The 72,089-nt window shown below is 39.4% G+C and overlaps 1 protein-coding gene across 1 annotated transcript; it reads right to left on the minus strand.

The window, feature by feature from the left end:
* Positions 1 to 23,692: 23,692 nt before the first annotated feature.
* Positions 23,693 to 28,295, minus strand: Il2 (interleukin 2). The gene is made up of 4 exons (XM_004667021.1): positions 28,149 to 28,295; positions 27,999 to 28,058; positions 25,492 to 25,638; positions 23,693 to 23,800 (listed from the first exon to the last, which is right to left on the minus strand). The coding sequence occupies exons 1-4, from the start codon at positions 28,293 to 28,295 to the stop codon at positions 23,693 to 23,695; spliced, it is 462 nt and encodes a 153-aa protein (XP_004667078.1).
* Positions 28,296 to 72,089: the final 43,794 nt, after the last annotated feature.

Genomic DNA, 72,089 nt, shown 5'->3' on the forward strand with positions numbered 1-72,089 from the left:
CTATTTTTCAGATGGGAGTGGGATCTGAGGAGATAAATGACCCAGGGGCACTTCTCCCGCACCCCAGCTGAAACCACAGAGGAATTGGGGAATGAGCAAGTGTGCTGCTTTCTCTGTGAACCTGATATCAGCACAAAGATGAAGGAGATAGACACTGAGGACACTCAACTACCAAACCAGAGATCCAGAGGCTTCTAAGAGCCCATCACTGAAGTAGACTTAAAACACACCCAACATGGCTCATGGAATTTTGTGAAAGAGGAGGTAGAAAGATTATTAGAGCCACAAGTTGGTACATTTTGCAGAGATATTGCCTCTCCCCCATACGTGACTGCTGCCCCCATGATACATGACACACAATCCCCATTGCATTGACCTGCATCCCCTATGAGGAAGGCCTTTGCAGAAAAGGAGCAGGGCAGAGGGAAAGGATGGTACTAACATGTGTCATTTACATACTAAATATGTTCATACCTAATTAAAAATAAATTTAAAAACAACAACAAAGCGAGGGTGGTGGCAGGGGATTATGATCATGGTATACTGTTTATGGTACTTGCTGATAAAGGTTAAAAAATAAGCTGGGCATTGGTGGTGCACACCTCTAATCCAAGCACTTGGGAGGCAGAGTTATGAGGATTGCTATGCGTTTGAGGCCACCTGACTACATAGTGAATTCCCGGTCAGCCTAAGCTAGAGTGAGACTCTATCTCAAAAACAAAACAAACAAATAAAATAAAGTTTAAAAAATGTGTAAAACATGGAGAATTCCAAAAATAGTCAATCACAGTGGGGTGACTGATAACCTAACAATGTATTTCTGAACAAAACAGTTATAGGCAAGGAAAAGATGATATGTTCAAAGTTCTGAAAGAAAAGCTGTCATCCAAGAATATATATGCCTGAAGTCACAGCACTTACAAAGTACAGGCAGGAGAATCTTGAGTTCAAGGTCATCCTCAGCTGCATTGCAAGTGTATTAGTTAGTTTCTTGTTGATGGAAAAACACACACTGGGGTGGTTTGCTCAGATGTCCCCCATAAACTTAGGTGTTCTGAATGCCAGGTTCCCAGTTGATGGATATTTGGGAATTAATGCCTCCTGGAAAGAGTGTATTGTTGAGGGCTTCCCCTCAAGCCTGAAGCCAAAATAAATCTTTTCCCAGAAGCAGCTCTTGGTTGGGCGATTTCTACCAGCAATGTGAACCTGACTGCAACAGTAAAGTGGTACTGAGGAGTGGGATTGCTGCTAGACACCTGACTGTGTGGCTTTGGCCTTTTGGAGCTGATTTTCAAGAATGTGGGAATATTTGAAACATTGGCCTAAGAGATGCCTTGCAGTGCTGTAAGTACAGCGTGATGGACTATTCTGGTCTGAGCTGCAAGACCTGAATGCAGTAAAAACTATGGCCTGTGAGGTTTGGCTTATGAGGGTGAGAAAGACCTTTGTTGGACTGGGCTAGCAGTTTGTTTGAGAAGCTTGCTTTTATGCCCGTGTCCTGAAAAGTTGTGCAGAGTTGCTTTGTATAGAAATGAACTAGTGTGAGCAGAGGGATATGGCACAGAAAGAAAAATCATTGAGTGAATTGTTGCCTGTTCAGCTGCAGCTGAGAGATTACAAACTTTGAAACTGGGATTGCTGACCTGAGCTGGGGCAACAGGAAGAATGTTGATTCTTTTGAAGGGGCCTGAGTGCTCAAGGAGTGTCCTGTTCTTCAAAGTCTGCTTTATTCCCCCTGGATGAACAAATTGGCACCCTACCTGGTATTGTGGAGTATAAGAAATGCAGGAAAGAGAGGGTCATTGAGTTTGCAACATGGTCTTGTGTTTTGGAAATGGCTATGGGTAGTATGAAGCAGGTTTTGTTGGTTGCCTGCATGGAGACCCCATGGGGTCATGAGGATGAACCATGGCTTGCAGCGGAGACCCATGGAGAGCTGCCGGCCCCAATGAAGTTTTCTAGGACTGTGAGTAGCCTAGCTAGAGGGGCAGAATTGGAATGCCAGAGACTTGTTACTGGCTAGAATTATCAGACTTGGAGATTTGTCACTGGCTAGAGTTGTTGGACTTGAAGCTACAGAGTTTGATGTTTGCCCTGGTTGTTTTAAATCTTGTATTGGTTGAATGTTTCTTTGCTCTATGCCCAATGCCATCTTTTGCAGTGTGAATATTTATCCTGTGCCATTACGGGTTTTTTTGAGATTATTTTTTGGTATTATGGCTCAGTTAAAAGATCTTGGACTAAGGGGATATATGAACATCATTGGAATTGCTAAAAACTATGGGACTTAAAAACATTTTTTTTTGTTTATTTTTACTCATTTATTTGAGAGCGACAGAGGGAGAAAGGAAGAGAGAGACAGAGAGAATGGGTGTGCCAGGGCCTCCAGCCATTGCAAACAAACTCCAGACACATGCGCCCCCTTGTGTGGGTCCTGGGGAATCAGGCCTTGAACCGGGGTCCTTAGACTTCACAGGCAAGCACTTAACTAAGCCATCTCTCCAGCCCCAAACTATGGGACTTTTAAAGTTAGATGAATGCATTACATTTTACATCATGTATGGTTATCAGTTTATGGGGGCCAGGGGCTGAATGTGATGGTTTGATTCAGGTGTCCCTCATAAACTTAAGTGTTCTGAATACTAGGTTCCCAGTTGATGGATATTTGGGAATTAATGCCTCCTGGAGGGAGTGCATTGTTGGGGGCAAGCTTATGGTTATTATAGCCAGTTTCCCCATGCCAGTGTCTGGCACACTCTCCTGTTGCTATTATCCACCTTATGTTGGCCATGGGGTGATGTCCACCCTCTGCTCATGACATCATTTTCCCCTTCCATTGTGGAGCTTCCCCTCAAGCCTTTGTAAGCCAAAATAAATCTCTTTTTCCCAGAATCTACTCTTGGTTGGGTGATTTCTACCAGCAATGTAAACTGGACAGCAACACACACACACACACACACACACACACACACACACACACACACACACACTTGACCAGGAGCAGCTTATGGGTGAAAGGATTTAGTTTGGGCTATTAGGAAAAGTTTCATTGTGCTGGAGAAAGCATGGTAACCAGCTCAGAAGCAGGAGGCTGCAGTCTGCATAAGCCAGCTTTGACTGGACTAATAATCCTTAAGGCCCAGCCCCCAGTGGCACACTTTCTTTAGCAAGTGTCCACCTCCCAAAGGTGCCTCTAGGTAGGGACCAAGTAGGAAGCTTAATCAGAAAGATTTGAGACTATCGGGGCATTTTACAGTCAAACCATCACAGTAAGATAGTGAGTTTGAGGCCATTCTGGGTTATGGGATAACTTGTTCCAAAAAACAACAAAACCAAACATTATCAATATAAAACAAATAAAAACCATTATCAATATTGAAAACTTCCAGAACACCAAAGTAAAAACAAGGGAAGAAGACAAAAGTGGAGGATATTCAACAACCAGAACAAAATAAGCAAGATGATAAGAGTCTTTAAATATGAATGATAACCTTGACATTTAGTGGATTAAATTCCCCACTTAAAAGATACATAGTGGATAGATTTTGAAAATGTTTACCTAGTGATATGCTACCTAAAGACACTTCACCAGACTGAAAGTGAAGAGATGGAGAAAGATATTCAATGTAAATGGAAACCCAAGGATAGCAAGAGCAACTATATTTACATGAGATGAATTTGACTAAGGAACTTGCCTACTGTGGTGTCATGTGCCTGTAAGTCAAGCATTTGGGAGCTTGAAGCAGGGACATCCTGAGTTCAAGTCCAGGTTGGATGACAAAACCCTGTCTCAAAAACAAAACAAGGTCTTGAGAGATGGCTTGGCAGTTAATGTGCTTTCCTGTGAAGCCTAAAGACCCAGGTTCTAATCCCCAGAACCCACGTAAGACAGATGCATATTTTGGTGCATGCATCTGGAGTTCATTTGCTGTAGCCAGAGGCCCTGGCAACCCATTCCCTCCTCTCTCTAATAAATATATAAAATTAAAAAAATAAACTGGACATAGTGATGCATGCCTGTGAACCCAAGGTATAGGAAGCAGAAGCAGGAGGATCATTGAAAGTTCAAGGCTAAGCTAGTTTACATGGTAAATTCCAACCCAGCCTGTACAACCTAATGAAACCCTGTCTGAAAAAAAAAAATTAAGAAAGCACCAAGATGGTCACTATATAGTAATAAAAGGATATAATAAGAGGATATAACTGTAAGTGTATAAACAATTTTGGAGCACCCAATTATGTAAAAGGAGATCTAAGCAAAGATAAATTCCAGTACATTAGTAGTGGGGGACTTCAACACCACAGTGTTATCAATGGACACACATTATCCAAACCAAAATTCAACCAACAAAAAACCATTAACTATTCCATAGATCAAGTGCTCAATAGATATTAACAGGAAATTTCATCCATATCCATCATCTTCAGAACACTCTTATCCCCACAGGGCATAATTGTATAAGAGAGACTATAAAACAAAACAAATCAACCGATTTTTAAAATCTCAAAATATAGACTTGGGGATTTAGCTCAGTGGAAGAGCACTTGCCTAATAAGCCCAAGACCCTGAGTTCAGTTCTCAACATCAGAAAAAAATAAAATCTAAAATCTTTTCATACTATCTTCTCTGACCAGAATGAAGTAAAACTTCTCCTGGACCTGGATCTCAGGCTCAATAAAAATGAAAACAAAGCCAGGCATGGTGGTGTACACCTTTAATCCCAGCACTTGGGAGGTGGATCACCATGAGTTTGAGGCCATCCTGTGACTACATAGTGAATTCCAGGTCAGCCTGGCTAGAGTGAGACCCTATCTCAAAAAAACACACACACAAAAAAAAGAGAAAGAAAGAAAAACAGAAGAAAGCAAAACACAAAAGAAAGAAGAAAGCAATCTAATAACTTGATCACCCACATTCATCTCTTTTTGCTTCCTGAGTGCAGATCTTAGAATCATTTGCAAAGTGGTAGTTATTGAAGTTTTGAAAAAAAGTGTTTTTTTTTCCTGAAAGTATATAAAATCATTAACATTAGCTGATGGCACTTAGGATACAACAAATACAACACAAAACATGAAATGAAGAGGGCGGATACTTGAAAGAAAACTTCCAAGACTCAAGTGATGAAGAGGGTCAAGGGGAATGAATTCTTCAAAAATCACACTGGATTTACCAACCTAGACTGAAAGGGTGACTCTGGCAGAACACCTTCTGAGATCTGCTGGTAGGTATTGTAACACAGTCACAGGTGATTTGACTGAGGAGATATTTTGACACTGTTAGCCAGCTTCCCACTGCTGTAATAAAACATATAAGATAATCTACATCAAAACAGGAAAAGGGTTCTTTTGGGTCACAGTACCGGAATTTCAGCCCATAGTTTATTGACTCCAATGGGTCTATGGCAAGGTACTACCTCAGGATGGGAGAAGATAGTAGAAGTGGTAGAGGAAGCTGCCCACTCAGGGTGGCGGGGTGGCAAGATAGGTATTACTGGGGTTGCAATATCCCCTCAAGGGCATTCCCCTAGTGACCTAACTTCATTCCTGTAGGCCCCACCTCTTAAGGATTCTACCACATCCCAGTAACTCTACAGACTAGGGACCAAGGCTTCAACATGGGCCTCTGAGGTGCAAACTGAAGAAAAAATGCTTCACTGGTGTTGAAGATTCTAAAAGGCTGATGACCAACTAGAGTTTCTGTGATTGGAAGTTGGAATGGTGCAGTTCCAGGGTCATTAACCCCCTTAATAGATTTTCATTTCTCACCTCTGTGTTTTACTAGGTAAATTCTTTTGGAATATTGTAACAGCTTTCACTCATCCAATGGCTAGGCATGACACCAGATAGCATCTAAGGCCTGTAACAGAAATTTCCCTGATTTTTATGTATCCCACCTATCTCAGTTTTTAAAAATATTTTATTTTATATTATTTGTAAGCATGAGCACACCAGGGTCTCTTGCCTTTGTAAACAAGCTCCAGAAACCTGCATCACTTTGTGTTCCTGCCTTTACCTGGGTATTGGGGAATTGAACCCAGGATGATTGGCTTTGCAAACAAGCAAGAGCCTTTAATGATTGAGCCATTGCCCCAGCCCTATCTGTAAACCTTTAAAGTGCCTTTATTTGTGACTTTATTTTGTTATGTTATTTTAATAATTTCATAGAACTCTTACCATGTTGGAAATGGCATTTGGGCATCACCTGAACCCATGTTCCCAGGCCATAGTCACTCAGAACTAGCTCCAGAATCAACTCTCTTTTACTCCCTCTAAGGTGAGAATTATGTTTCTTCACTGAAAGTGGATATTTTCTTTTTTAAAATACCATCTTACAGAGTGAAAAGTTTCTAGTGGTGGCATGGAAATGGGCCTCAAGAGTAGGTTGGAATGAGAACTTCAAAACAATGGCATTCTACTGTTTCTAGCAGCTTGGTGATAAGATAATAGAGTTATATTTTATAGTATTGAGATATCATAAGTATGAAAACTTAGGCTAGGTCATCTACCATAATTCTATACTTTGTTTTATAGGAGATGGGCCTGGCTGGATCAGCAATAGTTAAGGCATCTGGGGTTATAGGAATGAATTAGTGAAATGGTGGAAGCCAAATGGGCAAAATAAAATTAAGGAGAACTTAAAAATTCTCACTGAGTAAGAGATTTTATCATGCTCTCCTCTCCTTCCTCCCAGTTTAGCCCAGGTTTAATGGGTTTCCTTTTTGTTTAAATTTGTTTACTTGTTTGCAAGAAGACTTCAGGTAACCCAGGCTGACCATGAAAATTGTTATGTAGCAGAAGCTTCTGGGATCACAGACATGGGTTGGGTTCTTAACTCAGTTTGTGGCAAAAATAGTGTAACAGTGAAAATTATCTAATATGTTAGATTATGATGGAGATGGATAGTTTCTGTCCCTTCTCCTTTGAGAGTATGTGAGGGCCCTGGGTTAGTTGGAGCCAGAGACAACTAGTTTTGGCCCTGGGCAATGAAATAATGCTGTTTTCTTCTCTATGTCATTTTCTATCTATGGCATAACAAAAGTTAGACTGTACTATCTAGGGTTGGAAAGGTAGCTCAGTTGATAGAGTGCTTGCTTAGCATACATGAAACCATGGCTCCAATCCATAGCACTGAAGAAACCAGGAGTGTGGCACATGCTTTATATAGTCTTAGTACTTGAGAGGTGGAGGCATGAGGATCAGAAGTTCAAGGTCATCTAGATGAGAACTTGACTCAAAAAAAAGAATAAATATGGACTATTTTGGGAATGAGAAGTAGAGTAGCTAGTTAACCTTGCAAGCACAAGGACCTGTGTTTGATCACCAGAACCTACATAGAGAAAATGGGAATGGTGGTACCCTTATAATCACAGTGCTGGAGAGAGGAAGACAGGAGGATCCCTGAGGCTCTCTGGCCAGTGTAGCTTAATTACTGAGTGCCACACCATTGAGAAGCCCCGTCTCATAAAAAGGTACACAGTTCCTAAGAATGACAACTGCATTTGTTCTCTGGCCTCTGTATATTTATATGATGCACACATATACAGAATAAAAAAGAAAGTATTACTCTAAACTTTGTAGCCAAAATCATGTTCATGTATATAGGTAGCACTTATAAGGGTTAAAATAGTTGCACCTTTTTAGCAGCATAGATCCTTGACTTAGGAGGTATTTGTATATTTTTTCATTTTTCACGTGACGTGAAATGGATTGACTAAACATTATTTTAAGGAACACTCAGATAAAACTTGTGAAGATTAGCACACTAAGATTGTAACGTGTATATGAAATGTGTACAGAGACTTTGAAAATGCTTATGGGGACTAAATGTGAATGTTGTTGTGCTTTGTGGCAATATTGAAGGAACACTGAAACTCAAGTGCAAGTTCATTTCTTTGAGATTGAGGTGGAATTGATGGTTCCTAGATAAAGAGAATTGTTCTCTGATATGTGAAAGTTGCAAGAGTGTTGTGGAGTAAACAGGAAGCATGTGAGTTTCCTCTTCAGAAATCTTTAGGTTCTGTACCATCCTATAAACTCAGTTGATTTAAAATACAGTTCACTACTTCATTCTATAGTGTTTTAAATGTCAAAAATAATGGTTATTTAAAAAAGAATAAACAAGCTGGGTATGGTGGCACATGCCTTTTATGCCAGCACTCGGGAGGCAGAGGTAGGAGGATTGCTGTGAGTTTGGGGCCACCCTGAGACTACATAGTGAATTCCAGGTCAACCTGAGCTAGAGTGAAATCCTATCTCAAAACAAAAAAAACAAACAAAAAACAAAAAAAGAATAAACAGATAATTTTTATAAGTGGGTTTACCTAGTTAAATAATTGTAGAAGTCTCAAAGGAACTCACTACTTCATTCTATACTATACTAAATGTCAAAAATAGTGGTTTAAAAAAGAATAAACAGAAGTCTCAAAGGAGCACCTTGACTACCACCATCATTTGTTCCTGAAAGAGCAAACATGCTTCAATCTCAAGAACTGTCAAACCTGGCTTCTTTTCTGTATTTGTACTAATGCAAGATTATTTGCTGTCTCATGAAACTCTTTTTCTTTCATCATGATCACACTGCCAGACACATAAGACAGGCATTTGTGTCTTTCTATAATGTCAGAATTTCCTGAATTACAAGGTTTGGTGGTTATGTTCTGTGATAGCCAGGCTAGGACAACACAGGTTCTTTCATTCCAATCCTACTTACTAATATTAACTTTCAGGTCACACATTATGTGTCACACTATATATGTGTTAATATATAAATACATACATATGTATGTATAATGTTACAGAAGAACTGTAAAAGGTTCAAGAGGCATTGGCATTTTCACTGAATAACCTATGGCTTTTGGGAGCAGCATTACCCATTCATATGAGGTAATTGTTCAAATTCTTTTCTAAGTTATATTTTTTTAATTTTTTTGTTCATTTTTATTTATTTACTTGAGAGTGACAGAGATAGAAAGAGGCAGATATATATATATAGAGAGAATGGACATGCCAGGTCTTCCAGCCACTGCAAACAAACTCCAGACACGTGCGCCCACTTGTGCATCTGGCTAACATGGGTCCTGGAGAATCGGGCCTTGAACTGGGGTCCTTAGACTTCATAGGCAAGCGCTTAACTGCTAAACCATCTCTCCAGCCCCTAAGTTATATTTTTAATTTACCCTACAAAGTAGTAAGTTTTCTTATGATAGTTTCATAATTTTTATTTTTGGTTAACTCTCCTCTTATACTTTTCACTATTCCAGTGATGGCACTGCTTAAACCTCTCAGAAAAGGCCAGGATGTCTATATGTATGTGTATCTCTTCTTTGCATCCACTGGTTCTGCTCTTCACACAAGGGTATGACTACCACCCTTTCTTCACACAGAGGCATGACTACCAGCCTTTTCCCTGAAGGATGAGTAGAGGGGTAGTTACTGTTAGGTAGCTAGTTAACTGTTAGTAAGCTTGAAGTACATTGAAGCTTGACTCCTCTCTCATAATAGTCAGCTTATAAAACCAATGATTGGAGCTGTAGGACTCTGGTCAGAAGAATGGGATCTGAGTCACATCTTTGGCCCTAAGAGCAGACATGACACTCCCATACTGCCTGGAAGGCCATAAACTACTTAAGCCTGGTTCCAGGGACCAAGACTTGATGAGATTATTGTCTGGGAGAAGGCTTTATATACCTCCTCTAAGAGTCCATTTAAATAAGCCTGTCAGTCTGTTGGGCAAGCAACTACCCCTCAGGAAATCATTCCTATTCTGGAGTCTTTAGAAATAGTAGTTTACATAATGGTCCCTTTCAGAGTTGTCCTCTTTGACCCCTTGAGAGTATGCTCTGCAGCAACTGTTTCTTTGGCCATCATCCTTTGAGAGCATATACTCCCTACTCTGCAGTTTTCTAGACTAGACTCTGTGTATCTCATCTGAATTCTTTTGAAATTGGGCTGGAAAGCTGGGCAGGGGGACTCTGAAGTGAGACCCCAGTGACAACCCCAGATAGCACATGTATTACTGGCCAATGCAATGATTCCATCGAAGTCCAGCAGGTTGAACCAATGAGGTTATTGTGGTTACTTACAGAAGCACGAGTGAGATGTTACTTATAGGAGAATGGGTGACTCAGAAGCATTTGCCTCACCAAAATGGCATATGCCTGACAACTCCCAAAAGCTGAATCACTGGATTCACCTTCAACTAATCTAACACCTCCTACCTACTCTAGCACCCCAGAAGACCATGTGTACCTGTGGGGCAGGAAGTTGTGGGTGACTTGAATCCCTGATGAGACTATCTATGGTGACACCCCCTTCTCCTTCCTTCTACAAGAGAATATTAATAGACTCATCATCATTATTTGACTATTACTGTACTGTGTTCTTTATTTCACCACCATGCCTACAAAGCCCAGCAAGCCTGTAGGTCACCACAATCACTGCTCCATGGACACATACACATATATCACATACATGAAAAAAACGAGAGAAAATAAGAAAAGCAAAGTTGACTTATTTGCAGTTTGGCTCAACAGGGCTGGGGGTAGACAAGTATCCTTTTCTACCCATTGGTGGGTCAGGACAAAATGAAGTCACTGAAGACAGCAGGATGGCAACAGACAAAAGAGAGTAGGTCATCCACATTCCTCAAGAAACCACCCAGCCATTATCCCTTCCTTGTCTAACAATGCCCTAGGTCTAGGTTTCCTGCCTCCTTATCTTCCACCTGGTCACTTCTGGTCTTGCACCCTATGACTAATATAAAGAACAAAGGAATTCTTTTCCCTTCCTCGCCTTCCCCCAACTGAAGAGCTCTATATAGCCCACTATCTGTAATCTCAAAGTTGACTGCACTCCACTCTTGAGAGTCAGTCCTAGCAGCTCATGTTTTTCCTGAATAAAAGCTTCCATCTTTGCATCAGAGTGGTTTCCTTGGTCTTGGTCACTCCTGAACCTTACATCTGGTGATTGTGACTCAGATAGGAAGGCTTCTGGTTATCTTCTTGGGCATCCAAACCTCATTTCCCCTGACCTGATCACCGAGCTACCATTTGACCCTCTGAAGACTTCAGACCATCTCTGCCTGATACATGCTCTTACACCCCCACTATTTGGCCTCATTCTTCTTCCCTTTTCCATCTCCTCCCTCCTTCTTGGTAAGTGTCCCTCTCTGGTTGGCCTGTTCTCAGGTTTCATCCCTCTTCGTGGAAGCTGTGCCAGCATGCCAGGATATATCCTTTGGCCATTAAATTCCAAACCCACGTCTTGAGAAAGACATTCTCAACACCTTGGGTCTCACTCTCTGATCTACTGTATCCTGTGGGGTGCTTTTTGATTCAGTTACCATGTTGAGACGGTCCTTCCACTCCCTCTCCCTCCTGAGTGCTCATCTTCCTCTGCCAGCCACTTTCATCTTCCACTGCCAGCGGCTTTCTCCATTGGGAGCACAGTCACCCTCCTTGCCCACTAACAGGCTAAAAAGCCAAAAGTTGTGACCTGTATGGCCTCTGCCCATGTGGGAAGTGCAGGCCCCACTTACCCTTAAGGGTCAGGGGGTCATATTGATGTTCTATGTAAACCCAGGTTAAGCTCTGGTTTATTTTTCTTGCACGCTTGTTTTGCTCTTTCCCTGTCTCCTTAGCAACTTACAGCAACTATGACTCTTGGACAACAGCTTATCTTTCTCTGCAACTCTGCTTGGCCATATCCATAAGCTGGATAATGAGTCCAAATGGCCTATGAGAATGGTACTTTTGATTTCCAAATTCTCACTGATTTAAAAAACTTCTGCCTGGGAAAACTGGATATGTATCTGTAGAAGGATGAAAATAGACCCTTCTATCTCTCCATGCACAAGGATTAAGTCCAAATCGATTAAAAACCTTAACATCAGACTGGAGACTCAAAAACTTCTAGAGGAAAAAGTAGGGGAAACCCTTCAACATATTGGTCTTGGCAAAGACTTTCTGAATACAACCCCAATTGCTCAGGCAATAAGACCGCAGATTAACCACTGGGACCTCATGAAATTACAAAGATTTTTCACTGTAAAGGACACTGTGAATAAAGCAAAGAGGCAACCTACAGAATGGGAAAAAATCTTCGCCAGCTATATATCTGATAGAGGATTAATATCTAGGGTATACAAAGAACTTAAAAATAAGGAATCAAACAAGCCAATCAAAAAATGGGCTATGAGCTAAATAGAGAGTTCTCAAAGGAAGAAATACAAATGGCATATAAGCATCTAAAAACATGTTCTATGTCACTAGTCATCAGGGAAATGCAGATTAAAACTACATTGAGATTCCATCTCACTCCTGTCAGATTGGCTACCATCATGAAAAGAAATGATCATAAATGTTGGCAGGGATATGGAAAAAGAGGAACCCTTCTACACTGCTGGTGGGAATGCAATCTGGTCCAGCCATTGTGGAAATCAGTGTGGAGGTTCCTAAAACAGCTAAAGATTGATATAAAGATTGGGTAGATTGGTCCAAAATACCCTGTTTTGTACTCTGCATGTATGGCCTTCTCTCTGCTCCACCTGCTTTCTCATGATGTCCTTCTAGTCAATGTCTCAGGAATGTACTCTCACTCAACCCCTCCCCCATACTCATCCTTACCCTTTTCTTTTGACCCAGACGCCATAGAGGACCTGGCCCTAACAACTCCTCTTGCTCCTCCAGCTTCCTCAGCTTCTCCTGATGCCCTTGCCTGGTAACAAGGTTTGATTTTAGTCTCCAGAGTTGTAAATAAAACAGAAATTTAAGATAGGAATGCATAACTTCTGAATGAATGAATATCTCAAAGGGAAATGGTTGTCTAAAATCTATATAAAAAGTGCACTTGAATGTGTGTGTATGAGTATGTATGTGGGTCACAGCCATAAGGCTGCAGAATGACTTCTGTTCTAAGCAGTGCCATTTCACTATGGGGATGTTTCCCATCAAGCCCACTGTAGGAGATGGCATAGCCAATTTTTACTGTTGATGGTCACCCAGAAGGAACACTAAGAGTAATTAAGATCATAGACCAAAAAAAAAGTAACTTCATTTTTCTTTACTGCTGTGCATGGATCTAGGAAGGATTATACTAAGTGAGGTAACCCAGGCCCAGAAAGCCAAATGGTGCATGTTCTCTCTTATATGTGGATCCTAGCTACAGATGACTGGACTTCTGTGTATGAAGAAAACTCAGTAGCATAGGCCAGTAAACTAGATAAGAGATATAAAGGGAAGAGAAAGGAAGGGAGGGGGGTACTTAATAGAATGACATTGTATATATGTAAGTAGAAGAATAGATTAATGGGGGCAAAAAGGCCCAACATGAGGTCAGAGGAAGAGATTGAGTGAAGGAAAGATGGAGAGAGGGCTAATCAAAATACAAGAGGATATAAATAAATCATATGGAAACCTGCTTTTCTGGACAATGGAACACTCAGAGCCATAGATTGTTGCTAGAAAATTTTCAGTGCCAGGGATGGGATACCTTTCAGAGTTGTTGGCTAGGGAGATCCCAGATGTCCCCAAAACATTATAGGCTATTGCTGAGGCCCTTGGTTTCCCACCAGGAATATATGGTAAGACCCTATTGCTGCAAGGCCATTGAGAAATCCTGCTGGAAATGAGCTGATAACCTCCTCCATGTAGACCAACTGACAAAAAGCTGGAAGAAGCCATTCTGCTTACAGTTCAATGGGAGAGAGAGAAGTCACCAGTGAAGATACTCAACAGTGGACACTGCAAGCCTTATATTTGGCCAGCAAGGCCAAATGAGCCAACAGATGCAATAGTGGCACATCTGTCATGGTGGAAACCGACTGCCTTCTAATTGGACTGGAGGCCCACTGTATGGGAGGGAACACATCCCTGATACTGAAAACTTAAAACAGGGGTTGTCATGAGCCCTAGGGGTGTAATGTCTGCTGCTGTCTGGCTAAATGTATATAGTATGCTTACCAAACTGTCCAGTACTCACTTCTCTTAATGTTCATACCCTTATATTAATGCTACTCTCACTTTTGGTAGAGAATCTTCTGTTTTCAGATGACAGTAACCTTGGGATAACTCAGAAGGCATCATTGTGCTGGAAAGAAGTGGCAGGAGTGCTCAGCACTGCAATCTTTTTCACACCTTCCAAGGCTCAGGGTCTATTGCAGAAGAGGTGGCAGAAAGAATGTAACAGCCAAAGGAAGGGTAGGACTCCTTACAATGTGCACCCCCCAAATGTAAAATGGCCTGGATATCCATGACCTCATAGTGCCTGACACTACCTACACAAGATCATCATAATAGGAGGAGAAGATCAAAGACTAAATTTAGGGTACCCAACCAAATTAACTAGGTTCCTCTATTTGTCAACTTTTTAACTAAATCTTAAGGTTAAAATTGACTCACTAATATTTAATTTTCTCCTAAAGTTATTATATCTAAAACCCTGCCTCAAAAAAAATACAGAGGAATTACTATTTTTCCCCCTATTTTGTAAGACAAATAGACTACAGTTGAAACATCAAACAGTATTTATCTGTCACACACTTCAAAACTATTTACTTTATGGTGGACAGGAAAAGAAAATTCTAAACAAAGTTAATGTGTGATTTAAAATGCAATTCCTCCTACAATCAGTCTTAATACATTAAATTTAACTTACATCATTACTGAAGGTTTGAATAGTTAAAGATTGTGCCATAAAATTTTGTGTATGTTAAGAGATTAAAAATATTTCTTTTGCTGAGCATGGTGGCACACACCTTTAATGCCAGCACTTGGGAGGCAGAGGTAGGAGGATCGCCATGAGTTCAAGGCCACCTTGAGATGACATAGTGAATTCCAGGTCAGCCTTGGCTAGAGTGAGACCCTACCTCAAAAAACCAATTATATGTATGTATGTACATATATATATGTGTGTGTGTGTGTGTGTGTGTGTGTGTGTGTGTGTGTTTGGCTCAGCAGTTAAAGGTACTTATTTGCAAAGCCAGATGCACATAGTGGAGCATTCATTTGCAAGTTGTTTTGGAAATTGTTTGCAGTGGCAAGTGGCACTGGCATGCTCATTCCCTCTCTTTTCTTTTTTCTTTTTATAATTATGCTAATATTTTATTAATTCAAAAGCACTTTACAAGAAAATGTAAGTATGGCTTCCAATAGGAATGTTATACCTAGACTTGGTGCCAAGCTCAGAGATAAGAAATTTGCTAGGAAAAACAGGCTTTTAAGTTAAACAACAATTTGTTACCAAAACTTTAATCCCAAGGACTCTCAAACATATGACAAATGACAACATGAAAAAAAAAAATCTTGCACAGTAACTCAATAGTTCAGCTCTATAATGTACCCTTAAACTGGTATACATCGGTATTTTGAAATTTTCAAATGTTACAAATGTATTATATAGTGATCACATACAGAACTTAGGACCCAGACCAAGGTAAACATTCTTTAAGTTTTTCAGATTCTATACCAATGAGGGAACATCTGCCCAGTTGGGATTTTCCCACCACCTCTAGTTTCATGAATGGCGCAGCCTTTTCTCTTTACCTGTTGGCCTATGTTCATGGAAGTTTGTAAAGACTTCTATGCAGCTGCACACTATTCCAGCCATGCAAGAGCCTACATCTTTTTAATTTCTGCCAGTTTTGTTTCTACAACATTAACATGTCACACTTTAGCTGGGCAAGATTTAGGTTTATTTCAGACTATGAAAAACTAAAATTCCAAGCAAATTCAATCTTGCTTAAAGGAACATTGTAAAGTAAAATTCTTGGTATTACATGCCTCATATGATCCATTTCAAACCAGAGAGAATGACGTTGTTATGTGTGTCACTGTTCCAAGAGAAAGACAGATCTGAACAGCTAAAACAACTTAAAAATGCACCAAGCTTATAAAGTCTCAAACAAAACTTGAAATTTCTGTACATACTCCTGTCAAATGAAGTTATTTCCTGTACACCACTTGTGTTGCAAACTGGTCTATTTTCTTTCATTTGACCTAGATTGGCTAGGAGAAAGGGACCTGCTCCAGCTGCAAGAGAAGCTTCTCCTCCTTGGAAATATGCGCCGAGGTGGAGGACTCCTCCTACAGTAATCAAGAACCCAGGGAGGTGGGCCACGATTTCAACTTCTTTTTTCAGCATTCGACAATTCCACTCTTACACCGCAGCCCCAGAGTGTTCTTCCACCTAGCTCTCCCACAGCATCAGCTGCATCTCGGGGATCCTCAAACTCAACAAAAACAAAGCCTGGAGGGTTTCTAGCAACCCACACACTTTGGAGTGGACCATAATAGCCAGAAGCTTGTTCCAATTCAGTCTTGTTGCCATTGTTTCCAACATTATACAATTCCTTACAGTCAAGACAAGAATCACGATGCATTTCGAGATCCTGGATTCCCCAAGGCTGACACCCTTCGAGTCCACACACTCCGACAAGGCCTACCCACTGAGCCTCTTGGGCTCTGCTTGGTTGTTTTTTGTTTTCTTTTCTTTTTCTCCCTCTCACCCTACAGGCCGCTTTCTTTCCCCACCACTGTGTCCACGAAATGGCTTCATTCCCTCTCTTTTCCATGAGAGTTGTCTCATTTTTTCATTGGACCATGGCAGTTTAATCTAGTTCCTCTATTCTTTGGACATATTAAATATATATAATTTCAGGAACTGACTTATAGATTGGATGAACATCTTATTTAGCTTTAAAAAATAATTTTGAGCTGAAGGGATGACTTACTGGTTAAGGTGTTCACTTGCAAAGCCAAAGAACCCAGATTTGATTCCCCAGGACCCATGTTAGGCAGATGCAAAAGGGGGTGCAGGCGTCTGGAGTTTGTTTGCAGTAGCTGGAGGCCCTGGCACACCCATTCTCTCTCTCTCTCTCTCCCTCTCTTTCTCTGTCAAATAAATAATAATAATAATAATAAAAATATTTTTTAAAAATATGCTTAGAAGTGCTAAATTCCCCCCCACACACACGTATTATAAAGGTATTCCAATTCTGATGAACTTTACAAAATTTTTCATGTCTTCATATTTAAGCCAAAAATTTTACTACATAATATAAATTTCTTGTTTATTTTAAATTCTGTCAGCAGATCTTTTGTTCATAGTTTACTCTCTACCTAGCCTCATGTGCCTTAAATATGTAAACTCTGTTTTTTGTTAATATCAGACTTTTCCAGATATAATAATCTTACAATTTGGTTTATACAAAGTCTATGATGTTTAACTATCAATAAGCATACATCATCATGTCTGGCTAAAATTCTGTAATTTTGAGAAGGTTTTTGTCTTGTTCATGTTAGTTTTGCTAAATGATTAACATTGAATTATAACCTAAGACTTATTAAAAAGTGACTAATTGTGATTTTGTTCTTAGAAAAACTGAAAAAGCTCCCCATGTCTTAGAAAAATCCACTGTATACAAAAGAATGTTAATATAGTTTTTCTAAGCTTCATGTAACAGTCATAAATATTTCTTTAGTGAAGCCTTAAAATTGTTCAATGGTAAAAGATACTTATTTAAGGAATTACTTAATATTGGGCTTGTTTAACTCAACAATGGCAAGTTTTATTTTAATCTTGAGCTATGCATAATCAGTCTCAGTCAACGATTCATTTAACTGTCTCATTTCTGGTTATCTTAAGTTCATTGCTTATAGAGATATTGATACTTAAAATATGTTTCCGGCCCTAGAAAAATAACCTTAAATTGCTGTTCTACTTCCAGTTTGGGGGGTAATTGGTACTTACATTGATATACACACTAGCCAAAGTTGTTTTCAAACACAGATACTAGGTTTTTATACTGTCTTATCTTTTTCCTGCCATATAATTTCTAGATTAAATCAATTGCCTTAAGGTTACTGATATAATAATTGATAAAATATTATTTTCAGGGCTATCAAAATGTTCTATCTATACTTATAACTAGCAGATACTTAAGAGATAAAATGTGTATGCTTTCTATGTCCCAGATATCACTTACAGTGCCACCTTACAACTAAACTTAATTTTTTTTAATTAATTAGTTGTGTACTCAGTGAGTACAGTCCAGTTGGTACAATTGTTAGGCTCGCCCATGTCCTACCCCCTCCCCAGCCCCTCCTTGTTGAGGTATATGGGTCATGCATTGTGGAGTTAGCCCACAGTTATGGGTAGGAGGAAATGGCTCTGCATATCATGGCTCTGACATTCTTTCTTCCCCCTTTTGTGCAAAATTTCCCTGAGCCATGTTGGGTTCATTTTGGATCTTCTTCAGTGATGAGGTGTTGGGAGCCTCTATGTCTCTGCATATCTGATTTGGTAGGAGTTGATTGTTCTCTGTGTCGATATCCTTCATCTTGGGTTCCAGATTAACTTAACCTATTCTGACTTCAGCTCCTCCCACTTGCCTTAGCCAGAATCAGAGCTATTCCTTTGGTCCCCCCTTTCCTTAGCCCTTATTCTATCTCATCCAGGGATAAGTCCACTGCCACCCCCAATAGACATTCTCAAATTTAAACTCTCTTGTGTTCCTATTCTTCCCCTGACCCCAACATGCTCATTTTGCCCAAAGCCCTCTATCTCTTACGTCTGAATGCTCATCCTCCCTTTATGCCTGGTGTTTTGATGTCATAGCTATGGACAAGAGTAACAAGCTCCTTTGTTCTCCCTTCTGTCTTCTCAGGAAGTTCACAGAGCCCATTTCCCTCACCTTCTCTATAATAGGTATCTGCCAGTGACTGCCCTGAATCTAGCTCAATATAGGGGTGGTATGAGAGAAGTCTCTGCTTTACTCAGGATCAAGTCATAACAACATTCTACATTGGCACTGTTGATCTCACCACTCTGCTACATCTAGCCACCATAAAACTGCCTCCTCATCACCTGCCCTGAAGGGAGACCAATTGACTACATTATCAAGCCTTTCCCATAAGAACTCATCACCCTTATGTTCAGCATGAAAAACATGAACTTTTGTCTCTTATTATTAATAAAAGGCTGGAATGTTAGGTCAGGACTAAATGAAGTCACCAAAGACAGCAGGATGGCAACAGACAAAAGAAACTGTGTCATCCACATTCCTTAAGAAACTGCCCAGCCATTATCCCTTCCTTGCCTAACAATGCCCCACATCAAGGCTTCCTGCCCCCTATCTCCCACCTGGTCACTTCTGGTCTCACACCCTATGGCTAATGTGAAAACTAAAGGAGTTCTTTTCCCTTCCTCACCTTCCCTCAACAGAAGAGTTCTATATAGCCCACTATCTGAAATCTCAACATTTGCTGGCCTCCACTCTTGAGAGTCAGTTTGGGCAGCTCATGGTTTGTCTGAATAAAGGCTTCCATCTTTGCCTCAGAGTGGTCTCCATGGTCTTGGTCACTCCTGAACCTTACACCCATTATGCCTGTAGCCATCATACAATTATGGAAAACCATGACACAATGACTATAACATGTCAGGGCTGGAGAAATGGCTTAATGGCTAAGACATTTGCCTGCAAAGTCTAATGACCCAAGTTCAAATCCCCATAACCCACATAAATCAGATGCACAAAGTCACACATGCATACAAGGTGGCACACATATCTGGAGTTCATTTGCAATGGCTAGAGGTCGTGGTGTGCTAATCCTCTCTCTTGCTTGCTGACTCACACTCACTTGCTTGCTCACACACTCACAACAATTTAAATCCCAGAGTATGGGCCTTCTTTCCCTTTCCAAGCTCCCTTTATTTTCTCATTTTCTATCCTGCTTCAGTATGAGAAGATTGGTGCAGACCCATTTCCATGGCTTCATTTCCACAGACCACTGGACTTTTACCTCTGCTGGGAAGCTCCACATTTCTACACAATTAAAGGGTCTGCCATGGAATCTGTGGTAGTTTTAATAGATGGCCCCTAATATATTCAGTGTTTTATTAGCTTGTAGTTTGGGTATGCAACCATCTGCCTGGAGGCAGTGTCACTGGGTGGATCTTAGGGTCAAGCCCTAAGATATGGTGGTGGGTTTGTGATTTTATTTTAAAGATATGCAAAGTGTACCTAGCTGGAATTCCTGAAGTGTGCTGTGCTGTGTGGCTATTTTGGCTTTTGGCTTTCAGCTTTTGGGCTTGTGTTCTCTCTCTCTGCCTGGTCCTGTAAGAACAGGCCAGCTTCTTCTGCCATTATAGAACTTCCTCTGGATCTGTAAGCTTCAATAAATTCCTTTCTCCATAACTGTGCCTGTTCTGGAAGTTCATTTCAGTGAACTTGAAGCTGTCTGCTACAGAATCCAAGTCTCTATCAACCAGTTCTGATGTAATTTGTTTATTCTAATTAAATTCTGAATCCCAGGAAGCTGCACCTGTCTCAGCTCAATCAGCCATCAGGACTCAGTCACCTCCTTTAAACTAAATCTGTTGGCTCTCACTGTACCGGCAATATGGAAATAGATCTTAACTCCCATTTTAGGCCAAGAGATAATGATAGGTGGTAAAACTGAATTCCAATAAAATTATTTGTGAGTCATTGGAAAGCTTTAAGCAGGGTGTTCCCCCCCCCCACACCCTTTAGATGGTTTATTTAGCATAGAGGATGTCTCTTTCAACAAGAAATGAGTGTTGGCCTGGAGTGATTGCTCAGCAGTTAAGGCACTTGCCTACAAAGCCCAACAACCCAAGTTCAATTCCCCAGTACTCATGTAAAGCCAGATGCACGAAGTGGCACATGAATCTGGAGTTCATTTGCAGTGGCTGGAGATACTGGTGCATCCATTCTCTCTCTGTCTGCCTCTCTTCTCTCTCTCTCTCTCTGCTTGCAAATAAATAAATAAAATATTTTAAAAAGAAACCAGCATTCAAAGGTCTTGGGCCTCCTTTATGTGTGGTCTCATCTTCTCCTTTGCTATGTGACTGCAATGAGGCCTTTCATTCACTCAAATAAGTGTTGTTCTTTAAAAGTGTGGATTTTTTTTTGTTGTTCTTTTTTTCAGGGGATGAAAAAGAACATCTAAGTCTATTTTATATATCTGACTGAAAAATAAATTCAAGAAGGTAAAAAGAATGTCACATAGTTTCATGCAGCCCAGAAGGGAGTAATACCTAATTTGGAGAGGTGATTGTTATGACTAGATGGTAGCCTAATTTAATTTATGTGACCATAAAGTCCCCTGTCTGCCAGTCAAGATGCTGCTGAACTCCTTAACTTAGTAGTCATGTCTTTTAAAATCAATTAAAAATAAACACACTTGCCGGGTGTGGTGGTGCACCCCTTTAATCCCACCACTCAGGAGACAAAGGTAGGAGGATCACTATGGGTTCAAGGTCAGCCTGAGAAGACTACAGAGTCAATTCCAGATCAGCCTGGGCTAGAAATCCTACCTTGAAAAGCCAATAAATAAAAAATATATGACTTCTGCTGGGTGTGATAGCACATACCTTAGGGGGATAATATCCTTTCAAAATTGAAGTACATGCTCTTCTTTCTGGCCTCTGAGTGAAGGTATCATAGTACCCTCCCCCTCATAACTGGCCCAAACTGAAGTTTTCAAAGGTCTCACTTCTCCAAAAGGCTCACTCAACAGGGGGATCTAGCCAGCCTGGCTCATTCTCCAAGACCCTCCCTCATAGGGTAGATCCCCCCACACTCACAGGGAGAAAAGTGTAAAACCTCCAGACATCCCCTCCCTCTTCTTCTGGCCGTCTTTCCTGAAGTAAGGTGTGAATTCCTCTCTGTCTCATCTGTCTCTCATGAGCTTTCTTTTTATATATGACTGTTCCACTCTCTCTCCCTTGCTCTTTCTCGCTCTTCCTTTTATTCTCACTCACATCATACCTGGCTCCTCTTCCCTTGCTAAACCACTGTATGCCATCCATAATTGACTCTCCCAGCTTCTCTAAAATTCCTACTCCCAGCTGTTAATAAATTCCCCATTCCCAAAAGTGTGGTCTCAGGCCTTTAATTTCAAACCTTCTGACACTGGACAGACTTCTTCTATTAGTAAGTTCTTTCAAGACTGTATCCAAGATTGTATCTTTCAAGGCTATAAGTGTGACGTACAGCTCTACTGAGGGGACTTTCTGTGAGAGAACTAGTCCATTCAGTGGTGGTGACCATTACTGGTAGCAAAAACCTGCAGTAGCAACACTGGGCATATCTTCTCATGGTCAGTGGGTTTCCTGGGCTTTTTAACAATTTCATCCTATGTAACCATAATTCCACCACCATCTTCCTCCTTCAGCCCAGGAGATATTCCCCAGATATATTGTTAATTGTGCTTAGCACCTCCCCTCTGCCTTTGTTGTGCTTGAAGGCTCAGATGAATCTGTGTAATAGCAAGTCCTGTAACTGTTGATGCTATTCCAACACAGTATCTCAGATGTCTTGTCCTCCATTCACATTTAATCCCATGCTAACATTAGTGATGAGCTAAAGAATTAGTGCTGTGTCCTTTGAATATTGAACAAACCAGTTCTAGAATACTGTTTTGGAGTGCATTTCCTGCTGCTATTTGATACGATTACTGAATCTAAATCCCATCAGAAAGCAGATGGCATACCTAAGGAGAAGGAAGTTTTAATAAACGGTTGGTTTGCAAAGCTCTGGTCAAAATAAAAGGAAAGAATAGAGAGTCTGTTTCTAGTGACAGCAGAAGTCATTCCTCATCTTGAAGGGAGAAAAAAGATTGTCAACACACATGCAGAGTGCCACATTGACAGAAGCTGGTTCTGTGGACAAGAGACATAGCCAAAGAGCCAGGAAAAACTTTTACTGTCCATCCTGACACAGAGATCAGAGTGTTAGGATGTCCAGACAGGATGGATAGACACACCAGTTTTATGAAGGTCTTATGATTTTTCCTGCAAAGGTGTATGTGCTAGAAGTTTGAACACCAGTGTGGTGGTGTGAAGGTGGTAGAAAATTTCAGATCTTAGGCCTGCAGAAGGTATATGTTGGGGTAGAAGGGCTCCTTTCTCATCAGAGTGGGTTAGATCTTGTGGGACTAAACAGGTTCCTGCAAAAATGGGTTTTTATAAGTGACACGCACACAACACCATTCCTCTTCTGCATGCACCCCCACTATTGCAATGCCACCTTGCCATGAAATCCCATTAGATGCTGGAAGCATGCTCATGAACATCCAAAACTGTGAGATAAATTAACTTCCTCTCTGTATAAAGTACCAAGACTTAGGTACTTTTGTTTTAGCACCATAGAACACACTAAGACAAACTGTTTCCAGAATGCTTGACCATGTTTTTGTTTTTGTTTTTTTAATTTAAGGAGAAAGAAAATATTATAGTCAGTTATATTTTCTTGGATCAGCTCTAAGGCTGTAATCAATGCCTAAAAAGAGAAAGCAGAGCTTTGAGAAATCTTTGTGCAGACCACTTCAGGGGAAGGGTGATTTGTATATTGACCATCATCAAGTTCATGCAAGTGACTCAGAAACAACTTAGGGCTTACTTTGACCTTGTTTATTTTCGCCAACTTTACTAGCAAATGTATTAACCAATCCACATAGATATATAGCAAAGTCAATATAATAATAAATAATTTCAGCTAAATAATTTAAATGAAAACAATTCAAAGCCCTTAGGGCTTACCACAAGAATCTTAAAAGATCCATGTTCATCATCTAAAAACCAAGAACAATAGTTACAAAAGGTAGTAAAAATAAATATACACTTTAAATAGTTAAATAAATACAAAACCTTATGTGTTTTAAGTACACAATTATCAAGTCAGTCTTGACATTATGCCTTGACAAAAGGTTATCCATCTGCTCAGGAATTCTACAATGGTCACCGTCTCATCATTATATTCACACAGAAGTGTTTCAGATCCCTACAAAAATAAAATAAAATAACTTTTAGAGTAGTTTCACTTACATGCGATTATTCTTCACTAAAGTTTTACAGTATATGTCTTTGCAAGCTTGTTAAACATATCAATTACTCAGATTTTCAGAATGATGATAAAAAAATATGTATTTTATTATGATAGAAACATACAAGTTGAGATTTTCTCATTGGTTCATTCTTCTATTACTACAAGAATTTTTCCTGAATTGAATACAAGTAATATTTGAATAAACATTTCTAGGTAGTATCTTATTAAACATTTATGAGAAATAAAGTTTTTTGACCTCTTTTCCTCTGAGTATGTGTTGTATGTCTATCTGTTGATTCTGGTCATAGGTATGAATAATATGCACATTATATATTCTTCTTTTCTAAATCTTGATTAAGATTATCCTGTTAGTCCCCTCTCATTTTCTCTAAGTCAGGATAAAACCAGCCCAGAATAAGTTAGGAAAAATACTAATTGTGAAAAGTTTGGAAAGAACATCTTCATAGGTAGATTTACTTGAAATGTGTTCTCTGGGTTAACTCTTTGGAAATTAATCTCTTCTGCTGAAAGGAGATATTCCAACTGTCTGTCTATTGACAAGCTAAGAAGGAAATATTCTGATATGTGGTGAGATTTATGGGATGGCTTTTTCAAATATGAGGTAATTCCTTATTAATCAAATGACAAGTAAATATTCCTTTTAAACTGCTATGGCTCTATAGGCCATCTTAAACATGGCTGCTTAATATCGTAATTTCTTGTATTTTAATTTTAAAAACAATGTAGCTTTTGAAACACACTTCTAATTTTCACATAATTTCATATTAGGTTCATGCCATAAATTCAGGGGTCAGTTGTATGATGCTTGTTAAATGATTTTAGAGCAAACTTCCTGACACTGAAAAAGAACTGAACCTATCAATGTCTAGGTGACATTGATCTCAATATATATTTTCACTAAAAAATTTTTAATTTAAAAGTCTAAACTGAAACAGTAAACTAATATTGTGACTCTTGTTTGAAATAACTGGGGTTGCTTACTTTTAGAAGCTTGTTGCCACAGCTGAAATCAAAATTATGCTGCTTACTTATGATACTTGTTAACTCATGAATTTTGTACATGGCAGATGGGATGAGAAAATAGGGCAATGAACCTTTTTCCTATCACCTGAGTTCTGTATTTCATGTTTCCAGTGCATTTAAAGCTATCCATGAACCTGAATGTGGGTCTAAATTATCTACTCCCTTGTCCATTTTAGTGGCTACTAATGTTGGAGACAAATCACTTATAGCAGTCATTCTACCATGATAAGGCTACCACATTTGAAAAGTTTCTGGATCATCAGTGTTGGCAATTCTGATAAGTAATATGAAGGAAATGGAACCTGTCTGTTTGCTGTGAAGTTGTTTTCAATGCTTACTTCTACTTCCACCATTGTGCTAATGTGAGAGGTAGTGCTATGTTGGTGCAGGGGCATGTCCTTGGAGAGGATGATGGGTGGAAACTCTCCAGTTTATCCCTTCCCACAGTGCATGAATGTAGCATCTAGCATTGAACTGACTCATAATCATAGTGTTACATATTGCCTAATTAGATGCATGGAAACTTTATATCACTTTTAAATGCAATACTTTCCTTCTCCATTTATTTTATTTCCAGGTCAGCAAATATAGTAATGCCTTACCTTTAGTTTCAGAACAGTCACTTTGATGTTGCTGATGATATCCCTGCTATTTTTTAAGTGAATGTTTTTGCTTTGAGCTAACTTTAGCACTTCCTGCAGAGGTCCAAGCTCTTCTTCTAAGCACTGAAGATGTTTCAGTTCTGTGGCCTAGAATAATAATAAAAATAATTATTAGCTCACTTCACCCTGTACTCAAGAATCAGAAGTTAATTTCTAATTTTATTTGATTAAGAACAGTGCTATATAGTTTTACATTCTCCCTCTCCTAAGTGTTGCTGTAAAGGCAGATCAATATAATTGACCTAAAAGTAGAAAATTGCCAGGCATAGTGGTGCACACCTTTAATTCTGGCACTCACTTGGGAAGCAGAGGTAGGAGGATTTATGTGCGTTTGAGGCCAGTCTGAGACTAAAGAGTGCATTCCAGGTCAGCTTGGGCTAGAGTGAGACCTTACCTTGAAAAATCTAAAATGCAAACAAAAACAAAAAACCTCTAGAAAACAAGAACTCAAATACTTATGCTTAGGATTAACTGCTTTTTGATGAGTCATTTATTTCAGCTTAATTAGACTTTGTAAAAAGTCAACATTTCCCCCTTCAAATGCTTATCCCAGATGTAGGCTACTTTTCCTGACTATATAGAAGTGATTAGAGCCAAAGCGGTCACAATGTGGAAGCAGAGGAACCAAATTCTACATTCTAACATTTGATAATCTAAGAGTTGAGAATCATAGAATGTTAAGAGATGTGAGTTATTGAATGCCAGCTGTCACTCTCCCAAATCTTACAGGTTAGTTTATTATGACTATAATATGTAATATAGCCAGGAAGATACATTGCACTGTACCTTGAATTTTTTCACTTTTCTAGAATTACTACATTGTGATGTGTTATAAAAATATATTTGTCCCAACCAATTAGTCATAATATTTAGATAGGACTTTTGGACAAGCCTCCTGAAATATACACATATTTTGAAATTCATATATAAGTATAGAAAATATACATTAGCATATGTTTATATAACTAATATATATGCAATGAATATTGCAATATCTTATGGTACCTTATAATAATTTCATTAAAGTTACATGGAGAGTTTTCTCCTATACAAGCCCCTTTAAGTTTGCAGACCTTTTTAAAGTAAGCTATGTAGTTGTATTATTGCCATTTTACCAATAAGGAAACTGAATCTCAGAATTTGTGTCTTCCCTAAGGCTGCATAAGTAGGAACATGGATTTTTTATTTTGTGGCAGTATTAACATAGATCCTTTGAATTAAAAGCTTCTATTAATTTAAAAAATCTGACATATATGTGCAATGGTGGTTAAATGAACTAACAATTTATTACAGTACTTTGTTTCATATAGTTTGTCATTTAGGAACCCGGATTGCAGTGACTCCCTCTTAAGTTACTCATACTGTCTCCCTTGTTTCTCTAGCAGTCTCTAGAAGGAAAGGCCTCTGTTTCCTGATGTGTCTGTCCATCTATTGGCCAAAGTTCACAATTGCAAGACTTAACTCTGGCTTGAGCATGGAGGTGTTTTCTTCAGAAAGCTGTCCAATCTCTCACTCTTGGAGTTCAGGGGTGTGTGACTGTAATTAAAGTAGCCCTTGGAAGCTATTTCCTTTCCATCTCCCAATAAAGTATCTTGAAGCAGAGTTCCCTCAACTTAATAAAAGTGGGTCAATATGATTGCATATTTGTTCCTTTATGTCCCTCCATTTTTCTTTTTTTCCTGAGCTTGGGACAAGCTCTTCCTGGCACTTCTGTTGCCTGTCAGAACTGGGGGAAAATCTCTGTTCTTTATGCAGCTCATGAGGTCGGGTAAGCTATTGCATACTGAATCCACAAACAACCACACAATGATTTCAGTCTTGGGGGTAGAAGGGCATAGAAATAAAAAATAAAAAGTTTGCTTTATACTTCCCAATAAGGATTTTGTCTCCACTAGTTCTAATAGATCATATTTATGCCATGTTATCTGACATTCTTCTGAATTGTACCAAAGTTATACAGATAACAATTACTATCCATGTAAGTAGACAAGAAACTGACCCACTTGAGGTCAAGACAATCTAGCCCTATCTCTGCTCAGGCTGCACTATGCTGCCTCTAGAGACTGTCTCAGGAATCTTCCCCAAAACCATAAAGTAAACTCTGAAGTCTGAAGTCAGTTGTGATATTTTACATGCTAAAATGATATAACCAAGAATCTCTAGAAAAAAAATAAAGCAGTAAATCAACATATCTTATTTTTAATATATCCCAGCAGTGAAATATATTGTGTTTTCTTCTCATTATCTCTTTCCCAACATTCAGTACATATTAAAAGTATAGGAAAACTATTTTAACAGAAGCTCCATGATCAAACTTAGGGTTTTAAAGCAAAGATATTGAAGGAACTTATTGTCCCTTGGATGTGGTATTATTACCCAACATGAACATATTCACATTACTTTGGATTGTATTAAAGCACAAAGTGAACATAGAAAATTGAACTTACCTTCTTTGGCATGTAAAATTTAAATGTGAGCATCCTGGACAGTATGGGACTCTTGCAATTCTGAGAAAGCACAATACATTGTTACTAAAAATGAACTTTGGCAAGAAAAATGAGATGTCATTCTTTTAGTTAGAAAGGAAGTGCACTCACATTAACTCCTTTCAAGAGCAGCTGCAAGTCCAGGAGGACCTGCTGCACTTGTTGCTGCGTTTCCTCTGCAGAGCTGGGAGTGGGTGTGCTGCTGGAGACCAGAGCAAGAGTCAGAGCTATGCAAGACCAGAGCTGCAGGCTGGACATCGTGGCAGGATTTGAGGTTACTGTGAGCAGCGATTAGAAGGTGATAGGAAGCTCTTAAACAAGAGAAGCAATTTATACTGTTAATTCTGGAAAAATAATATGGGGGTGTCAAAATGTTTTACATATTACACATATTTTCAAAGTCTCTACCTGTGTGGCAGAAAGCATTACCATTGTTTTTCCTCTTCTGATGACTCTTGGGAATTTCTTTAAACCCCCATACAGTGACTGAATGGATATAGGTGAAATCCCTCCTGGTTACATTAGCCCACATTTAGGTGGCAGTTTTAATTCAAACAACAAACGCCTTCTGTGTGAAACAATTTTTCCTTCTTTCTTTAAGGGGGTGGAGATACAAAAGCAACTCATGAAAATTTTCTCTTTGTCAAACTATCCTCAACCTGTAAGTACACGTTGTGGTGGACAAGAACTAGAGTAAGTGGATGAAAAGAATAGATCTTCAGATTTGTTGATTAGACAGGAAGAATATTGGTTTCCTGTTTCAGGATGGTTTACCTTTTTATCTACACAATGAGCTAATTGCACCCGAGTGGCTTCCTCCACTTAGCCAGAGATGGTAGTAAGATCAGGGCACATAAGATGTTCATTGAGTTTGAAGTATTATTTTATTCTGTTTTCAATTTATCTTTCTCTATCTGCTTATGTATCATAATTTTATTGTAATTTTTTGTTTTGTTCTGTTTTGTTTTTCAAGGTAAGATTTCACTCTAGTTCAGGCTGACTTGTAATTCACTATGTATTCCCAGGGTGGCTTCCAATTCACGGTGATTCTCCTACCTCTGCCTCCCAAGTGTTGGGATTAAAAGCGTACGCCACTATGCCCAGCTTTTTTAATTGTAATTTTATTGTAAAATTCTCAGGAAGAGTGTAGCATCTAAGGAAACTGGTGCTGCTTTTATAGTGGGGGGTTTTCTACATGTTATGTTAAGGCAGTCCATGTTTATAGTTGTGTTTTCACTTCTCTAATAAATTTGTTTATCTGCAAAATACCTGGGGCATGCTGAGAATGACAATAACAGTTGGAAATATGACAAGATTGGGTGTTTTTAGTGGTAGGTTGGGTGGGACTCATGGGTACATGTTGCATGGTCCTCATTGTGCCACAAGGTCTGAGGCATGAATAGTACAAGTATACTTCCAATTTAACCTGAGGAAGTGAGGAGGTCACCCTCAAAGACACTGGCTGGAACCCCTCCATTTCTGCTGCCTTATCACCAGCACTCTAGGTCTTAGGTCTACAATTAGCATCTGAACTGCCCTCTAGTATATAGACAGAGGAAAAAATGTGCTCAGGCACATTGTTTATTCAAGACTTCCCTTGTGATAAGATACTTCCCATTTCTTAGATTAGAAAACAGAGGAACAGAGAAGACTCAAGGTCATTCAGCCCTTGCTGTCAATAAAGGGCAAAAAAGACTAAAAACTAGAATGTTCTGACCCCAAGATCTACTCTCCTGCCATTTATATTCTTTGTCAACCTGATATATAGACTAATGAAATTCTAGGTAAAAAGTATTGCATCAAGGGAGAGGGACGTGAAGAAGTTTGAATATCAGTTACTTGAAAGTGGCAGTGAGGTGTGGGGCAGCAGGGAAGTTAATGCTCTAAGAAACAGCTGTACTCTCTTAGAAAGAGATTCAGTAACACCCATCAGTAGGCAGTATCTTAGAGAATAAAAAATTCTGCCTGAGTTTTAAAACAATCATCACAGTTCCTCAGGTGGGATAAATGAAGGCAGGTTAGGGACAAATCTTTTCTTTTTATTATCTAAAAGTTCAAATATTCTCTCCGTACATATCAAATTAAAACACTTCCATTGTTGTGACAGCTTATTCACACTTGCTTCACTTCTCAAGACCTCTTTCTTACTCCAGCAGCGCGAGCTCAGCCCTACCGCTTCCAGAAGGAGAGAAGCCAGGCCCACAGGCTTTCCTGCATGGGGCCTTTTCCAATGAGGCCTTTAATGCCTTGAAGGTCTTGATATTTACATATCTCCAGATATTTCCTTTAGAGAAATTGGCTACTTCTAACGTTTAGTCTCCTAGTTAATTCCTACTATTGCATAATAGGCAACAATATGGAAGTTGGCCTTATAATTTCTTGAAGTGCTTGGGGAGAAAGCGGCATGCTGCAATTCACTTTCAGTTTGAACAAGCCTGACACAGCAGCTGGCTTTGCTGGCTGTAGTGGTGACATAATCAGTAGGAGACAAACCCCACATGTGTCATAATCTCCACTTCTCTTTTTACCAGGCAGAATTCTGCTACTTAACATGAAGCTATTTTACCATTGTCTGAGACTCAGTCTGTTGGAGTCCAGTAGCCTAAGTTGCTTATAAAGGGCAGCTCCCAGCCCCAGAAGCTGCCAACCAGAGAACCTGGTCATCTGTTGCACACAGTATCCATTCATGGAAAATTAGTCCCAAGGATTCTGCCTCCCATGAGGATTTCTTCTTCCTGACCTCTTTCATAGTTTCCTAAAGCTTTTGTTTGGGCTGGAGCCCGGGTCCTGAGTATCTTACCAGTTTCTTCCAAGGCCTCTTGGAATTCCCTTCAGCTCCAGTGTTCTCCCTTTGAAATTAGGATATTCCATGTGAGAAGCTGTTTGATTCTGGGAGAATTTAGCTAGGAATTCTGTCACTTTTGAAAATCTGCATTTCCTCAGGCAAAGGTTGGTGCTTTTGTATTAACTGTTTCTCTTTAAGAAAAAAAACCTTTTTTTTTTTTGTTTGTTTTTTGTTTTTTGAAGTCGAGTCTCACTCTGGCTCAGGCTGATCTGGAATTCACTATGTGGTCTTAGGGTGGCCTCGAACTCACAGTGATCCTCCCACGTCTGCCTCCTGAATGCTGGGATTAAAGGCATGTGCAAGAAAACATTTTCCTTCTGGCAAAGTAATGCATTCATTAAAATATTGTGATAATAAAGCTATTATTACATTTATTTAAGCTTATCTATATCTAAATGTTTCCTGTTTAACTTTGTTTCTAAGTTCTCTCTTAACAGTTTGTTCTTCCCTTTCCTACAGTGCTTTGAATATACTACTGACAGTTCATTGTGTTGTCATTCCTAAGGAATATATTTTTAAAAATTCTATACTTTAAGTTTCACAATTTCTTTTTTTTTAATTCTTTGTTGTTCAATTTTATTTATTTATTTGAGAATGACAGAGAGAGAGAGAGAAAGAAGGACACAGATAGGGAGTGAGAGAGAGAGAATGGGCGCGCCAGGGCCTCCAGCCACTGCAAACAAACTCCAGACGCATGCGCCCCCTTGTGCATCTGGCTAACGTGGGTCCTGGGGAACTGAGCCTCGAACCGGGGTCCTTAGGCTTCACAGGCAAGCGCTTAACCGCTAAGCCATCTCCAGCCCAAGTTTCACAATTTCTTAAATGCACATAAGCTTCAAAACATTTTTAAAAAGCAACTGTAGTCTTAAAAGCTAGCAATAAATATTGACAACATATTTTACAACTCTTCAGACCAGGGGAGTAATCATAAAATAATTTTAAAATTACAATTATAAAATAATTATTTACGAAATTGAGTAATGTTGGCAAAGAGAAAGAAGTGAAGTAAGGCAAAGTATCTGGAGGTCCCACTCCTATAGCCCATGAGGATGTGAGAAGGAGCCAGACTTGAAAGTGTTTTCTCCTCACCTTCAAAGTTACATGAGTCATTAATTTTATAGCTTTAACTTTGTCTCTTACGTTATTTTTTAAATATACCAATATGAACCTCATACTTTTTTAGAAACCTGCACCTAAGAGAAGAAAGAACTCCATCTCTGAGGAGTCCAGCTCCTACCATCATTGTATTTCTACCTATATTTCCTTTCATCTTTTATTGTTTATATGTAGATGATTTGGTGTTGGGTAAATATATTTATTTGTAATTGTTGCATCCTCTTACTAATTTAGTCATTTATAATTATGTTCTGAAATTCTTTGTCTGCTTGAGACTGAAGCTTATTTTGACTGATGTATGAACAACTACTTTGGTTCCCTTTAGTTGCCATTTGCATAGAATATCTTTTCCTATCCCTTCACTATCAGACTACTTGTGTCTATACAACTAAAATGAGGGATTGAAGAGATTGATCGGTGTTTAAAGCACTTGTCTACCAAGGCTAACAACCCAGATTCAATTTCCTAGTACCCACATAAAGCTGGATGCACAAAGTGGCACATGCATCTGGAGTTTGTTTGTATCAGCACTATGCTCTGGCATGCCCATTCTCTCTGTCTAGCTCTCTGTCTTTCTCTCTGCTTTCAAATAAATAAAAATATTTTTTAAAACACTAAAATGAGGCCGGGTGTGGTGGTACATGCCTTTAATACCAGCACTCGGGAGGCAGAGGTAGGAGTATCACCATGAGTTTGAAGCCCTCTGAGACACTACATAGTGAATTCCAGGTCAGCCTGAGCTAGAGTGAGACCCTGCCTTGAAAAGCCAAAAAATAAAAACATTTTTTAAAAACACCTAAAATGAGGCCTGGAGAGATGGCTTAGTACTTAAGGCACTTGCCTGCAAAGCCTAAGGACTCATGTTCAATCTCTCTCCAGAACCCACATAATCTAGATGCCCATAGATGATGAAAATACAAGGTCATACATGCATACTATGTGGCACAAGCATCTGGAGTTCCATTTTAGTGGCTAAGGTCCTTGTGTGCCAATTCTCTCTCTCTCTTTCTCTCTCTTGCTCTCACTATCAAAAAAAAAAAACTAAAATGAATCTCTTACAGACAAACTATAGCTGAGCTTATTTTTAATATTCTATTCAGCCACTCTGTCTTTTGTGAGTTTAATCTATTTGCATTTAAGTAATTATTAATAGTTTAAGACTTCTGTTTTGTAAATTTTCTTTCTGTTTTGTAGTTCCTTTGCTCTTGTAGTCCTATGTGATTTGATGTTTTGTGGTAGTAGTCTTTGATTCCTTTCTTTTTATCTTTTGTATATCTTCTACATGAGTATTCTTTGAGGTTACCTTGAGACATAAGCTTATTTTGTTGCTATAACAAACAGCAAAACATACAGTTCTCACCTCAAAGAGAACAGGAGATAGTTTGTTCTAGGGCCAAATATATGTGACCATGGTTTGGGAACACAGATTTAGGTTGCCCCAAATTCCATGTTCCAATGTGTTAGCAATGAAAGGAAGTTTTTATAGTTACATTAAAAAAGAAAGTTATAAACCAAAGCACTTTTTAAATACATTGGCAGACATATTGGTAGGGGGTTACAACAAAGCTGAGAGAATTCTGCTATTGGTCTCAGCTGCTATCTGATGACATTCTTATCTTTCAGGTTGATAGAAGCTAGAGGATCTGTTTATAGATTTCAAAAGGATTTATTTGGTCATAGGATGTTAGGTAAGACACGGAGGTGGATACCACAGGAAGGAGGAGAAAGTGGGGGTTATACTCTTGCCATCTTGGGTTAGAAGATAGTCATACTAAGGGCCTTTTTCCCTTCTCTGTCTGCCTAGCCAAAGAAATAGCCTACCTCCTGTAGTGTTTCAATCCCCCCACTCAGAAGCTATGCTAAGTGCTGCTAGGGAAAAGGGGGAGTGGCCACTCTAACTGCTCCACACTAAGAGGGCAATGTTAGGCCACAGCACTTAGGGTACCTTTGGAGGGAAGGTTCCAAAGAACCCATGGTAGAACAGTCTGGCCTGAAGGTCATTTTTTGGGTAATAGAGTGTCTTTTTGGTATTTGGTACTGTACCTGAAATACATATAAAAGGGTATTAGTAACATCCTAGTGAAAGATTGAAGTTTATCTCAAGGTATATGGTGTTTAATATCGTGAGGTATTAGAAATGGTAAGGGTTCAGCTTATTAAGATAGCATGGAAATAAAATTGTAAAAATTAAGGCTAATATTATGCCAAAGTATGATGCCAAGTTAAAGCTAAGATAATTCATTTTCAAACACTTTGAATACCTGAAGTAGGAACTTATCTTAGGTTTGAGCCAGCTTGCGGTCCTCTAGAGGTTCCCAGGTGTAGTCAAGGTCCTTAGCTCATGGTCTGGAGGGTCTATGGAGACTCCAGGAGTGTCTAGAGCAGTCCACAGCTTGAGGTGAGTGTGATGTATCCATGAGTCTAGCCTTGCTACTCACACTGCCACAGAAGATGATACAATAACAGGATCTAGTTCTTCCCAGAGAGGGTGAGCAAAGTCCTTGCTAAGTTCTGGGATTGTAACCAGAACTAAGTTTCCCAGGCAAAAAGTACCAGAGGGAGGTCCCTTTTATTCTTAATGGGAAAACCCAGTTTGTATCAATGAGAACATTTGTTGGAATTTTGCAGTGATGTGGGCCACTAATGTAGCCATCTCAGAGTCTATTATCAGATCACTACTAATTGGGTGAGAAAGGGCCTGTCATATAAAGCTTCAGAAGGGGCTAAGCCTTGGCAGTTAGGGGTGTTTCTAAGCCTAGTCAAGACTAGCGGTAGCAACTTAGTCCAGCGGAATTGTATCTCTTGGGTGAACTTTTTGAGATGTCTCTTTAAGACTCATAAGCTTTTTCTACCTTTCTTGAGGACTGAGGCTACCAAGCACAGTAAAAATGGGCATTGAATACTCAGTGTCTAAACCAGTCTTTCTTAAAGGCAGGTCCATTGTCTCTCTAGGTTTCTATGAACACATTTACCTAAAGTCACACTGTTTCATACAACTATCAGTCTTACTATTTGAACTTTGGAATGAAGAAGGGAAATTCCCTAAGCTATATTGCCTAAAGGTTTTAAGGGCAACTTTACTTTCTGGCTATACTTTTCTTTCTCGGTGCTTAAGACCAAGTGTGTAGCCAAATTTTAACTCTGTATTTTAAAAAATTATTTATTTATTTATTTTCAAGCAGATAGAGAGAGAGATACAGAAAAGAGAGACAGACAGAGATAATGGGCATGCCAGGGCCTCCAGCAACTGCAAATGAATTCCAGATGTATGTGCCACTTTGTGCATCTGGCTTTATGTGAGTCCTGGAGAATTGAACTTGGGTCATTAAGCTTTGTAGTCATACATGCCTTAAATGCAGAGCCATCTCTCCACCCCCAACTCTCTATATTTTTAAGGTCAGTTATAGCTCTTTAGGAGAGACTTTTGGGGACATGGAAGGAGCTCTGTGGCTCAGCATTTATACCATGTGCTGTGACACGTCAGGACAATGCTGACCATGTGGCTTCCCTTGGAAGCAATGATAATATTACTCTGTTTTGACTCTTCTCTTGCAGACTATACACTCATTTAGATTCCAATGTCTGGATCTCCATATCTTCTCTGACCAAGAATATAGGTGGCTTACCAGAGTTTTAGGACACACTAGAAGTGTCCCATCATCTTTTTTTTGTTGTTGTTTTGTTTTTTTGAGGTAGTGTCTCACTCTAGCTCAAGCTGACCTGGAATTCACTATGTAGTCTCAGGGTGGCCTCAAACTCAAAGCGATTCTCCTACCTATGCCTCCTGAATGCTGGAATTAAAGGCATGCACCACCACGCCTGGCTCTTCTGTGGTCTTTTTAACCTTGGAGCAGGAACCAAAACAGTGGCTGTCCTTTTTACTGCTAGTGTCTCCATGGCCAGCCAGAACTTAATCTTGAACAAAACAAATACAGATTAAGAATGGCAAAGATGGTCGGGCATGGTGGTGCATACCTTTAGTCCCAGCATTTGGGAGGCAGAGGTAGGAGGATCACCACAAGTTTGAGGCCACCCTGAGACTACATAGTGAATTCCAGGTCAGCCTGGGCTAGAGTGAGACCCTACTCCAAAAAGACCAAAATAAATAAATAAATAAATAAGAATAACACACATGCTCAAATCATTCATTCAGGTCTAGTTGTCTGGTGAAAGCAAGCATTTTTTAAAAATATCTAATAACTATAGGTACAGGCAGAACATGATAACAGCCATTGACACAATTTTTATTAACAAATTTACCTGGGTACTGTATTTTTACTAACCAACTTAAGCAGAATAGAACCCTGACATCTCTGTTTTAAATCCTCATGAGAAGTTTCCCCAGAGTTAATTAGATAACCTTAGGAATTAAGATAACATGTGTTATCATTTCCTGGAGGCAGACTGCTCTCTAGATCGTTTTGCCTCCAACTCTCAAGTACCAGAATTAAAGGTGTGAGACACCACACCCAGCAGAATCCCGTTACTCCTAATAATCCCTTAAGTGTATTTGGGATTTCAGAGTAGGAGACAAAGAGTTTGACATGGAGGAATGTTAGTCCACATATAATTCTCTTAGGGGGCCATATTTATTTATCATTTAGAGGTGTTTTAGGCCAGGAATGAGTAGAAAAAATGATTCATGGCTTCCTTTTGAGACTCTGAGGATAATTGTTTTTGGTTAGCTCTGGGTACTAACTCTTCCCAGTGCTTTAGCAGAAAAGCAAAACAGGTTTCATGTATAACCTGGAGGAGACTGCTCCCATCTGTAGTGTACAGGCCAAAGCTAACCTATCCAGATGTCTCTAGCAGGTCCTTGATTCATGAGAAGAAATTTGTCTTTCAGCTTTGTACCCATTCCTGTGGCAGTGAGTAGGACATCAAAGGTCTGTGTGTGTTGGAGCTGCATTACCAGTGTGACCTTGAAGTATATTTCCTCATTTCCCTGTCTTTCTCTTCTTATATTACTGCCACCCCTGATGCTTTTCGTAGCTAAAAGCTGAAAGCCTAGTAAGACCAAGAGCTGGTAGGCTGTCCCTGGGGAAGTACTATCTCTTCATGTATGTCACTCCTATCTAGTTAGCCCTGATGCTTCAAGATCATGCCCCCAGTCAGTGCACATGTGATGCCATGTAAGCCAAGAGTGCTGAGGTGTTATAGCATTTTAGAGAAAAGAGAGCCTACACATACAGCACCTTTTTTTAAAAGTCAGTCATAGCAGAAATTTGGATTTAAAGGTTCTGTGTCAATAATCAAAAGTTCTTATTTGATAGTCACAAGAAAAAGTGGGACCTTCACAGAAGTCACTGTAATATTATCCATTTTCTTTTTATAAATGACAAAATATGAATATTGTTTCATTAAGCTTTTTAAAACTCCTAATTGCTTGTACTATAGGACACCTTAAATACCCATTTATGAAATATCAGTCTTGCCCAGCTCCCTGGTCTGGGTTCCCTGCATTGGTCTGTGTGTGGGCACATGCAGTGGTATGTAGTAAGTAAGCTAGACCCCTGTCTCCTGGATCCTCCAAGCTCCCCAGTCTGGGTTCCCTACATAGGCCTGTGTGCTGGTGGGTGTAGTGGTGTGGAGGGATTAGGCCAGACTCCTGGTTTTAGCTCCTCCCAGTTCCCAGGTCCAGGCTCCCTAGGCCAAAAATTGTGTTGTTAGGTGTGACACAGAGTAAGTAGGCCACATCCCTGTTCCCTGGCTCCTCCCAGTCCCCTGGTGGTCCAGGTGGGTTCCATTTTGCTTTGCTTGGGGAGGCCTTGTCCATGGCTGGGCTGTGGAATCAGGCCTTTTGCTAATATTCTGACTGGCCACTGAGTACCAACATCCCTGATCACCTGAGCCAGAGGGTGCATGAAATAAAGGACAAATCTTGTTTCCTCCTCCTTTAAGAGTCTCCCTAAAATGGGTAGGCCAAAACTCAAAAAAAGCCAATGAAAGTCATAAAACTGAGAGATCTCCACCAAGGATGCCTAGTCCTACAATGCAGTTGCCAATGAAATCATAGAGAAATCAATAGAAATTCATTCCCAAAGTGAAAACACAACAACCAATGAGATCCTGATTAAAAACAAAAAAATCACTGAATTGGAAGCAAACTGTCAAAGAACTGACAATCATATCAAAGAAATTGAACAGAATCATCTCCTAGAGTGTTCAGCTTTGACAGCAGGCTTAACTTGATTGAAGAAAACCCCAGAACCCTCCAGAGAGATATGAATAAATTGAAGGTGAGTGAAAAAATGGAAAATCCCAACAACTGGTTGATTAAGCTTAATGAAGACTTGATCAAATGCAAGAATGAATTCCAGGAATCAGCTAGAAAATCAGAACTCAACTTGAAATTGTACCTCAAAAAAGAGAGATGCACATGATCCAAAAACACAACAGAAAACCAAAATCAGATAGAAATTATAAAAACCTCTGTAGAACCCCTCACCAACAGAGTTACTCATATGGAAGACAGAACCTCTGACCTGGAAGACAAGACAGAAGATATTGATTGGGAGGCCATAAATTTTGCTGAGTTCAAAAAATCAGAACAGAATATGAGGGAACTATGGGATACCCCAAAATGACTAAATATCTGGATCATGGGTCTACTAGAAGGAGAGAAAATCTAGGCTAGGGTCACAGAGAACATATTCAACAAAATTATTGAAGAAAATTTTCCCAATCTCTCAAAAGAGAGACCCAACAGAATACAAGAAGCCCACAGAACACCAAACAGACAGGAGCAAGGAAGAAACTCTCCAAGAGTTAATTAAAACTCTTAACACTGAAAAACAAAGGGAGTGTTAAAAGCAGCAAGAGAGAAACAACTCACAACATACAAAGGCAATTCCATTGGAATTACCTTAGAGTTCCTGAAAGTCAGAAGGGCCTGGAATGGAACAATTCAAAGGCTAAAAAACTATGGCTTCCAACCCAAGCTACTCTGCCCAGCAAAAGTATGTCTACATAATAGATGGTGAAAGAAAAACTTTCCATGGAAAAAGTTAACTCTATGATTATATGAGCACAAAGCCAAACCTACAGAGAATACTTGAGGGAATACTCTGCATAGAACAATCAAACAACCACTCTCAAGAGCCAAGAAGAAGAAGATCACAATAACCAAAATAAAACAGAGTCAAAAAGTACAAAACGGGCTGGAGAGATGGCTTAGCGGTTAAACACTTGCCTGTGAAGCCTAAGGGCCCCGGTTCGAGGCTTGATTCTCCAGGACCCACGTTAGCCAGATGCACAAGGGGGTGCACGCGTCTGGAGTTCGTTTGCAGTGGCTAGAGGCCCTGGCACACCCATTCTCTCTCTCTCCCTCCCTCTCTCTCTCTCTGCCTCCTTCTCTGTCTGTCACTCTCAAATAAATAAACAAAAAAAATTAAAAAAAAAAAAAGTACAAAACACAAGAAAGCACCAAACCCCATAAAACACCTCATCATGGCAGGGATGAATTCAAATATCCCGTCAATAACATTAAATACTAATGGTCTTAACTCACCATCAAAAGACACAGGTTATCAGGATAGATCAAAAAACTGGACCTTGCTCTCTGCTATCTTCAAGAAACCCACCTCACCACTAAGGATAGATACCTCCTCAGGGTGAAAGTTTGGAAACTGATATTCCAAGCAAATGTAAATAAAAAACAAATGGGTGTTGCTGTGTTAATATCTGGTAAAATAGACTTCAAACCAAAAGTAATCAAAAGGGACAAAGAAGGCCACTTCTTACACATCAAGGGAATTATCCAACATGAGCACATCATGATCATAAATATATATGTACCCAAAACAGGTGCACCACAGTTTGTAAAACAAAATCTACTCAACAGTAAAACAGAAATAAACACCAAAACCATCATAGTTGGAGACTTCAGTACTCAACTATCATCAGTAGACAGATCATCCAAACAGAAAATCAACAGGGAAATAATAGAGCTCAACAATATCATATATCAACTAGACTTGATGAATATCTACAGAACTTTCCACCCTAACTCTACAGAATAAACATTCTTCTCAACAGCCCATGGAACCTTCTCTAAAATTGACCATATATTAGGCCATGAGTGTACCTTCATGAAGTCAAGAAAATTGAAATAGCTTCCTGAATCCTGTCAGATCACAATGTTTAAAGCTAGAAATTAACAAGAGACATGTCAAGAACTCCATTAGCTCCTGGAGACTAAACAACACATTTTTAACAATGGGTGGGTCATGGAAGAAATCAAAAAAGCAATTGTAAAATTCCTAGAATTGAATGATAATGAAAACACAATCTACCAAAACTTATAGGACACAATGAAAGCAGTCCTAAGGAGAAAATTCATAGCTCTAAATGCCCTCATTACAAAGACAGAATGATCCCAAATTAATAACCCGACTGCCCACCTAAAGGTACTAGAAAAACAAGAAGAATCCAAACCAAAGAGCTCCAGATGGAAAGAACTAATCAAGATTAGAGCAGAAATTAATAAATTGGAAACTAAGAAAACAATTTAAAAAAATCAATGAGATGAAGAGCTGGTTCTTTGAAAAAATAAACAAGATTGACACACCACTGGCCAATTTGATCAAGCAAAAAAAGGAGAAGACTCAAATTAACAAAATCAGAAGTGAAAAAGGAGAGATCACAATAGACATCAATGAAATTGGAAGAATCATCAGGGCATACTTTCAAAACCTCTACTCCACAAAATGAATATTCTGGAAGAAATGGATGAATTCCTGGACATATATCACCTACCAAAACTGAACTCAGAGCAGATCAGTCTCCTAAACAAACCTATCATATCCATGGATATTGAAAAGATAATCAAAAACTTCCACCAAAAGAAAAGTCCAGGACTGGATGACTTCAAAATGGAATCTACCAAACCTTCATTGAAGAACTGAAACCAATTTTTCTCAAACTGTTTCACATAATTGGAGACCAGGGAATCCTTCCTGACTCCTTTTATGAAGCTAGCATTACCGTAATACCAAAACCAGGAAGAGAAGCAATAAGGAAAGAAAACTATAGGCCTATATTCCTAATGAATTTAGATACAAAGATCCAGAACAAAATCCTTTCAAACTGAACTCAACAACACATCAAAAGCATTATCCACCATGATCAAGTAGATTTTATCCCAGGGATTCAGGGGTGGTTTAACATACAAAAAATGGTCAACATAATATACCACATAAATATTCTTAACCATAAGAACCACATGATCTCTCAATTGATACAGAGAAAGCCTATGACAAAATATAACAGCACTTCATGATCAAAACACTGCAAGGTTTATATTTCAATACAATAAAGGCTATATATAAACCTCCTAAAGCACAAATAATACAAAATGGGGAAAAAGGCAAGTAGTTCCCACTGAGATCAAGAACAAGACAGAGAAGCCCACTCTCATCTCTGCTCTTCAACATGGGACTAGAAGTACTAGCCCAAGCAATAAAACAGGAGAAAGAAATAAAATGGATTCAAATTAGAAAGGAAGAAGTCAAGTTATCCCTATTAGAAGGTGGCATGATCCTATATATAAGTGACCTGAATGTCTCCATATCAAAACTTCTAAAGGTGATAAATTCCTTCTCAAAGTGACAGGATACAAACTCAATGCACAAAAATCAGTAGTTTCTATATGTGCAAAGGACAAATATACAGAGAAAGAAATTAGTAAGTCTATCCCTTTTTCAATAGCAACAAAAAAATTAAATACCTGGGAATAAAACTAACTGAGGATGGGAAAGACCTATATAATGAAAACATGAAAAAACTCAGCTGGGCATGGTGGCACAGGCCTTTAATTTCAGCACTCAAGAGGCAGAAGTAGGAGGATCACTGTGCGTTTGAGGCCAGCCTGCGACTACATAGTGAATTCTAGGTCAGCCTGGGCTAGAGCAAGACCATACCTCAAAAAAAAAAAAAACCACCAAAACAAACAAACAACAACAACAGAACTCAAGAAAGAAATCAAGGAGGACTTAAGATGGAAAGACCTCCTATGCTCCTGGAAAGGTAGAATTAGCATTGTGAAAATTGCAATTCTACCAAAAGCAATATACAGATTTAATGCAATACTAACAAAAATACCAGCACCATTCTTTACAGAGATTGAAAAAAAAATCTCAAAATTCATATGGAATGGCAGAAGCCCTCAAATATCCAAAAATATCCTCATCAAAACAAGAAAACAAAAAAACCCACCTCTGGTGGTATCACCATACCCTATCTAAAGCTATATTACAGAGCCATAGTGACAAAAACAGTGTGGTACTGGAATAACAACAGAAACATAGACCAATGGAACAGAATTGAAGACCAAGACCTTGGGTCAAGTAACTATAGCTGCTTGATCTTTGACAAAGATGCCAATAATTTAGATTGGTGAAAAGACAGCATCTTCAACAAATGGTACTGGACAAATTGGATGACTATGTGTAGAAAAATGAAATTAGACCCACTCATTTTACCATACACAAAAATCAAGTCCAAATGGATTAAAGACCTCAATATAAGACCTGAAACTCTTCAACTACTGGAAGAAAAATAGGAGGTACTCTCCAGGATATAGGACTGGGAAAGACTTCCTAAACAAAACCCCAGGAGCCCAGAAAATTAAACAACCACTCAACCAATGGGATCTCATGATGCTTTTGCACAGAAAAATATAAGTTAAGCAGAACCAATAGATTACCCATTGAATGGGAGAAAAATCTTTACCAGCTCTACCATTGACAGAAGCCTAACATCTCAAATCTGCAAAGAATTCAAAAAACTAAACAATAAAAAAAACAACCCATTCCAAAAGTGGGACAGAGAACTGAATAGGGAGTTCTCACAGGAAGAATTACAAATGGCTTACACACACTTAGGAAAATGTCCAACATTCTCAATCATTAGGGAAATGCAATTTAAAACAACTATGCAATTTCACTTTGCCTCAGTAAGGATAGTAAACATTAAAAGACAAAATGAAAACAAATGTTGGCAAGGATGTGGAGAAATAGAAGCACTCATTCACTGTTTATGGGAATGTAAGCTGGTACAACCACTATGGAAATCAATATGGAGGCTCTTGAAAACAGAGTCTGTTATTCCCTTTTGGGCATTTACCCTAAAAGCTCCACATCTCAGTTGAGAGATATTTGCTCAACCATGTTTATAGCTGCTCAATTCATACTAGCTAAAAACTAGAATCCACCCATGTGTCCATCATTGGATGAATGGATAACCAAGATGTGGTATATCTGCACAATGGAATTCTACTCAGCAATCAGAAAAAAAAAATGACACAATGAAATTTGTAGGAAAATGGTCGAACTTGGAACAGATCATTCTAAGTGAACTCACACAATCACAGAAAGACAATCATTGCATGGTCTCACTCATCTGAGAATCCTAACCTGGATTGGCCCAAGTTGCTGCCATACATGAATAGCATCTTGAGGCATAGGCAATAGAGAGGATAGGGCATGGGGGCAGGGGAAGGATTGAGGGATGACTTAAAACTGACCAAATTGAACTGGTATCATAGAATCCTATACCCTGGAAGTTTGTCTAAAAGGTGGCATCCTGTAGAGGACCTTAGGGGGAGCACTTGAATCAAAGGGCCCTGGAGAGGGTGAGATGAAGTCTAATCTTAAATTTCTCCTGTTTCTCTGTCTTATATCTTCTTCTTTTTCTTTTCCCTTGGTGCTGGCCTATAATTCCCTGTACCAGGTTGTGGTATACACCCACAATGAGCTGTTGATCAGAGAGACCTACTAGATCTCCCAAAACAAACATGACAAAACAAAAAGATTGTTAGAGCCACAAGTTGGGACATTTTGCACAGAGACATTGCCTCTCCCCAGAAGTGACTGCTGCCTCCATAGTGCATGACCCACAATGTCCATGAGGTTGACCTGTATCCCCAGCAAGGAAGGCCTCTTCAGAAAAGGAGCAGGGATGAGGGAAAGGATGGTATCAACATGTGTCATTTTCATACTAAATATGTGAATATCTAATAAAATATATTTAATAAAAAGAAATATATGTCTTGTCATATGTGATGACACATACCTTTAGTCCCAGGACTTGGGAGGCAGGTGGATGGCTGTGAGTTCAAGTCTAGCCTGATACTACATAGTGAATTCTGGCAGTCTGGGCTACAGCCAGACCTTACCTCAGAAAAAAAATATTTAAAAAAAAGAAAAGATAAAATATCAGTTTTGTTATAAAACACTGTGAATATTGTTATCATCACAGATTTCCTTTTGTATAACTTTGATAAGAAGAGTTGACCCTAACCTTTGGGTATCTCAAACAAAAGCAAATAGAATTAAAATTATGCTAAAGTTGTCAGAAATTTGATATGTCTTAGGGCTTTTTAGAGCCTTTAATTTGCTGTCTGTTAACATTTGTCAACATAGTAATATAATTTGTTGGACCTAATATGTTTTTAGTAGAAGAAAGGTTATTTGATTTTGGCTCTAAGAATTTGGACTTAAAAATAGAGGTATCCAGAATGAAGTTTCTTTTGGAAGATTTAAAATGAATCTTGATTAATTTAAAACTAGAATTTTGTTTTATATTTAAATTATAACATGTAATGAGAAAAAAAATTAATCATTTGAAACATGGAATCTTGGTTTAAGCAAAGTAGGGATCTGGGCAAATAGTTATAACAAAAACATTATTAATGAAACAGCATAACATATTCAATTGTAGCTTTATTAAAACCAACATTAGAGCCAGGTGTGTTGGCACACGCCTTTAATCCCAGCACTCGGGAAGCAGAGGTAGGAGGATCACCAAGAATTGGAGGCCACCCTGAGACTACACAGTGCATTCCAGATCAGCCTGGGCCAGAGTGAGACCCTACCTTGAAAAATCAAAAACCAAACCAAAACAAAATAATCAATATTAGAAGCCAGGCATGGTGGCACATGCCTTTAAACCCAGCACTCAGGAGGCAGAGGTAGGTGGATTGTCATGAGTTCGAGGCCACCCTGAGACTACATAGTGAATTCCAGGTCAACCTAGGCTAGAGTGAGACCCTACCTTGAAAAACCAATAAATAAATAAATAACAAAAACAACCCAACACTTGTATTAAGTTTATCAACTAGAAATATACCAAAAAGGGGCTGAAGAGATGGCTTAGTGGTTAAGCACTTGCCTGTGAAGCTTGAGGACCCTGGTTCAAGGCTCAATTCCCCAGGACCCAGGTAAGCCAGATGCACAAGGTGACACATGCACGCATCTGGAGTTCGTTTGCAGTGGCTGGAGGCCCTGGCGTGCCCATTCTCTCTCTCTTTCTGCCTTTTTCTCTCTCTGTCTGTCACCCTCAAATAAATAAAAATAAGCAAAAAGTGCCAAGAAAAAAAATTAAATATCTTAGACAATTTAAAAAAATATAAGGGGCTGCAGAGATGAGTTAGTGGTTAAGGTACTTGTTTGTAAAGCTTAAGGACCCAGGGTTTATTGCCCGTAACCACAGATTCCCATGGTGGCATATGCATCCAGAGTTAGTTTGCAGTGGCTAGAGGCCCTGGTGCAGCCATTCTCTCTCTCCCTAATAAATAAAAATAAAATATTTTAAAAATTTCAGTATAAAAAGATTTATAAAATATAAGAAATAAGATTTATGATTGTTCAGTTACTTGGAATAATTGTTTATATAGTTGAAATGAGTATCACCAGCTTATCTGAAGTCCATGTGCATGTGTACTTAGATGTTTGAAGTGAAAATATGATTCTAGAATCCATCTCTTAAAGTTCTGTAGCATAAGAGCTGATTAGAAGTACTTGCTAATTTTTACCTTGGACTATTCATCTGTATACTTTTTATACTCTTTTTTTTTTTTTTTTGAGGCAAGCCCAAAAGAGTGGCCTTTTTTTTTTTTAAATATAAGAGAGCTAGAGAGAGAGAGAGAGAGGAGAGGCACCAGGGCCTTCAGCCACTGCAATCGAGCTTCAGATGTGTGCGCTCCTTGTGCACATGTGCAACATTGTGCCCTTGTGTCATTTTGGGCTTCTGCCTTACATTGGATCTGGAGAGTCAAACATGGGTCCTTGAGCTTCGCAGGCAAGTGACTAAAGCCATCTCTCCAGCTTCTTTTTATATTCTTTATATATCTTTTAAAAAAATTCTTAGCCATAAATCTATACTTTTGAAGACATGACTTAATAGAAATAAATGGAAAATTTAGATCTTTAAAGAAACTTGGGCTGGAGAGATGGCTTAGCGGTTAAGCGCTTGCCTGTGAAGCCTAAGGACCCTGGTTCGAGGCTCGGTTCCCCAGGTCCCACGTTAGCCAGATGCACAAGGGGGCGCACGCATCTGGAGTTCGTTTGCAGAGGCTGGAAGCCCTGGCGTGCCCATTCTCTCTCTCTCCCTGTACCTGTCTTTCTCTCTGTGTCTGTCGCTCTCAAATAAATAAATAAAAAAAAAGAAACTTAAAAGTGATCATTTTTTTTAAAAAAATTATTTATTTATTTGATAGCAACAGACAGAGAAAGAGGGAGAGAAAGAGCGAGAGAGAGAGGGAGAGGGAGAGAATGGGAGTGAAAGGGCCTCCAGCCACTATAAACAAACTCCAGATGCATGTGCCAACTTGTGCATCTGGCTTACATGGGAACTGGGGAATTGTAGCAGACAGCTTCAGGTTCACTGAGATGAACTTCCAAACCAGGCACAGTTATGGAGGAAGGGATATTTATTGAAACTTACATATCCAGGGGGAGTTCCATAATGGCAGAAGAAGCTGGCCTGCCTTCACAGGCTCAAGCAGAAAGAGGGAGAGAGAGAGGGAGAGGGAGAGGGAGGGAGGGAGGGAGCGAGAGAGAGAGAGAGAGAGAGAGACAGAGAGAGGGAGAGAGAGAGAGAGAGAGAGAGAGAGAGAGAGAGAGAGAGAGAGAGAGAAGCACAAGCCGAAAGCCAAAAGCCACAGCACACTTCAGGAATTCTTGCTAGGCACACTTTGCATATCTTTAGATTGAAATCTGAAACCCACCACCACACCTTAAGATCCACCCAGTGACACTGCCTTCAGCCAGGTGGCTGCAGATTAAACTACAAACAATAAAGAACTGAATATATTGGGGGCCTGGAGGCCATGTATTCTATTCAAACCACCACAGGAATCAAGCCTCTAACCAGGGTCATTATATTATATATATTATTGATGTCTGATATTCCTTTTATTATTTTGTTACTCAGGACTGTTAAACATATAAAATAGAATTAATTTGTTTAGAACCTATTTGGGGAGGAAATCATTATTAAAACCTATAGATCTAATGTTAAATCTATCTAATGTTAAACTTTTTACTTTAATGAAACTTAATTTAGGGCTTTAAGGAATGTTATCTTATAAAAACAAGTAGCATCATAAGGTTTTTGTATTTTTCAAGGTAGGATCTCACTCTAGCCCAGGCTGACCTGGAATTCACTATGCAGTCTCAGGGTGGCCTTGAACTCCCGGTGATCCTCCTACCTCTGCCTCTCGAGTGCTGGGATTAAAGGCGTGTGCTACTACACCCGGCTCATCATAAGGTTTTTATGAAACATTTAATAAATACAAAGATAACATTTTAGCAGGTGTTAAGAAATTAAGAGTACCTAAGTTTATGAGTTTGTACTTAAAATGTATTTAAATGTTTTTCTTTTTTCAACTTTTTATTGACAACTTCCATAAATATAGACAATACACACATTATCATATTTCCCTCTTGCCACCCTCTTTTTCTCCTCCCAAATTCCTCCTCCAAAGAATACCTTATTATTTCCAATTAGTCTCTCATCTATTTTGATGTTAACATTTTTTTCTATTATGCAGCTCTTGTGTAGGTAGTGTCAGCCAGTGTGAGGTCATGAATATCAAGGTCACTTTGTGTCTGGAAAATTGCATTGTAAGCAATCCTTGCTTTCCTTTGGCTCTTACATTCTTTCTGCTGCCTCTTCCACAATGGTCCATGAGCCTTGGAGTGTATGAAAGAGATGTCTTACCATGTTTTCTGAGGCATTGTTCATGTGTATTTGTTTTCATGACTACATAGGTTGTCATCCTAAGGATCTATGACAAGTTAACCATTTATGTGATCATGTGTATTTGGTTAAGAAGTACTTATTTTGTCTTACAAAGTGAAATGCAAATTTTTTATTTTTTATTTTATTTTAGAGAGAGAGAATTGGCACAACAAGGTCTCAGCCACTGCAATTCAACTCCAGACACTTGTGCCACCTAGTGGGCATGTGCAACCTTGTGTTTGCCTCACCTTTTTGTGTCTGGCTTACATGGGATCTGGAGAGTAGAACATCGGTCCTTTGGCTTCACAGACAGGCCTTAACTATTAACCCACCTCTCCAGCCCAGAATGCAATTTTTAAAGTGAATCTGTCTATTCAGTTAAAACAGGCAATGGTTACTTTATTCTTATTCTACCAATCAAAGCATCACAAAGAAAGCTTTGAAGGAAGGCCAACCTTGTTGGGTTAGAATTAAATCATTATCAGAAAATCCTGCATTATCACATCGTAAGATATGTATTAACTCTAGAGTCTTAGAATTTAGACATAAACAAGCAAAATAATTGCCACCTGTCCACATTGCTCTTAGCCATTTGTATCTCTCACAGCTCAATCTCTTCATGTAGCCCTTAAAGCCTGTGATTTCAATACCATGTTATAGACTAAAAGTAAGTTTAGGCCCACTCTCTTGTCATTCCTTCTGATTGTCTTTCTAATCATACCAGTGGATTCCTCTAGTACTTTTTTTTTAACACAGATCAACCAAGTGTAATTGAAGAGTAGAAAACGTTTTATTTTGCATTCAAGTGGCTGTCACTCAGATGAACTAACATTTTGCATCTCATTTTAGTGTTTTGAGAATAAGACATATACTCACTACAATACACCCAATTTCTATGACATAATAAAAGACTTGGATATTCTACCTGTCAATATTTCCTCTACTTATAAGCAGGCCAAAAAATGAGGTATTGACCAAAAGGAGCTCCTTAAGGAGTCTACAAGGCATAATGGGGCTTCTGGAGGGTGACTGAAATGAATAGTCAAGGGATCTGGGGAGATGACTCATAGATTAAAGGCACTTGTTGGCAAAGCCTGTTTGCCCAAAGTTTGATTCCCCAGTACCCAAGTAAAGCCAGATGTACAAAATAGCACATGAGTCTAGAATTCATTTGCACTGGTGTGGTGGTTTGATTCAGGAGTCCCCCATAAACTTAGGTATTCTGAATGCTAGGTACCCAGCTGATGGAGATTTGGGAATTAGCACCTCCTAAAGGGAGTGTATTGTTGGGGGCAGGCTTATGGGTATTATAGACAGCTCACCCTTGCTAGCATTTGGCACACTCTCCTGTTCCTGTTGTCCACCTGATGTTGGCCAAGAGGTGATGTCTACCCTCTGCTTATGCCATCATTTTACCCTGCAATTATGGAGCTTCCCTTCAAGCCTATACACCAAAGTAAACCTTTTCTTTTTCCCACAAGCTGCTCTTGGTTGGGCGATTTCTGTCAGCAGTGCAAACCTGACTGCAGCAAGCCGCATAAAGCCCTGCTCTCTCTCTCTCCCTCCCTCCCTCTTTCTCTCTCAAATAATTAAATAAAGTATATTTTAAAAATGAATAGTAGGACTGGGTAAATGGCTTAGTGGTTAAGATGTTTGCATGCAAAGCCTCAAGACCCTGGTTTGATTCCCCAGGACCCACATAAGCCAGATGCACAAGGGGGCACACGTATCTGGAGTTTGCTCACAGTGACTAGAGGCCCTGGCATGCCCGTTCTCTCTTTCTATCTGCCTTTCTCACTCTCTCTCAAATAAATAAATAAAATATTTTTAAAATGAATATTAAAGAATTTATGAATCAGAATGAATTATGCTTTTAATACTCTCAACTTTTAACATTTTGCACATTCCAAGTTGTATTTTATTTACAACTGACCTTTTTGATATGTGAAAATTAATATACTAAATTGTATGAATTTTCAATATGATTGAACATGACCTGTATCACATTCTTCCACTAAGATGAATGGGATGTACACTAGGGGGCTCTTCAGTGCTGAAAGAGATGATAGAGCAAAGAAACAACAATGATTCCAGCTTCCCATTAAAGTAGAAATTGTGACATTAAAAAGAGTCATTTTTCTTCTATTTTGAAATTTAACAATACCAAAAGTTTTATTTTTATAAGAGGAATGTGTAGAATCTACGAATTGCATCTATTTTGCCTTATCAAAGAGCAGAGGGTAGTTTAATCAAGTGGATATCCTTTGGCTTTGCAGGCAAACACCTTAGCCACTAAGCCATCTCCTCAGACCATAAAATGTCTTTTAATATATCATCAAAACACTCACATTCACACATTTTAAATTGAATACTAAAAGTATATTAAAAACAAAAATAAATAATATGGTCTGTGCACAATAAAATGAATGAAAAGTGAAGTTGCTATAATTTTTTTTACATGCATATTTGGAATTCTATGTTGTTTCATTTTTTCTTTGACCAAGCATCATATAAAACAAACATATAGAAAGAATCATCATAGACACACATGACATAATTACTTAAGATCTAGGTGTACCCCTTGAAAAGAAAATCAAGTAGAATGTTTATATTATTACTTCTGAGATGTAAGACCAGTTAGTGACACAAAACATCAAATAAAACTAGTTATGTAGACCTAAAACAATAGGAGCTAAACAAGAGGGGGAGATATCCTTATGGATGGAAATGTCTTCTTTAACATTATTTTAGGCCAGAGCTTTTTACTCTTTTACTGAATTTTATATAAATTTATCTATTTTGGACTTGAAAGCTATAGAAACTCCTTCAAACTATCTAGTGAGGATCCAGATTTAAAGATGGGATATTAGTCTCACAAAGAGAAAGGCTAGGTAGCTATAAGTACTGAGTAGTACTTACTGAGTTACTAGAGTTTCCTTTATTGAGGCTAAGGTACACTGGCAGAGCAGCGCTGAGGAAGCAGAGTTCTCTTTGTCTAAGACTGCAGCTAAGATAGGAGCAGCAATGACAAGGAGGGACAACAGAGAGCACCTATAGGATTTCAGGTGCTTTTTGGATCCAGAATGTGTTGTTTTCAGAAGTAGCTGTCCCACTATGTTTTAAATTGATATCTTGGAGGCAAAAGATATCTAGGGGTCAACCTTTATGTCAACAATCCCAGAAAAGCTATGTACTTTTCCATTTGATAAAGAACAGGCAATAGAAATTGGCAAAGCAAATTCTTAAATGCACACAGGAAGATGAGAATAAATGGCATTTTATCAGGAAAAAGCAGACAGATGAAAGAAAGAAAGAAAGAAAGAAAGAAAGAAAGAAAGAAAGAAAGAAAGAAAGAAAGAAAGAAAGAAAGGAAGGAAGGAAGGAAGGAAGGAAGGAAGGAAGGAAGGAAGGAAGGAAGGAAAGAAGGAAGGAAGGAAGAAAGAAAGAAAGAAAGAAAGAAAGGGAGGGAGGGAGGGAGGAAGGAAGGAATGGGCTAGGCAGTTTAAGGTAGCAGAGCCCCAAACTGAACATTTTTTTTTCCTCCTAGCTAAAAGAAGGAAATGTCTGTGTACCTATATGGGAGGTCAGGTTTTTTCTTGTCTGTTTTTCCTTAAAGAAGTCCTCAGTAGCCTCCACCTTGCTGGAGGCTAGAAATGCCAAAGGGAGGGGTTGGATGTTCCTTACCTTTTTTTTCTTTTCCCCTAAAAGAGTTCCCCTTTCTAGGAAACTAGATATGACGACATAGGAACTGAACTGATCAGCTTCTACTGTTCCCCTCAGTCCAGTACTCTGAGTCAGTGTTCTTTACCTTGGCCCACCAAATAATCAAGATCCTCTATATGCATTAAAATTTAATCCATATAAAGAACTGGGCCAGGTGTGGTGGTGCATGCCTTTAATTCCAGCACTCAGGAGGCAGAGGTAGGAGGATCGTCGTGAATTCGAGGCTACACTGAGACTACATAGTGAATTCCAGCCTGAGCTAGAGTGAGACCCTACCTCTAAATAAATAAATAAATGAGCCAGGTGTGGTGTTGTATGCTTTTAATCCCAGCACTTAGGAGGCAGAGAGGTAGGAGGATCACCATGAGTTCAAATACCCTGAAACTGCATAGTGAATTCCAGGTCAGTCTAGACTACAAGGAATCCCTACCTTGAAAAGGCTTAAATAAATAAATAAATAAATAAATAAATAAATAAATAAATAAATATAAAAAATAAAAGAAAAAGATTAAATAAGGACTGGAGAGATGGCTTAAGAACAGTTAAGCCACTTGCCTGCAAAGCCTAAGGACCCATGTTCAACTCCCCAGTATTCACGTAAACCAGATGCACAAGGTGGCACATGCATCTGGAGTTCATTTACACTGGTTGGAGGTACTGGTACACCCATTCTCTCTCTCTCTCTCTCTCTCTCTCTCTCTCTCTCTATCTGATGCACATACACTCTCTCTCTCAAATAAATAAATAAAAATATTTTTTTTAAAAGCAGGAGTACAGAGATGGCTCAACAGAGAAGGTGCTTTCCTGCAAAACCTAAGCACCCAGGTTCGATTCCTCCTCAGTACCAGTATAAAGCCAGACGCACAGGATGGCACATGCTTCTAGAGTTTGCAGTGGTTAGAGGACCTGGCATGCCCATTTCTCCCCTCTCTCTCCCCCTCTTATTAAATAGATAGATAAAAATTTAAAAAGACACAATCCAGCTGGGCATAGTGGCACACACCTTCAATCCCAGCACTTGGGAGGCAGAGGTGGAAGGTTACTGTGACTTCAAGGCCAGCTTGGGACTATACAGTGAGTTCCAGGTCAGCCTGGACTAGAATGAGACTCTTCTAAAAAACAAAACAACAACAACAAATCCAAGTCATCATGCAGATTACCTGCTCAGAGCCCCTCTCAACTCAGGAGAGTCCTGCTTATTTCCTTTCCTAAAATACCCATTTCTTGGGGCCTGTCATGCTGTATAAGTACTCTGCCTTCTTTAGGAGTCAGTTTAGGGATAATAGGACTCTGAAAGTAAAACCAAGGAATGTCTTGAGCTTGACTTGGCTAGAAATCAGAGAAGGATCCTGGCTTATCCTTATCTCTTTCTGCCTAAATACTTTTTCTTTTATACTAGAAAGGAGTTACCCTTTCTTGTCCTGGAAGATTACCATTCCTAATAGTATTAAACCCATCTCCTACACAGAAACCTGACATTTGGGCTGGTTAGCTCAGCCCCCATTCAGAACCTATGAACCTCCCCAGACTGAGTGTCTTGGTGGGATTCTCATTTCCTGGTACCCTGTTCCTGCCTTTCCATTGGCAGGAGCCTTTGTATCCTCTTCTCTTTCCTTTTCTTAATTGCTATATAATCCATATCTTTCTAAATTTACTCTCTGATCTTGTATTTTAATTCTTTGAATTCACAGCCAAGAACCTGGAGGCCACTGACTCAGTGGAAGTTTTGTGTGATTGTTACAGCCCAACCAAGAGCCAAAAAAGGCCCTAGCACTCTCAAAGACTCCCAGAATTTCTGTATTATTTTGGTGCATTGTCCAAGAACCTTAATTCCTATGTCATTTCCTCCCTTAAACTCTGTAATAAAATCGTACTAAACTTCACCCGCTATGGTTCATGGATTTCATTCATCATATTGACAAGACAAAGCTGGGCGTGGTGGCACATGCACTTGGAAGGCAGAAGTAGGAGGATCTTCGAGAGTTCGAGGCCACTCTGAGACTACGTAACAAATTCCAGGACAGCCTGAGCTAGAGTGAGACCCTACCTCGAAAAACAAAACAAAACAACAACAACAACAAGACAAGAACCTGGAGGCCACTGACTTGGACAAAGTTTTGTGTGATCATGAGCTCCTGGCACCGTAACTCACAAGTTAAAATCCCACCCAACAGCCAAGAAAAGCTCTTGCTTTCATAGACAGTTCAAGTTATCACATTTGACCTAGGAATGGGGTATGAGTGTCTAAGTAATTCTAACCTTTGGTGCCAAGGCACTTTTATGAACTTTTGACCAGAAAAACAGAAACAAAGATACCTAGATAATGTGCAAGCCAAGAACATAGCTGAACAGAAACCTATGAGACTTACCTATAATACTTTAGATAGACCTTATGTGACCCCCCCAACTGTTAGCAGTGAGGGGACTGAAACAGAGCTGCATATTGTCACCCTCAATAGCCTGAGGAATTCCCCTAGATTTTAGGGTCCTCAACTTAGGTTACACCAAGGATTCATGGGATTCTAGGAAGAGCCAGTATGAAGCAGAATTGAAGTTTTTTTTTTTTTTTTTTCTGAGGTAGGGTCTCACTGTACGCCAGGTTGACCTGGAATTCATTACGGAGTCTTAGGGTGGTCTTGAACTCATGGCAATCCTCCTACCTCTGCCTCCCAAGTGCTGGGATTAAAAGCGTGTGCCACCATGCCCGGCCAGAATTGAAGATTTTATCAAAGATAGGCTTAAGCACATGGGTTGGGAGAAAGAAGGGGTGCTATAAAGAGAATGAAATTAAACCAAGGGCATGGGTATGACCCCTCTAAGAGAGATAGAGGGTCATCTTTACAGATGGAGTTTTTTACTATAGTATGGATGACTTATGTAGCCAATTATGACCTTAAAGTTCTGAACCTTCTGCCTCTATTTCCCAAGTGCTGAGATTACAGCTATGTGCCATTATGCCACATTTATGTAATGTTGGGGTTCAAAACCAGGGCTTCATGTATGCTAAGCAAGCACTCTACTAAGCTACATCTCAGACCTAGTTATGGAATCTCTTTTTCATCTAGGCTAGATCTTTCAACAGATCTCCAGATCTTCCTTTGATATGGACTTTTGTTCTGCTTGGAGATAGAGAAAAAGGAAGCAAGGCCAGAGGAGGATAGATGAGAGTAGGGGATGGAGAATAGATTTCTCATAATTTTTCTTTAGAAAACAAACAAGAGGGATACTTTAAACCAAACACTTTGAATACAAATCAAAAGTATCGAATCAATAAGATCCTAAAACCAGCTCAGAATATAAAAATGCACCATAAACTAAATCATCACCGTGTGTGTGTGTTGCTCATTGAGATCAAAGGTCTCCAGAATCTTCCTCAATTTCTCTCCTCATTCCTTGAAATGGTCTATAACTGAACCAAGAGCTCATTGATTCGTCAAGACTAGCTAGCCAGAGAGCCCTAGGGATCCCCCTGTCTACCTCCCCAGTGCTGGGATTACAGACACTTGCTGCCATATCTGGAGGTATTGGGGATCAAATTCAGCTCCTCATGTTTACATGGCAAATACTTTACTCACTGAGCCAGCTCCTCAGCCCAGGACTGAATTCTTTTTATGGAAAGAGTTTTTTTATTAATATTTTAATTATTTATTTGCAAGCATATAGATAGATAGATGATACATAGATAGATAGATAGAGAGAGAGAGAGAGAGAGAGAGAGAGAGAGAGAGAGATAGATAGAGTGAGAATGGGGTATACCAGGGCCTCTGGCCACTGCAAACAAACTCCAGATGCATGTGCCACTTTGTGCATCTGGCTTTACTTGAGTACTAAGGAATCAAACACAGGTTGTTAGGCTTTGCAGGAAACACCTTAACCAATGAGCAATCTCTCCAGCCCCAGGACTGAATTCTTACTAGGTGCTTTTCTCCTTCCTGTGCTCCAGATTCTTTAACAGTTACAGTCCTAACTGTGTCTCAGAACTGTCTGTTGCTGGGAAGTTGGAGCATGTTCTGATTCCTCATGTGTTACCAGTCTTAAGATGCCACAGGGGAATATAAAAGGGAGCCTTGTAATCAGTTAGCCTATCTCCTAGTATCCAGGGAAGAGCCTGGCCAGGTCTTCACATAAACTTGTCCCTGGTTATACCTAGCAAGAGTCCAGAGTTTTTGTTTTTAAGGTGATGTGGGAATTAAAAAGTATTGTAAATTTCTTGTTGAATATTTTGAAAAATAGAAAAAAAAAGTTGCCTGTATTCCATATAGGAGTCCACAATCATGCCTAACAATCTGATACATTTCTTTCTAGTTATCACCCCACTTCCACATTAAATGTGTTCATGGCCTTTCCAAAGCTGGGCAGACAACCACAGCAATTATGCATGTTCTGCTTTTTTCCTGATTTTTCGAAGGAGTGTCTCATTCTAGTCCAGGCTGACCTGGAATGCACTATGTAGGCTCAGGGTAGCCTCAAACTCATGGCAATCCTCCTACCTCTGCTTCCTGAGTGCTGGGATTAAAGGCATGTGCCACCGTGCCTGGCCTCCTATGTTCGGTTTTTTAAATCCAACATTACCTTTCTCATATCCTAAAATGGTATGATGTTTTTTTGTTGTTTTTTTTCTTTTCAAATTTTTTTTATTAAAATCTTCCATGATTATAAAAAATATCCCATGGTAATGCCCTCCCTCCCCCCACTTTCCCCTTTGAAACTCCATTCTCTATCATATCCCCTCCCCCTCTTAATAAGTGTCTCTTTTATTTTGATGTCATGATCTTTTCCTACTATTATAATGGTCTTGTATAGGTAGTATCAGGCACTGTGAGGACATGGATATCCAGGCCATTTTGTATTTGGAGGAAGCACGTTGTAAGGAGTCCTACCCTTCCTTTGGCTCTTACATTCTTTCTGCCAGCTCTTTAGCAATAGACCCTGAGCCTTAGAAGGTGTGATAGAGATATTGCAGCATTGAGAACTCCTATTACTTCTTTCCAGGACCATGATGCTTTCTGAGCTATCTGAAGGTTACTGCCATCTGAAAAGAGAAGATTCTCTACCAAAAGTGCGAGTGGCATTAATATAAGGGTATGAACATTAAGAGAAGTGCTTACTGGGAAGTTTCATAAGCATAGTATATACATTTAGGCAGATATCAGCAGATGTTACAGCCCTAGGGCTCATGACTACCCATGTTTTAAGTTTTCAGTATCAGGGATGTATTCCCTCCTATGGTGCAGGCCTCCAGTCCAATTAGAAAGCAGTTGGTTTCCACCATGACAGATGTGTCACTATTGCACCCATTGGTTCATTTGGCCTGGATGGCCAAATATAATCCTTGCAGTGTCCATTGCGGAGTATCTTCACTGGTGATTTTTCTTTCTCCCATTGAATTGCATACAGAATGGCTTCTTCCAGCTTTCTGTCAGCTAGTCTACATGGAGGAGATTATCAGCTCAGTTCCAGTAGGATTTCTCAATGGCCTTGTAGCCCAAGTATGTGGAGTCATCAGCAATAGGGTCTTGCCATCTATTCCTGGTGGGAAACCAAGGGTCTCAGCAATGGCCTATAGTGTTTTGGAGGCATCAGGGACCTCTCTGGCCAACACTCACTGAAAGGTATCCCATCCCTGGCACTGAAAATTATCTAGCAACAATCTACATCTCCTGAGTGTTCCATTGCCCAAAAAGAATAGGTTTCCATAGGATTTATTTATATTGTCTTAGATTTTGATTAGCCCTGCATCTGCCTGTCCTTTACTCAATCTCCTCCCCTGACCTCACTTTGAGCCTTTTCACCCCCATTAATCTATTCTTCTACTTACATATATACATTACCCTCCTATTAAGTATCCCCCTCCCTTCCTTTCTCTTCCTTTTATATCTCTTTTCTAGCTTACTGGACTTTGCTACTGAGTTTTCTTCCTACTCACACAGAAGTCCAGTTATCTGTAGCTAGGACCCACATATGATAATTTTTTTTACCAAATGCTATCTACACCATACTGTAGTAGTAATAAGGAGTAATTTTTCTTACATTATTTGATTCATTTTAACCAATTCTGTCTGTTTCTATGCAAAGTTCATAAACCAGTTTTTATTTTATTTTATTTTTATTTGGCCTCCCATGTTGGTTTATAAAGCACTGAGCTTTGTCCTTAATTGCTACCTGGGTTTAGGTGGCCTAGGGTTAGTAAGTGTGCTCTAGAAATGCTCAAGGTGGTACTGACACATTCTTGGATTGTTCAGAGGGTATTGTACTGGCCAAATGGATCTCTTCTCAGGTCCTTGCAGCATTTTGTCCTGATGGATTCACAGTGTTTTCCCACCTATTCTGATCACAACTTTATTAAGATAAAATTGACAAAATTGTATATATGCTACACAGTGGTGGTGCTTTGATGCATGTCACTGTGAATGATTATTTGAATGATTAAATGACCTCTCTGACCCCATTTCAGAGCATTGCTGCTCTCCTGTGCTAAACACAGCTTAAAGACAGTCAGAACTTTGTAATGTGATCTTTGGGTAATGGGTGTTGTTGCCCTGGCCTACACCAGAGTCCCCCCCAATACCAGGAAATCAATAATTTATCTACTCAAAGAATGTTAATTGCTTTTCAGTAATCTAAGAGTTATGGATGTTTACTACACAAGACATGTGCAAAGCTGGAGGTTCTAGAAAACAAAGTATTTTCTGCAACGTAAGTGATTGAGGGGACTTGGTAAATAAAAACAGAGGATGCTAAATTAAAACTGAATTTCAGTATACTAGGTGAGTGCCAGTTGATTAAGGACCATATGATCTCAAAGTCAATTCTCTGCCTCTCCCCAAGAAGAAGTAACACTTCTATTCTGAAAACCGTTTAGGAGTAATACTCCTTTCCTCCTTGTTTGTGAATGCTATTTTTGTTTGTTTGTTTTTAAATTATTGCTTTAATAGAAAAATGTTAAAAGTTTATTCTGACTTAGAAGTAAATATTCTGAAAAGTTGACATTTCCTTGTTATGTAAAAGTTAGAGCAGAGAGCAGCTGTGAAAATCTTGAGCCTTCTAGGTGTAGAGAGTCATGCTTATAATCCCAGCACATGGAAGGTGAGACAGACAGACAGACAGACAGACAGACAGACAGAAAGAAAGAAAGAAAGAAAGAAGAAAGAAAGGAGGGAGGGAGGGAGGGAGGGAGGGAGGGAGGGAGGGAGGAAGGAAGGAAGGAAGGAGGGAAGGAAGAAAGAAACGAAAGAAGGGAGAGGGAGGGAGGAAGGAAGGAAGGAAAGAGAGAAAGAAAGAGTGAGCCAACAAAACCATAGAGTCAGCTGCTGACTGATTGATTCTAAAAGTTTGCTTGAGTTTTTGAGGATACCTACCTCCCTATATAAAGGTAAATTGAAAGTATTACACTATTTAGGCTTTCTCCTATGTCCTGCGCAGGAAAATTAGTTAAGAGACTCTCCCCACCCACTGCTGTGATATTTTGGGCCACCTTAGAGCTGAGTCCCTATCAGATAACTATGTACGTCAAAGACTGTTTCGTAGTTTAGTTTCCTCACAGAGGTTCTGAATTGTTCTGGAAATAAGATAAGAGTGTGGTTCTAGCAATTTTTTGAGCAATCTTTAGGGTTGTCCTGTGGTTCATTTGGTATCTGGAGATGTTGTGTTATGGGTAATTTTGAAACATAAAGTACGGTTATCTATCTGCCCCATGTGACTGTGTTTAGGAACTGGATCAAGAAACAGGATGGCTTTGCTTGAGTACCTAGAAAGTTAGTCTCTTTCTCTTCTCTCTCTCTCTCTCTCTCTTTCCCATACTAGTATATATGTGCTCACATAAACAGACATAAGTTAAGTTGCTTACTAGAACATTAAGAGTGATTATTTTCTAACTATTGTGATTTCAGAATAAGTTCTCTTTTCCATTATTATTATTATTATTTTATTTATTTATTTAGTTAGTTAGTTAGTTTTGGTTTTTCAAGGTAGGATCTCACTTTAGCCCAGGCTGACCTGGAATTCACTATGTAGTCTCAGGGTGGCCTTGAACTCATAGCAATCCTCCTACCTCTGCCTTCCAAATTCTGGGATTAAAGGCATGTGCCACATTTTTCTAGCACTTTAATCCAGAAATGCACTAATGCACTAATGCAGAAGTTCTTCCTTGAGGACTTTACTGATTACGGAGGTTAGCAAAACTAGAAGAAAGCAGGACCAGGTATGGTGGCCCATGCCTTTAATCCTTAATCCCAGCACTCAGAAGGCAGCAGTAGGAGGATCACTGTGAGTTCAAGGCAAATCTGGGACTATTGAGTGAGTTCCAGATCTGCCTGGGCTAGAGCAAGGCCCTACCTCTGGCAAAAAAGGGGGGAGAAGTTTCAGATTATTAATCCCTAAAGTAGTACATAATTCTCTGTGTTAAAATAGATAATATTATTTTCCCTATCTTCATCTTCTTACTGAATCACCTCGATCTCTTTAGTGAAGTGTACCCATGTAGTCACATTTGTTACCATATCATCTCCCCCATGTCTGACATCAATCACCTGCAGATATCAGAGCTCCTATTTGCTCTTGATCATCCATATGTTCTGCTAGCTCTTTTCATCACAGGAGATATTCTTTTCCTTGGCCACATTTCTTCTGCCCCAGAGCCTCAGAGGGCTTCAGATGGAGCCTGGGACTGATCCATCACTGTTCTCTGCATGGCTTGCTTCTCTGTGCCTGGAACTAGTTTTATTTATTTATTTATTTTTTGAGTAGTTGTTTCAAAGTTCATTTCTTTACCTGTGAAATGAAGTACAGTCCCACCAAATATTATGAAGTAATAAACAAATATAAACTTTTCTGCATGTGTATGTGTATGTAGTGTGTGTGGTGTTGATATGGAAGACTTGAGTAAGCTTAGAATTTGGAAGATAGTTGCTCTTGAGTTTCATGTTCTTGTCCATGTTAGCAAAGAATTGAAAATGTATACTCAGAAGGTAAATTATGATATTTATTTTAGTAAAATTGAGATAAGATGTAAAGTAAAGCAGGAAAGTGCCCAAGTCAAAAATTGCTTCCAGGGTTGTCAACATGTTTTGCCTGGACTTAAAGCTATTAGATATTTAAATATAAGACACATCTCCTTGTATGGTCTATATATAACTTACAATGTTACCAGGCAGCTAATTCTTAATGTTAGGCAGAATGACTTCAATAGCTTTAAGCTTCTGTACCATAATTTAACTAGATCTATTTTGTTAAAAACCAAAGTGATCAGATGTGTTTTGTATCTACTCTTTTCTTCAAGACTGGTATAACTATTCTTCTGAGCACTTAATAACCATATGTAGAAGCCAATGCCTATTGGAGACATCAGAGCTATATTTTGGTCTCTGTTCCTATGTCCAACAGGCCACAGGAGACAACATGACACTCCTAACCTGTGCTAAAACTTTGGTAAGCCACCTGTCTTCTTGGCCAGGAAGGACATGGAGACCCAGATATTAGACTCCAAATCAGGGTACAGTCTTGAAGAGTAAAGTTAACAGAGAAATCCTTCCATGGGAAGCCATATGGTTATCATGGCCTTGACTTATCCTGGCAGAAGACACAATGCAGCAAGTCATAGAGCTCCTCACAGGTCCCTAAAAGTCATGCCTACAGAGCCACAAAAGACCCTTAAAATATACTACATAATTAAATTTTGGCTACCTATATGGTCTTATCCACCCAGAAAGAAAGTAGAATCAAAATTTATATTGTAAACAAGTATTTGGGCTTCCAGGCATCCCTGTTTGATGCTAAATATAAATATCCAGATGGTTTATCAGTTAAGGTGCTTGCCTGCAAAGCCTAACAACCTGGGCAAACCCAGGTTCAATTACCCAGTACTCATGTAAAACCAGATGCACAAGGTGGTGTATGCACCTGGAGTTTGTTTTCAATGGATAGAGGCCCTGGTGTGCCCATTCTCATTTCTCTCTCTCTCTCTCTCTCTCTCTCTCTCTCTCTCTCTCTCTCTCTCTCCCCACTCTCTCTCTCTCTCCTTGCAAATAAATAGAAAAAAATAGACGCTATTTAGATATCTATTTTTCTTGGATGCTCAAGGCTTATAAGCTCATACAATGATGCATGCCTCCTTACAACAGGACAAGATCCAGTCTTACTGTCAGACATCAGATTGGTTCACAAGAAATGGACAAACATCTCCATAATGAGCTTTTAGACAAACTCCTTCCTGGGGAGGGCTAACTGCCACACTCTGCTACCTTACTCAGCCTGAAGAAGAGTGACCTTTGCCCCATTTCTCTAACAGAAGTTAGAGTTTCAGCTCAGGAGTGGGGAAGAATATAGATTAACAGCAAGGTAGCTTTTTTTCTGATAGGTAGTCAGCTAGAAACTGGCCCACATGGAAACATGGATGCCATTTTTCCTGCCCTGGTAGGACTAGAGCTTGTGTCTCCCTCAGCTTCATCCACCATGGCTGAAAACAGCCTCTTAATAACTTCTCAGCAACAACAACAACTTCCCATTTCTCTCTCCGTTTCAAGGCCTGAGCCCCTGTGACTCTTCTTAAGTCAGTGTTCTTCCTGGGCCCACCAGTCAATCAGGTTCCTCCCTAAACAGTTGAGCCTGGTAATGAGGCTCAGTCTCACTGGATGTCTGATTCATATAATGGGACTTCAGACACATGTGTAAGGCCCCTTTATCGTAGCTGGTACAGAATGTGGTAGTCTGATTCAGGTGTCCCCCATAAACTTAGGTATTCTGAATGCTAGGTTCCCAGCTGATGGCAATTTGGGAATTAATAGCTCCTGGAGGCAGGGTATTGTTGGGGGTGGGCTTATGGGTGTCGTATCCAGCTTCCTCTTGCCAGTGTTTGGCATATTCTCCTGTTGCTGTTGTCTACCTGGTGTGATGTTCACCCTCTTGCTCATGTTATTGTTTTCCCTGCATCATGGCAAAATAACCCCCACCACCACCACCAAGCTCCTCTTGGTCAGGTGTTTTCTGCCAGCAATGTGGACCTGACTACAATGGATGGTGAGACTCTATTGCTGAAAACTCCATATGCTTGGGCTGCAATGTCACTGAGAAATCAAGCTGGTGCTGACCTGAAAACATCCTACCTTTAAACCAGCTGACAGCAAGCTGGAAAAAAGTATTCTGCATGCAGCTTCATGGGAAAGAGAGAAGTCATCAGTGGAAATAAACAACAATGGATACTGCAAGCCTTAAGTTTGGCCAGCCAGGCCAAATGAGCCAATGGGTGCAATAGTGGCATGTCTGTTATGGTGTAAACCAACCACACTCTAACTGGACTGGAGGCCCATTCTAAGGGATGGAATACATGCCTGGTACTAAAAACCTATGACAGGGGAAGTCATGAGCCCTAGGGATGTAATGCCTACTGGTGTCTGGCTAAATACATGTATTATGTTCACTAAACTGCCTGGTAAGCACTTCTCTTAATGTTCATATCCATGTATTAGTGCTACTCTCACTTTTGGTTAGAGAAGCTTCTCTTTTCAGGTTGCAGCGACCTCTAGGATGACTCAAAAGGCACCTATAGAAAGAAGTGACAGAGGAGTGCTCAGCACTGAAACATCTCTATCACACCTTCCAAGGCTCAGGGTCTATTGCAGAAGAGGTGGTAGAAAGAATACAAGAGCCAAAGGAAGGGTAGGACTCCTTACGATGAACACTTCCAGACAAAATGGCCTGGAAATCCATGACCTTGCAGTGCCTGGCACTACTACCTACACAAGACTCATAAAGGAGGAAAAGATGATGATATCAAAATAAAAGAGACACTGATTGATAGGGTGAGGGGATACAAAGGAGAGTGGAGTTGGGAAGGGAAAAGTGAGTGGGGAGGGAATTATCATGGTTTATTGTCTATAATTATGGAAGTTGTCATAAAAAATGAAAAAATAATTTAAAATGCTGACTCAGAGAATAGTAGAATAGTAATTTATGATTTATTTTAGGAGCATTGCGATAAGAGAGAAAACAGATAGCATCAGGCACCCTTCTCTGGCAATCTTCTGCATTGTTTCCTTAAGAAGGAGTCTCTTACTAAACCCAAAGCTGCTAATCTTTCAGTTAAGACTGTTGAACCAGCAAGCCTTAGCAGTTTTCCTCTCTCCATTCCCCATAGTATATTTTACCTTAAATATTACACTCCTATTATGTGAAATGTACATGTTATATCAGATACAGAGGGCTGAGAATTAAAGTTAATTATACCTGGATCATAATGTCTAATAGATCTGACATAATCCAAATGTTTCTTCCTTATTGCCTTTATCAGCAACTCCTCTCTCCTAAAGATGGTTTTCCTGCTTATTACTCAAGCCTCATCTGTATTAGATCCTAGAAATGAGCCTTCCTAGCTGCATGGGACATACTAAATATATTTGGCTTCTGCATGCACAAAATTGATGCTTGACCAACAGCAGAAATTGTAAACTAGAGTTCCCAGAAAAGCATTGCATCTGGTTCACCTACTTCCAGCAAGGCTGAATGGACTGATAAAGCTGTGATCACAGAAAGGTGGAATGTTGCAAAGTCAGGGCTAAATTACCTTGGATTAATTTTAGCCCCTCAGTAGACATTTGTAGCCTACCTCTGTGTCTGATGTAACATCCTGGTGACTATCAATTCATCAGTTGTGAATGTATACTTGAAGCTGGACCCATAGCTTCCACCAACCCAAGGAATAAGACTGTCATCAGATAGATAGCATATTAGGACTATGGCAGAGATTTCTCCACTTTGCTGTAACCCACTTACCTGAAGGTCAGCCAATATATTGGAAAAGTCCCTTGATTTATGACTTTCCTCTGTTCTCCTATGAAACCTTCATGAAATTGTTAACATGTTAGAACACAGAATTGGGGTAACCTAAATCTATGTTCCTGGGCCATGGTCACTCATATTTGCCTCCAGAATAAACTATGTCTTATCTCCTTTGAGGTGAAAGCTGTGTCTTTTGCATCAACATGTGAGAGATCTTCTTTCAAAGCTTTATAGAATCCAGCAGTGAGTCTATCTGGTCCTGAGCTTTTGTGTTGGGGGATATTTGCTCATTACTGGGTCTATTTAAATAGTTTATATCTTCCAGAATTAATTTTAGTACATCACCTGCATTTAAAAATTTATCCATTTCTTCTAGAATATAGGTTTAGGGCTGGAGAGATAGCTCAGTGAATAAGGTGCTTGTTTGCAAAACCTGACAGCCTGGATTTGATTCCCAAGTACCCACATAAAGCCAGATGCACAGTGGCACATGGATCTGGAGTTCATTTGCAGTGGCAAGAGACTCTGCTGTGTCCCTTCTCTGTCTTTTTTTTCTTCTCTTCCTTTCTCTCCCCTTGCTGATAAATAAAAATATATATGTTTTAGGGGTGGAGAGATGGCTTAGCAGTTAAGGTGCTTGCCTGTGAAGCCTAAGGTCCCATATTCAACTCCCCAGATCCCACGTAAACCAGATGCACAAGGTGATGCATGTGCAAGGTCACACATGTGTGTACAAGGTGACACACTCATTTGGAGTTTGACTACAGTGATGAGAGGCCCTAGTGTGCCAATTTTCCCTCTCTTTCTCATTAAAAAATAAGTCAGTCTATCGGGCTTGCATCAATTTTTTTTTTTTTTTTCCGGGCATGGTGGTGCATGCCTTTAATCCCAGCACTGGGGAGGAAGAGGTAGGAGGATCACCGTGAGTTCAAGACTACAGAGTGAATTCCAGTTCAGCCTGAGCTAGAGCAAGACCCTACCTCAAAAAACAATTTTTAAGAATATAAGTTTTCATAATATTCCCTAATTATCTTCTGGATTTCATTGGGGTCTGTTGTACCAACTCCTTTTCCTTCTCTAGTTTTATTTGTTTGGGTTTTTTCTCTCACTTTTTGGTTGATTTGGCTAGGAGTTTGTCTATCTTTTTCAATTACCCAACTTTGCTTGATTGAATCTGTGTATTGTTCTTTTAATCTTTATTTCTTCAATGTCTGTCCTAATCTTCATTATTTTCAGCCACCTCTGGCTTTGGGCCAGGCTTACTTTTTATTCCCTAGCACTTTAAATTGCATCTTTAAGTTGTTTATTTGAGATCTCTAGGTATTTAATGTGGGCACTTATGGCTCTAAACTCTCCTCTTAGGATTGCCATGACTGTATACTAGAGAAGCTAGTAAGTTGTATTAACATTCTCATTTGTTTCTAGGATTTTTTAGAATTTCTGCCTGACTTGTTCAACAGTGTACATTCAAAAGTATACTGTTCATTCTCCAAATATTTGTGTGTTGTCTGATGTTTTTCTTGCATTTGATTTCTAGTTTTATTCCACTATGGTCTGATAAGAGATATATAGTCATTTTGATTTTTTGTATTTGCATTTTTTGTATTTGTTGAAGTTTAGGGGCTATGGTGTGATCAATTATGGATATTTATATTACTGCCAAGAAATATATATATATATATATATATATATATATATATATATATATATATATATATGTCCCTATCTCTTGTAAGAAACACGATTCTTTGTGATATGTATATATATGTCATAGATATACATATATGTATGTGATATATATCACATACACATATATATCACACACACATTTATACATGTGGGTACACATACACACACACACATATGTATATGTATATGAATAAAGGTAAATAAAATTCTCTTAAACAAAACTTGAAAACATGCTGGGCATGGTGGCACATGACGTTAATAGTAGCACTTGGGAGGCAGAGGTAGGAGAATCACTATGAGTTTGATGCCAGACTGAAAGTACATAGTGAATTCCAGGTCAGCATGGGCTGCAGTGAGAACCAACCTTGAAAAAAATAAAATTGGAAAACTTGAATGAGTTCCATAGCATTGCTATGAAACTCTTTATTGCCAAATAGTGGTAAGTGGTAGGTATTTTCCCACCCTTTGCGAGGGAGATGAAGGTGGAGAAGGGTTGATACAATGGAAAGACATGCTGAAATCCTGAATTCACTTTTCCTCAGAGAACTGGAGTTTTTATTTACAGTTACTTGATAAGATAAGCAAAGGCAATAAAGCACTGGGGAGAGTTGGCCTTCCCACCTTCATTCAAATTACATCTATTAGTTTCCATGTATTAACCAGGGAAAAACTGAAAGCAAGGGAGGTTTGTACTCGCAGTGTCTGCAGTCATACCTTCCATCATTGAAACAGGATGAGCAGGCAATTTTTTTCCACATTCAGAAATCATTTTTTTAAAATATCAGCTCAGTTTTAAAAGGCAGTAAAATCAAAAGCAATCAACAAAGGCAAGGAAATTCACTGTAAAGGAGTGAAATTCCTCCTCAACTAAGAAACCCCCCAAAATGGTCTAATGACTTGATCCTGCCAAGAATCCCCTTTTCATACCCAACAACTATGTTCTTTGTCTGTGACATATCTTCTTAGTTGTGCAAAAAGTTGGCTCATGTACACAATTGTGAAAAGATTTTTAGAATAAAAAAGAGGCTGTTAAGTTAGGACTGCTTGTATAGAAATGCTGGACTTATCAAACTAAAACTATTGTCAAAGATTTAAGACCTGAAGATTTGTTTCTATTGACATTGCTTTGAGGGTTTGGGGTGTGGGGTTGGGAGGTTGTTTTGTTGGTCTGTTGGTTAGGTTTTGCTTAGTCAGTGAAGACAGGTCTACATTTTATCTCCAGTGAAATCACAGTGATTAAACTAAAAAGCAGATTGGACTGGGTTTATGTGGATGTGGTTTCTTCCTCTCTTCCCCTCCACCCTGTCCTCCTAGGGAAAGATTTGTCTTTTGGCTTTTGTATTCCATCCTTTCATTTCCAGAGCTCTGCACACTCAGGTTTGTATACCATCATTTGCTTACTATTTCTTTTTTAGCTTGATTCAAACTTCATTATTAATGAACTAACATATTTTTTCATATGTTTATTTGCCACTTTGTTTTTGTCTATGGTCCCCTAATTTTATCAGTAGTGTATAAGATTGTTATCTCTTAGAGATAATTTAATATTCGTGTACTAGAAGTATTGTAAAGTTTCTTCCTAATTTATTAACCCTTTCTGTTTCTCTTTTATTGTTTTATGTAAAAAGATTTTTATTGCTTTTACACTTTAGAACTTACAATGGCATTTCATGGGCCCATGCAAATATAAATTCATACATCCTTCTAATACATTAATGATATGATATCCGGGCTATACATGCCATGTGCTCCGTGGCAGATACTGAGGAGGTAGGTCGGAAAAGTAGGGGCCAGGCAGGGTGGGAAGCTGGGACAGATACATTGATGGCCATAAAAAAGATGCCATGAGTGTAGGATGTGTGCTGTAAAGAGAAAAGCCCAGAACCAACTTTGGTAATAAGTAAGAGCTGATCTGTAAGTGTTCACGTGGAAGTTGAAATTGTGACTATTATAACCATAGCTGAGTTTTTATTTTTATTTATTTATTTGAAAGGATAGAGAGAGTAAGAGAGAAGAGAGAGAGAGAGAGAGAGAGAGAGAGAGGGAGGATGGGCACTCCAAGGCCTCCAGCCACTGAAACAAGCCCCAGATGCATGCACCACCCTGTGCACCTGGCTTTACATGGGTACTGGGGAATCAATCCTGGGTTGTTAGGCTTTGCAGACAAGCACCTTGACTACTGAGCAATCTCTCCAGCCACCATAGCTGAGTTTAAAATTAATAATAGGTTTCATTTATTGACACTGACATAATCAGTAATGATGGCTCAAGAGTTTTTTTTAATATTTTTTATTTATTTGAGGGAGATAGAGTGAGAAAGAGGCAGATAGAACTAGCCACTGCAACAAATGAACTCCAGACTCATGCATCATCATTTGTATCTGGCTTTACAATGGAGAATGGAACCAGGGTCCTTAGGTTTTGCAGGCAAGTGTCTTAACCACTGAACCATTTCTCCAGCCCATAAAAATTTCTTTTTATCTTTTCATTTAAGCTCATAATGTCACTTAGGCAGCAAGTGTAACATTTAAGACTATGATAGATTATCTCACTCTCTCCATCCTCTCTCTGTGTCTTTTTTTTTCTGCACCTATTGATCAAATTCCAGCCATTATATATACCGGGCAAGCACTCTACCACTGAGATCTGAGCTACATGCCCCGCCCATATTATTCTCAATTTACAATGAAAGAATTGAGATATAACTGTGGTTAAGAATCTTGCTTAAGGGCTAGAGATATAGCTTAGTGGTTAAGGCACTTGCCTGCAAAGCCAAAGGACTATGGTTTGATTCCCTAGTACCCACACAAGCCAGATGCATGTGGGGGCTAGAAGCCTTGGTGTGCCCATTATCTCTCTCTTTCTCTGCCTCTTTCCCTTTCTCAAATAAATAAATAAAAATAAAATATAAAAAAAAGAATCTTGCTTAAGAAGGGAGGGATGTTCCCAGTAGGACTTTAAGAGTTGAACTGCTACTCAGATCTTCCTTAGGTTAAAAGAAAGCTTATTATATGGAATTGGTCCAGTGATCATATTTCAAGGGAGAGATACTAAGTCCTTATCCTCTTTTGGATGGGCCTTAGGACACAGGTTAATAGGCAACAATGAGCTTGGGTCACAGTCTTTTCTCTCACTGTATGATGTTTAATGACCTCTTATAGGATTGAAAAGTAATAGAACAGCAAGTATGGTAGTTTGAATTTATGGTCCCCAATAGACTTAGGAGTTTTATTAAAGCTTATGACTTGGATTTCTAGCCACCTGGCTGGAAGAGGCATCACTGGGGATGGATCCTGGGGTCCAGCCCAAAGGTGTGTTTGGGGGAGGATCTGACTCCATTTTACAGTATGAAGAATGAGCTCTGCCTGGGTCCATGCTGCTTGCTACAGTTCCCTGTTGTTGGCTGTTTGGTGGTGCCTGTCTTCTTGGATTTGTGAAAGGGGACTAACTTCTTTACCCATCAATGGATTTCCCTTCCTCTCATAACTGTGTCTGGTTTGGAGGTTAATCCTAGCAGCATGGCACTATCTACAACAGTAAGGCTGACATAGCACAGAAAGATTATCCAGGTTAAAAAAAATACTCATTTTTAAAATTTTAGATATAACAGGTTCACTCTTTTATCCTCTCATTGCTGCTCCCATTTGCCTGGGGCCCTTCTTGGTGGGGTTATGGTGTTCACTGTGGGGTCATGAAGGCCACAGTCAGTCCCTGTACAATGGCAGAGTACTCTGTCTCAGGGTATTTCTAGCTCTGTGGCTCTTGCAATCTTTCTACCCGTTCTTCTGCAATGCTCCCTGAGCCATGGCAGGTCTATTGGCAGGCTGACTTGGTGTTGAGTTCTTGGTAGCCTCTGGGTTCTGCTTTGATGAGTTTTGATTGATTGCTGTGTCTGTCACCACTGCCCTAGAACTGGCTGTCAGGCTAGCAGTAAGAGCAGCATACATGTTATTACTTCCTCTGCAATTTCTCCTGGGCTCCAACAGATGTGGTACAGGTGGCATGTCTCATAGTGGGCACTTGGCTATACACTTGTCTTATTGCTGGATCATGGCTTTCCTCCATTTTCTCTACCTTCTATAAAACAAAGCAGATTCTTTTACCAAGAGTGAGAGCAGCTTGGGTTAAAGGGGGTATGTAAAGTTATTTGAGAGACTTTTTGTTGTGTAAATCCAATCTTCCTCTACACAGAGCAGTGGGGACTTCTCTCTGAAGTCTGAGTTTCCTGACCGTGGGATTCTGACATGGTTTCCCAGACCAGATATGACCTTTCTTCCACTGAACAGGCCTCATTTCCAATCAGAGAACAGTTTGTTACCCACAGAGACTATGTGCCACTATTACACAAGTACTTCTTGTCCAGCTGGTTTATTTTGTAGTCTTTAGGGTCCCCTGCTTATTCATGCTGTTGTTGAGCATTGCCCTCCAGTGGTCCCCATGGGGCTCTCCAGAACTATGAGGGATAGCTAGGAGGGAACTAGTTTCCCTTTCAGTTCCAGTGTAGCATCCAAATGTCCTATGATCACATCCTGTCATGTCTTCAGCAATAGAGTCTTACCTTATAGCTATGACAGGTAATCAAGTGTTTTGAGAATGGCCTATTTGTTTTGAGGACCTTGTGGACTCCCTAGCCAATAGCTCACTATGAGGGCAACCTAATTCTGGGCTGAGATTTAGCAGTCCATAGGTCTAAGGTAAAGTTAATTCCACCTTCCATCCAGACTGTCCACCTTCCCCCTTTATTGGTGATAATATCTTGTAGAATGCTAACCAAAAGGAGGCTTTCTGTGGAGCTGACTCATGTTTTCTTAATTTTTGTGTAAGAATAATTCATTTTTAATTAATTAATTTTCTCTGTTCATTGAGTCATGGCCACTTAGTGTGTCAGATGTTTTCTAGACTATTAGGTACATCCTCTAACTTTTTCTTTTCAGATTTGGGTATTTTTCTGATTTTAATTTCCTACCAAGCAATTACAAGAGAAAATTATACACTCATTTTTATAATTATTTAATATTTGGGTAAGTTAAGCCATGGGATAATCAATTCTCTTTTCTAGGACAAAATAAGTGAGTACTTATTAGCCATATGGCTAAAGTGTCCTAACACTCCTCCTGAGAGCTGACAGAGGCTGCTTTAAATTCCCAGATATCTCAAAGTAAGTCATTTCCTTGACTTGGGCCAAAAAGGAGAGAAGACAGACTACCTAACAGATACATAAGGATTTATGGGATGTTTATATCATCAAAAGGCAGTTATGGGAAAGTTCTCATGTAGGATGAAACCTGGCTTCTAAGAATACTAGCTCACAAATCCAGTGCTACCAGCAGTATCTCCATTTTGGATATAAATTAAATGTACATGGAATGTAAGCTCAAGATATGCCTGAAATTCATTCTTTAACATCAATAAATGACAGAGTACAAAGTGATGTTCTAGATCCCCTGCTTTTCATTTGTGCATTCAGAAAACACATATCTGAAACATGAGCGACCACTCCCCAGAGATGAACCCAGAAAAATCCATCACACACAGATCTGGAATATAAGTGGTCAATCCCATCAACCAACTACTTTAAAAAATTCACAATTATAAGCCTTTCCCCACTGATTGCATGTTACTGTGGGTCAGACAGGCAGTACCCTGCTGTGAAAGCTTCCACACACTGACCTAAGGAAGGCATAGCTCCTGGTAGCCACCTCTTTCTCTCTCTCTCTCTTTGAAATTGGGGGTATTTGTTGAGAAAATAGTCTTCTAAATATATAGAAATTTTATATTTGGTGAATTTCTGCTCTTTTGCCACTTTCTTCCTCTTTCTACTTACCAGACAGCAAGTGAATGTCCGGAAGAGACAGACTAGTGAATCCATTCACAGGTCTAAGGAG

This window comes from Jaculus jaculus, chromosome 12 (assembly GCF_020740685.1).
Source record: "Jaculus jaculus isolate mJacJac1 chromosome 12, mJacJac1.mat.Y.cur, whole genome shotgun sequence".
NCBI lineage: Eukaryota > Metazoa > Chordata > Mammalia > Rodentia > Dipodidae > Jaculus > Jaculus jaculus.

Bases quoted from the DNA above. Each gene is read 5' to 3' on its own strand.
- Il2 (XM_004667021.1), bottom strand. From the start codon at position 28,295: ATGTCCAGCCTGCAGCTCTGGTCTTGCATAGCTCTGACTCTTGCTCTG. The intron at 28,059-28,148 runs GTGAGTGCACTT...GTGCTTTCTCAG, and splicing joins TGCTCTTGAAAGGAGTTAAT to AATTGCAAGAGTCCCATACT. The intron at 23,801-25,491 runs GTAAGGCATTAC...TTATTTTTGTAG, and splicing joins TGACTGTTCTGAAACTAAAG to GGATCTGAAACACTTCTGTG.